The 72,089-nt window shown below is 41.7% G+C and overlaps 3 protein-coding genes across 3 annotated transcripts in view; 2 read left to right on the top strand and 1 right to left on the bottom strand.

Annotated features, from left to right (window-relative positions):
* Window positions 1-23,201: 23,201 nt before the first annotated feature.
* LOC138974535 (uncharacterized) lies at window positions 23,202-59,512 on the top strand. The gene is made up of 8 exons (XM_070347249.1): window positions 23,202-23,394; window positions 23,942-23,981; window positions 26,800-26,916; window positions 27,652-27,783; window positions 41,965-42,106; window positions 42,967-43,112; window positions 48,228-48,370; window positions 59,438-59,512. Exons 3-8 carry the CDS (start codon window positions 26,808-26,810, stop codon window positions 59,510-59,512), a joined length of 747 nt encoding a protein of 248 aa, XP_070203350.1. The 5' UTR covers window positions 23,202-23,394; window positions 23,942-23,981; window positions 26,800-26,807.
* Window positions 59,513-67,909: 8,397 nt separating this feature from the next.
* LOC138972912 (uncharacterized) lies at window positions 67,910-70,652 on the top strand. Its single transcript, XM_070345578.1, has 2 exons — window positions 67,910-68,257; window positions 68,668-70,652. The coding sequence occupies exons 1-2, from the start codon at window positions 68,038-68,040 to the stop codon at window positions 69,957-69,959; spliced, it is 1,512 nt and encodes a 503-aa protein (XP_070201679.1). The 5' UTR covers window positions 67,910-68,037; the 3' UTR covers window positions 69,960-70,652.
* Window positions 70,653-70,661: 9 nt separating this feature from the next.
* The window catches only part of LOC138972913 (uncharacterized), a 1,658-nt gene continuing 230 nt past the window's right edge, over window positions 70,662-72,089 (bottom strand). The window contains exon 1 of the mRNA XM_070345579.1: window positions 70,662-72,089. This exon is cut by the window's right edge and continues 230 nt beyond it. Coding sequence (XP_070201680.1) covers window positions 70,715-72,089 — 1,375 coding nt within the window. The 3' untranslated portion in view covers window positions 70,662-70,714.

Genomic DNA, 72,089 nt, shown 5'->3' with positions numbered 1-72,089 from the left:
ATTTGGGCTAACACATGTCGTTAAGTACACACGGAATCTCAAGTCATGTGAGATATTAGTTCTGCCGTTGCGCGACATGCCAGAACGAATTTTAAAAATAAAAATGTACCCTGTCCAATGAACTGAATTTGTAAAAAAAATTAGCATGCATGAAGAAAAATGAAAGCTTCAATTTACCTTTAATTTCATACATTTTCAACTATGACTGTTCACAGCGCACTTGTACGCACACACACATTCTTGGAAAATGCTCTTTCAAGAGCCATGATCAGTTAAGCGTGTCAGCCGTGAGCTTTTCTAGGCGTAGGCCTACATTTGCGCTCAGCGCTCTGAATGAGGCAAAATATTAATGTTCGCGTTGAAATCCTCATACCGCCAATGTCTGATAAAATATGTACATGAAATTTGTTATTGTTCTTGAAGATAACAACAAATTAATTGTTTTTCAATGAGTCAGCGAAGACCTACCATTAATTTAAGAACTCTTTCTGGCATGTCAATTAACAGCAGACTAATGTCTCAAATGACTTTAAAATCCGTATGAACTTTCCCACATGTGTTACTACTGTTAGCACAAATCACCGCAACGTTGAAGGCAATGCGTTGAGGAGTTACGAAAACGTACCGGTTTTTGTCTCATTACCCACTAAAACTGCCTTTTACAGCTTCTCAGAGGAATGACACCTACACAAATCAACATGCCTTAATGTCAGTGTTAGACCAGATATGTGAACAAAACTGACTGATTTGGATGCAGATTTGATTGTTTTTTCTATTGACGTGCAGAAGATGTTCTGACTTTTGTGCTCTACAGTAAAACCTGAGTCTAGCGGACCCTTGTTGTAACGGCCACCTGCTACATACGGACAGTTTATCATGGCACGAACACGATTTCAACAATAACTAACCTTTAACGGGCGGACACCTGCCACTTACGGACGCGGACACGATTTTTCGGACCGTAGGAAGTGTAAACACTGTCACAAACGGACACAACGTACATAAAAACGCAACTTCGAAAACTCGACTGTTATGCAGTCAGTGCTCGCAGCCAACCGGTAGCCGTAGCACAAATGGTTGTTGATTGGTTGTCCTGTCCCTTTTCTGACCAATCAGTGGCTTGTTTAGATGAAGACCCACTTTCGCTCACTCACTTTCGCTTCGCTCACTTTCGCTCACTTTCGCTTTTCCGCATTGTGGATACAGTCACAACCAAAAGCAACAGTAGACTACTGTGTTTGAAAATGGAATCTCCAGCAGGAAAACTTGAAGAAAAGCGTTGACTTTAGAGCAGCGTGTCGCTGCCTTGAAAAAACTAGATAGCGGCCAATCATGCCGAGATGTGGCGAAGGAGATGGGATGTGGTAAAACACAGATCGCGAGGATCAAATCGGAAAAAGAAGACGTGATGAAGGAGTGGGAGTCAGGTGCTCGAATCGACCATAAAACTGTGAAACGTCGGAAAACGTTCAATATGAAGACCTGAACAACATGGTATGGGAGTGGCCGTATGGCAACCATTTATCATTTACCACTCCCCCCTTCCCCCCTCCTACTAATCTCTCTCTCGATCTCTCTCTCTCTCTCTTTGTAAGCAATCGTTCGAAGGAATCAATAGTTAACACAGCTAAATTTCTGTTCCATGCATTTATGCTGAGACTAGAAAAACTGAATGAAACAAGAGCTGACCCAATTTGGTCGAGACACACTGCGGAATTCCCCGTTGAATGACTGATGAAGAGTCAGCTATTTTTAGCTTTGTGACGTCCGACTTGCGTAAGTTTGAATGCACAGTGTGTGTAGGGAACGGGGTAGGTGGGGGGGGGGGGGGGGGGTGTGGGATGTTGTTGTTGTTTGCTACATGTATCATTTGTTTACTCACATTTTCAGTGAGTCTCATGTTCAATCCAATAAATACATACTACAGGACTGACAAAAAGTGTCTTGTTCATTTTACTGCTCTTTGTAAAATATTGCCCCGGCCCCTCCACCTGTGAAGAAGGGACACCTGTCTAATAGGGACACTATTACCATTCCCCAAGGGTGTCCGTTAGAGACAGGTTTTACTGTATTTCAAAAAATAAATTCCAAATTTGGCGGTCGATTCACTAAAACGAAGTTTGACCATGAACGGTATCAATACTTACTTAATTTAAACCCTCCAGACTTTTAGCTTTTATATTATCTGAATGTCTGAGTATACACCATCGGTGACCTGAAGAAAGCAGTTATATACTCATAGACAGACGCGTGTGAAGCATGTTAAATGTGGAGTACGCTCATTTAAAAAAAAATACACCAAGTTTGTTTGAGAATACTCCAAGTCCAAAACAGGGATTCCCAGGTCTGAATGTTGATTAAGGTATACTTTTGTGATTCGAATTGCCCCGAATGTTACAATCTTGAGCGCTTAGATCGGGCAAGTTTGGCTACCGCTCAATTTTAAAACCCGTACCGTTGAGTCGATCCCCAAAATTGGGAACTTAATTTAAATGGACTTGTGATCGAGAGGTCGCTGGTTCGAATCCGGGCCGGGACGGACACGGGTCAACTTTATGTGCAGACCCAGAGACGGTATCCATCTCCCACCCCCGTGTCACCACAATGGCACGTTAAAGATCTTGGTCATTCTGCCATAAGTGCAGGTGGCTGAATACACCTAAACACGCAGACACCTGGGTAGCGCGACTCCGTTGCTGCTAGCTTTTCACTGGGAGAAAGCGACCCGAATTTCCCAGCGATGGGACAATAAAGTAATGAAAAAAATGAAAAAAAAAAAATAAAATTGCACAAAAGTCAGCCTATTTGATCTTCAAAATTGTCACTTTGTAAAAGGGTCATGCATAGGCTGAAGTGTATGTCCACAAATGTAGGTTATTAACTTGTTGTGGGTTGCATTGTTTTTGGGTCAACCTGTATTTGGTTTTTTTAATAAACGGCCTCATCATAAAGATTTGCCCTCAAACGGATCTGCCTACTTTTTATGACGAGTATCATAGTTGGCTCAGTGGCTAAAGAAACATTCTACAGGATGAATAAACAAACAAACAAATCTCATGATTCTCTGTGTTTTAATGTGTGTGTGTGTGTGTGTGTGTGTTTTGGGGAGTTTGTTTTGGTTTTTAGTGAGAGGATGGCTGGTGGTTTGGATGGGGGGAAAAGCTGAGTGACACTGTGATTGTGGATAATTAAATTGTTGTTGCTGCTGTCAGTTTCAAGGCACCGTTCTTCTTGCAAACGCCAAGTTTGGCTTACTATTTTATATCTGCATGGGCTCTTACATGAGGTTAGGCCATCTATACACTTTGATACATACCAAACATTTACATTCTGACTGGGTCATGTGCAAAGTTGGAATGTTTGAATGAATACATTTTGCGGATTGATGTCAGTAGAAGTTAAACAAATTAATTAATCACACATTCCAACACTTCAAAGTAAACACACGTGTTTTTGACAGCTGGTATTATGTTAAAGTGGAGGGATGGTTTTATTCCACGTGAAGCCTGCATGCCACATTTGAGACGTTGAGCGAAATCGTTTACACAAAATATGCAATCATTGTTTATCATCATTTAAATTAAAACGTTCATACACAATGACACAACAAATGTTGTCGGAAACTCAAAAGAACACATGAAAGAATAAAAGATGATCAATGCAGCAAAACACGCCACTTGTACAGAGTGGGTTACAATTTCATGTTTGTTTAATTTAGCCTTCACTTTTCCCTTATCATATCTTATATTTTAACATCGTTCTGTTCTTGTCAGCTTGAAATGTTTGCAGTTTTTACTCACGAAACAGGTTAGTCTTCTGAAGTCAGTGCAAAATCAAAGCTAAAATTTCACACATGAAATGCATTTTGATGATCAGCTCTACCATACCGAAGCAATGCATTTAAACTGGCGCAGATTAATTTTCAAATGATGTTCAAGCAACAGCTAGCTTCCTTATAGACAGCTAAGTTACAAAATATAGTCATCTCAGTATCCAACTTCATTACCTCTGTTTCTTTGCTTGCTTAGAAGAACTTCTCAGAGTGTTTGCGGCATTCATCAAACAAGATCATACACATTAAAATATTGTCACTTCCTACTCATTGAATAATGTATTCATTGTATCTAATTATTCATGTTAAAGACCAGCACAAAATTGCAATCATTTAAATATGTCACTGACATAAATAAGTGCATGATTCAAATCACTGATGATATCTTGTAATTCGGTAGTGTTTCCAGTTAATCTTTTCTCTTTACATCTCACAATTCTTTTACTAGTTTATTTTGTAAGTAGAACACCAGGCCAAAACATTGTTGGCTCCTTTTGTATGACATCACACATTTTCAAGGATTTGCTTGCTAACTTGCTTGTTTCTTAATTTGTTTAATGATCGCTCCAAATTACATTCCTTCCTTTATCTGGCACTCTTGTTCTCAACTTTGTCCCTCCCTCTTAGCGGTTTAGAGAGAGAGGGAGAGAGTGAGTGTGTGTGTGTGTGTGTGTGTTAGTGTGTGCGTATGCCTGTGTGTGTGTGAGAGAGAGAGAGATAGAGACTGAGAGAAAGAAAGAGAGAGAGTTGATCTATTGTCTTGATTCCCTCATTCAATTTTCTTTTGTTGTATAGTGTAGAACTTAGACAGCTTCGTGACATACCTGTGGTGCGGTTTTATGGTCGTTTAACTCTCCATCGGTGAACCATGCAATTATTTCTCTTCAACGATTACTCGGTCTCTACTGACAACTCTAAACTCCACAAAACACGACTTTTTTCAGTTCAGAAATGTCAGTTTCGCTCCCATAAATTGAAACACAAACTTAAATACATCCATACATCATTGTCTGTTACAAAGTTCCAGCTTTGCTTTAAAATGCACAATCAGTATGAGGGACACGGACTTTTTCCCAGTACATACCGACTGAGCCATCACTCAAATCTTCGACGACACTGACTCAGCCTATATGCTGCGTACATCTCCCCGGTCGGGCAGTTTTAGCTCTCGTAATGTGCGGAAGAACTGAGAGAAACATTTGCGTTCTGCCTATGTTTGTCTTGTTTGCTCGCCAAAATAATATTGCATCGATCAACCACTCAAGTTCGCACTGTTACCATGCTCCCAATCCCATGCTGGTTTGTTTACCACTTTCGAAGGTGAAGAGTTCACCGCGCCTGCGCAGTGACGGGGATTCCCCGTGACGTCACTTGAAAGTTATGACCTACTCTTTTTGTTGGCAACTAAGTAGTCTCGACCAAGTTCGCTCTCATGCATTGCAGACTGACTAAATCTGTAGTACGAACTGCGTAGTTTGAACCTACGTTTATAGTTGCTAACTATAATAGTCTCCATTCATGCATTCCACTACCGCTCTTTATGTTTAGTGCGTCTCGAGACCCCCACAGTGAATTTCTAGTACGTGATTTTGGCTTCTAGTGCGTATAGGACGAGCCCTTTGGGGAGCCCTGTAACAACTAACATTCACCTTGAGTGGAAAAATGTTTAGAATAAAGTAATTTACAACATACAGATACACGGCTGTCTCAGTGTCAGCGAGGAATAACGGCACCAGGTTTGGCTCCCCCAAGTCCAATCTCTGAAGTATAAAAATGTTCCTGAATCAGTGAATGGCATAGTTTATGCCAGGTGATTAGATGTTGAATGTGTGGCCTTGCCAAATGTGACAACAGTCAGCATCATTTTATTAACATGGTTAAGTTTTTAACACATTCTCAATCTCATGAAATTCTAAATACAGATCAAGGTAACATGAGGGCATTGGTTTACAAGAAAACATGCAATGCATCATCGGGTTATCCAAAACTTTCCCTCCAAATAAATTCTAAACCCTTTGGCAACAATATATATGCAACACGGCTGTAAGTATCAAACCAAATAAAATTAACCAAGAGTGAGCCTTCTTCACCATCAGTAGTTTCACTTTCAGGTCATGCAATGATGCATTGCAATTGCAACATTTTAGTAATCCGTAACAAACACTAACAGTAACACTCAGTAAGTGAGAAACAGTCAATTACTCAATAATAACAGATTCAAGTCAACCTCTACATCAATGTCAGATTTCTTCTTCCAGATTTGAGTCTGCCAAACCAATGAACCGGTCTACTCTGTCATTATCAGTATGTAAAATCATTGTTGTGTACTTTCTCAACCATGATTGATAAATGATATTGATAATGTCCCGCCATGTTTCCCAGCTTTTCAACACTGTGCAAAATTCCCAACACAGTGCTTGCACATAATAGGAACCTTCTGTGATGTTGTTTAACTAATTTAATTATGAGCTGCAAGTGTAAATGCACTGTGCAATCTAATTCTGATTCGAATCATGCAATTTAAAATAAAACTAGTTTTTGCTGCTATGCTATCGTCCCTCAAGTGTCCAGAAAATCCGTAAGAGTTTATACATTTTGAACAAAGATGTATTGCTGGAATGGTAAATATTCTATTTCAAAAAGTGTCCCCATGAACAGGGTGCATGCGTATACTTGCCAAGCTGCAAGCAACTGACCGTATCCAGGTGACTTCAAATTTCAAAACGATAACGGATTAACGGCTCAATGGGACGAGTTAAGAGTTTTACGTGTGTCAGGATATTGTTTGTGCGGTGAGTAAGGATATTGCAATAACGAGCAAACTCATGAGAAACATACCTATTTTGACAATATTCTTTTTAACAAGACTCTTCGTGTTCCGATGTCAAACTTTCCGCCATAGCAGTTTCACTCAGCCTATCAGATTTGGATATAGTCGGCAATATATACGTCTCCCACACAGAAGAGTTATAAGGCATTGCCGAGTATCTTCAATCCTCCATGGACCTGTACACCCAGCCCTTCGACCGTCCCCTTCGTTCTGCTGCTGACCCGCTCCGCCTCCACATCCCTCGCTCGAAACTCGCATCTGCTGGTCAGCGTGCATTTCCCTCCGCGGGCCCCTCCGTCTGGAACTCCCTGCCGCTTGAGCTTCGCCAGAGCCCCTCTCTTGACGCGTTCAAAAGTAGGATGAAGACTTCCTGTAGCTGGCTGGGACTTTCATGTTCGACGTGATGTGTTGTGCCCCAAAAGACATCCTTGTGCTGTGCTCTGTGAGAGGTGTTTTCTTCGTGTTTAATACTATTTTGTTTGGACCTAGCTATTGATGTGTACATTGTTGTTAAACAGTTGTTTGTTGTATGTTTACCAGGGTTTGCTAGTGTGTGATAGGGTTCGTGTCCGTCTGTAGATGTTAGTTTCTTTGTTAGTCCTGTGTTGACAACTCTTCGACAAGCGCTTAGAACTGTACCCACGGAATACGCGCTATAATAGCTTCATATTGATTGATTGATTGATTGATTCCCTTGGTATTCAAAATGGTACAGCGCGTTTGGGAAGTTTTCTGAACAACCACGATACTGGTTAGAACGGAACGCCCACTTTGACTCATGGCCTGTATCTTGAAGAAGGAAGTAAATTACAGTCCTGTCAAGTTTTAGATAAGAGACAGACAGTGGCCCGCAAACTTGTTTTTGTCACTAGAAGAGGTCATGACGTCTTTCATACACCCCTCTCGTTCAACTCTGTCAGTCGTGCCCCCCGGCCTCGGCGGGTTGGCTGGCCGGCGTGAGAACGAAGCTGTAGCCTTTGTGTGTAAACGGAATAGTCGGTAATAAAAAGAAACCCAGTGCGGATACGTGACAGTATTAATTGAAGAGAGCGCTTTCAGTTTACATAAAATTAAATGTCTGTGCAAGTACACAGACCAGGACACACAACGACCTCTGTCGGTGACACCGTGGCTGTAGATAACATCCCGGTTTTTGTTTTATCTTACTGTAACCGCTTTTCTACTTGTGCTGAAATGTTTGCTCTTATACTTTTAGGAACACAAACGTACGACTATCGCAAGGCTGAGTTATGTGCGTCGTAAAACACCCTCTGATGCCGGATATAATTACAAGACTAAGCTATACACCTTCCTGGGTTAGAGTGTAATGTGCATACGCATTAAATTACTAGTTTTATCATTTTAAACTTCCTGGTGTACAAATCATGTTTTAGCTGACATTTTGCCCTACATTACTACACTAGCCTGTTTGCCTTGTGTCTGAAGTATTTAGTGTTATGTCAATCCCCCCCCCCTTTTTGTGTAGTTGTTGGTGTCTATGCAGCTTATCAATTCATGTAAATCGTTCTTTCTAATTTGGTGACCAGAAAGTACTGACATTTCTCTGATAAAAGGAGGCCCTTAACGTCCTCACAGGAAATTTTCCTTTTTGGGACATGAGTTGATGATACACTAAAAGAAGAAAAGGAGGGAAAGAAAAGGGCAAGGCCAGGCAATCCCGACCGTGATAGGACCCCGGCCCCGCTCTCCATGAATAAGGGAGGGGGGTGGGGCAATTAGAAATATATGTTAAGATCCTTGTAAGAGAAATATTCATAATTTTTCCTTTATATGCGTTGACTTCCTAGGGGAAGGACCATTAAAAACATGGATTTTTAATTCAATTTTGGTTTTGTTAAGAAAAAGATAAAACTCAGGACCACCTGTTAAAAGGTTTAAAAGTGACAACATTGTGAGAATAATATAAAGAACATGCGCAAAACGTAATACTGATCTTCTATAGGGTAGTAACATTTGGACACATCATTTCATTGACGCACGGATGAGTTGCTATGCGGTATTTGTTAATTATAAATAGGATAAAAAGACCTATCTGCGTTGTCCGTCGATGTCGTGAAGTGGATTGTAGTGTGAAATAAAGGATCTTTTCTGAAAACGTGTTCTGCCCTATCTGTTTACACTGACTTCAAACTTTACACCAACACACTCCAAACACAGAATTTTTGGGGGATACAGACTTATTATTTCCTCACCAAAATATAACACAATTCTTCACTTCAAATACATCAATACGAATCAACTTCTTGAACACACAGTTCACACAACATATAGCATTCACTCAATGCATGTAAATACATATTATAAAGATACTTTCTCAAGGATAGATTAACGCACAAGATAAAGTGCTGACAGACACTCACGAGTTCGTATCACGGCTCACTGCATGTCGCCATTTACACATCACTTGTGTCGCTGAATCCCGTAGATGATGAATTCCCAGAAACTCTCCTTAAAGGTGCCCACACACCTCTCACGTTTCTCCCCGAGAAACACTTCCGCCATTAGCGAAATAAACCGTCGTCTCTACGACCGGTAACGATGGAGACTCCTCCGTCTAGCCATCTCTGCGCCGATGTGGTCTCTTCCCCCACCATCGCCCCGCATTCTCCCGTGTAAGGTCCCGCTATTCCTGTCCCCAACGCATCGCACTTCAATATTTAATTAGGGAGGTTAAAAACACGACGTGGTTTCACAACTTTTCTCTATATATATACGACTAGTGTCTGTCTGTCTGTCTGTCTGTCTGTCTGTCTGTCTGTCTGCCTGTCTGTCTTTCTGTCTGTTCGCGATGCACGGCCAAAGTTCTCGGTGGATCTTTTTCAAATTTGGACACCGTATTCAGCTACACCCCGGACACAACCTCATCGATGAAATATTTCAACACGTGCTCTCAGCGCGCAGCGCTGAACCGATTTTGGTTCCACCTGAGCTACCCGGGCCCCCATACCGACACACCAAAGCCGCTAGACCACATCACAACGCCAAAGTTCTCGGTGGATCTTTTTCAAATTTGGACACCGTATTCAGCTACACCCCGGACACAATATCATCGATGAGATATTTCAACACGTGCTCTCAGCGCGCAGCGCTGAACCGATTTTGGTTTTTCTGTTCATTTCACCATTCCCAGTAACTCTTCCTTATCTTCTCCAGTGTTTTGCGTTTATCTCCCTTCCTTCGTGTGGCTTCAATCCATATTCCCGTTTCTACGTTACTATTTTTAGAATGTCACTGCGCTGTCCAGAACGCTTCCCTTGTTCTTACTGTCAAAGTGAAAAGGTCGAATCAATTTATAGCCACGCGAAAAATACACTGTCATCTATCTCTATATATTTATAGATATACATATACATATATATACGGCTTCTCTGTGTGTGTGTGTGTGTGTTTGTGTGTGTGTGTGGGCAACACCTGTGGATTATAGAGTTCTGTTTGTGATGGGGTCTAGCGGCTTTTGTCTGTCTGTGTGTTCTGGCATTTGAGAAGCCACAACAGATAATATAGGGCTAAGAAATAAGCTCTAAAATTCTCAATCCCGTTTGACAGGACTTCGCCTTCAAAGGTGATTGTGGTGAACCACCACGCTGTCTGTCTCTGTCTCGCAAATAAACAAATAGCCCTGGTGCTGTACTGTACGCAAATTTCTGGCCTGCTGTGCCCGGTCTTTATGAGCATTGTTTTGTCCTTTATTGTCATGGTTCTCTACTTCTGGCATGAACGATGAGCTGGGATAGTAACGGTCTCTTTGACCTCAGCTTCCTTTCGGAGCTGCCACGAAACACATCCAAACTTAGCGAAGAATTGTGGAGCTATCACATTCCATCTCTACTGGAGAACTCTGACATGTCCATTGATTTTGGGTTGGTGGCAGAGAGCCCCGCAAAAAAATTACGAACAGATATGCCAACAAACAAAAATTCGAGGGCTAAGGCCCAGACCTACTTTTTTGGAACCTCGCATAATACGGCCTTGGAAATTATACAATATCGTTAATCAAGTATTTTCTCTCTGATCAAGTACATGCTATGTACGCCAACGGCTCTCCGACGGGCGCAATGGTGGTAAGACGCCGGCCTCCAAAGCTGAAGTTCGTGGGTTTGAATCCCAGCCCTGCCTGGTGGGTTAAAGGTGGAGGTGTTTCTGATCTCCCAGGTCAACTTATGTGCAGACCTGTTTAGTGCCTTATCCCCCTTCGTGTTTACACACAGGCACAAGACCAAGTACGCACGGAAAAGATCCTGTAATCCATGTCAGAGTTCGGTGGGTTATAGAAAAAACGAAAATACTTAGCATGCGGTTGGCCTAGTGGTAAGGCGTCCGCCCCGTGATCGGGAGGTCGTGGGTTCGAACCCCGGCCGGGTCATACCTAAGACTTTAAAATTGGCAATCTAGTGGCTGCTCCGCCTGGCGTCTGGCATTATGGGGTTAGTGCTAGGACTGGTTGGTCCGGTGTCAGAATAATGTGACTGGGTGAGACATGAAGCCTGTGCTGCGACTTCTGTCTTGTGTGTGGCGCACGTTAAATGTCAAAGCAGCACCGCCCTGATATGGCTCTTCGTGGTCGGCTGGGCGTTAAGCAAACAAACAAACAAACAAAAAAGCGGCGTATGGCTGCCTAAATGGCGGGGTAAAAAACGGTCATACACGTAAAATTCCACTCGTGCAAAAACACGAGTGTACGTGGGAGTTTCAGCCCACGAACGCAGAAGAAGAAGAAGAAGAAGAAAAAGAAGAAGAAGAAGAAGAAGAAGAAGAAGAAGAAGAAGAAGAAGAAGAAGAAGAAGAAGAAGAAGAAGAAGAAGAAGAAGAAGAAGAAGAAGAAGAAGAAGAAGAAGAAGAAGAAGAAGAAGAAGAAGAAGAAGAAGAAAAAGAAGAAGAAGAAGAAGAAGAAGAAGAAGAAGAAGAAGAAGAAGAAGAAGAAGAAGAAGAAGAATCACTTCTTGAACAGACATGGCAGGCAACTTTTCTTTAACGCTCACATTCAATCAATCATTGATTATGCGTCAACATTATGGGATTAAGCGAGTGCAAAATTGCTTAATCCTTTATTTACATAAAAGAGAAATCAGGTTTATTTTATTACAAGTCTCGGTTTCCAACGAAGACTATCAACGTTTTATCATCCTTCCTCTTAAATCAAGACTCATTTAGATTTGTGTTCCTTACCTCGACGTTTTACGTGTTTTTGCTTGCTTGAAACTGTCTTCATTATGCACTTAACAATAATATTTCATTTTCATTTGTATGTATATTTTTGTTTGTTTGTTTGTTTGTATGTTGTGTTGTTTACATGGTGTTTTGTGTGTGTACGTATTTGATTGATATTCTAACATCTTTAAACACACTACCATTAGATTAGTCCCTTTCATGGGCGAGGGCTGGATGTAAAAAAGCACGTGTTTGCAATTTAGTGTGGATAGCATAGTACACTAGGGTTGAGAAACGTTTGCAGACGTTTTCTGGCTAATTTCATCTGGATAAGTTCAAAGGACATAAGCCGTTCTGTAATTCAGTCATTTGCTTGACAATGCAACGTTACTCTGCGTATATTGAAATAAATGTTATTGGCAAACTGTTTCCATGGACAATTCTTCTGTGTAACGAATCCGAAGTTCTATTCGTATTCATATTCTATCCAGTGCTGGTAGGTATGCATTGGTATAGTTATGCAAACGCAAGCCGTTAGCTTCATGAATTGAAAATGAGCACTCTCTCATGCCATACTTCAGGGGCCAGTGTATAATATCTCCAAATGCCAATGATAACAGCCGTTTGGAGAAAACAGATGGCAACGTGAGCCCTTAGCCGAATTTTGATATTCTTTTCGTGATATTTCTGTTAGCATTTGCCAACCGTCATCGTATTAGAAATAACGGTTTTATTATCTGCAAATTTAAAATAAAAATCTAAACGATTCCGCGACTTACAGTAGATGGAAATTGCTCCCATCTGATTATGCCTGTGAGTAAAATCATTGCCGTGATCAGATTAACAAATCACTCACCTGACGTTATGAATATTAACAGCTTAAATGTTTACAGACAACACCGCACTAAGGAGCAACAGGTAGAACGAACAAGAAAACAAAGACAATGACAGTCTCCATTACCTCAGCGCAAACGCTTAATAAGTGAATAAGTTAGCGCTCAAGCACGTATCTTAAGGAATGTCTTGGTGTGTCGGGTAAACTAACTACAACCCAAGCTAATGGGGAAATTTGAGCTATTTTTAAACAATGATTATGTCTTAAAATCAATATTTACATATAATGCTAGTTTAGTCCTGCTACCATTCACACAAGGGTAAAACTATAACTTATTAATAGTGTATAACTTTTGTTAAACTACAAAGACACCACTTCAGGGACAAAGAAAACAAGTCGCGTAAGGCGAAAATACAATATTTAGTCAAGTAGCTGTCGAACTCACAGAATGAAACTGAACGCAATGCCATTTTTCAGCAAGACCGTATACTCGTAGCATCGTCAGTCCACCGCTCATGGCAAAGGCAGTGAAATTGACAAGAAGAGCGGGGTAGTAGTTGCGCTAAGAAGGATAGCACGCTTTTCTGTACCTCTCTTTGTTTTAACTTTCTGAGCGTGTTTTTAATCCAAACATATCATATCTATATGTTTTTGGAATCAGGAACCGACAAGGAATAAGATGAAAGTGTTTTTAAATTGATATGGACAATTTAATTTTGATAATAATTTTTATATATTTAATTTTCAGAGCTTGTTTTTAATCCGAATATAACATATGTATATGTTTTTGGAATCAGCAAATGATGGAAAATAAGATAAACGTAAATTTGGATCGTTTTATAAAAAAAAAATTTTTGTACAATTTTCAGATTTGTAATGACCAAAGTCATTAATTAATTTTTAAGCCACCAAGCTGAAATGCAATACCGAAGTCCAAGCTTTGTCGAAGATTACTTGACTAAAATTTCAACCAATTTGGTTGAAAAATGAGGGCGTGACAGTGCCGCCTCAACTTTCACGAAAAGCCGGATATGACGTCATCAAAGACATTTATAAAAAAAAATGAAAAAAAAAACGTATGGGGATTCCATAACCGGAAACTCTCATGTCGAATTTCATAAAGATCGGTCCAGTAGTTTAGTCTGAATCGCTCTACACACACACACAGACACACACACACACGCACACACGCACATACACCACGACCCTCGTTTCGATTCCCCCTCGATGTTAAAATATTTAGTCAAAACTTGACTAAATATAAAACATAGCAAACATGCAAACACGCAAAAAAGACAAAACCTCAACAATCTCCAATGTCCATTGCCACATGTTGCTTTCCATACAACCGTACTCTGTGCAGCTGGTGTTTCGTCCTGGTTGTTTGCTGGCTGGCTGGCTGAGTTGGCGGAAGAAGCCAGCGTAGTTTGCGTGCACACACCTTCCTCACCACACTGAATGTGAGAGAACATTATTAACCCTACTGGTGTAACATAGTTGGTTTGCATTATTTGGTTGGACTGCTTATCCGGCGAGTGAATGATCCTGCAGGAAATATGAACATGCTGGCGATCACTTTGGGCCTTTTTACCGCTATCTGCATGCTCAAAAGTGCAACAGGTAAATTTGTTGACCGTACAATATTGCTACCTGAAAGCTTACATATGGTCGATGATTTAAAATAATGGTCATTTCCTTTTGAAAAATAATAAACACCTATTTTTTTAAATGATTCTTATTCTGTTTTTTTATTATATTTTGTTAACGTACTAGTCGACTCCCTTAGAAATGTATTTGTTGCCACAGACGATGTCATTTTCTTGCTGCTGCTTTTGGCTCACGTAAGTGTAGCCTATGCGATGCTAACTTTTGTCTGTCTGTGCGTGCGTGCGTGCGTATGTATGTATGTCTGTGGTAGAAACTTTAACATTTGAAGACGTCACAACATTTGAAGACGTCACATTATGACGTAAGAGGGTTAGACGTCACGCGAAGGAATTACTGAAAGTCTCGGTCATTGTTATTTTGAGCGGGCTGAGACTATTTTTTTCTTCGAAATCGGCCATTCAGATCTAGATCTAGTGTATCGCTTTCTTGCACAGTGTTACCTATGCTTACTGTGTGTGTGTGTGTGTGTGTGTGTGTGTGTGTACGTGTGACGGAGTGATTGAGTTTGTGTTACTGTTTGTCGATTTCTTACGTGAGCTTTGAAGGCTTCGCCTCTTGTTGTATTTAGTCAAGATTTGACGAAATGTTTTAACATTGACAAGGAATCTAGACAAGAGTGGTGGTGGTGGTGGTGGTGTGTGTGTGTGTGTGTGTGTTTGTGCGTGTGTGTGTGTGTGTGTGTGTGTATGTGTGTGTGTGCATGTGTGTGTGTGTGTGTGTGAGTGTGTGTGTGTGTGTGTGTGTTTGTGTGTGTGTTTGTGTATGTGTGTGTTTGTGTGTGTGTGTGTGTGTGTGTGTGTTTGTGTGTGTGTGTGTGTGTGTGTGTGTGTGTGTGTGTGTGTGTGTTTGTGTGAGTGTACTCACTGAGTCAGCAATACCTCGCCATTGTGATGTTTTGCCTTAAATTAACCAAATGTGTTACATGTGGCCATTTCTGCGAAAAGGGACATTGTTGACAAATTTATTGATTTTGAGTTTTTGATTTTATTTGACACACTGTTATATTTAGAACGTGATGTGAGAATTTCAGACCATCAAATTAATTTTTCACGGAGTTATGACCCTTTTTTGGAGATACCCCCAAAATGACTTAAAATGGCCAAACTTTTAAAAACAAACTTTTGCCGGGAAATAGTAAGTTCAATCATCTGCCGTTATTACTTGTATGGTTTTAGGTCAAAATAATGTTTCATTCCAGAGTTATTGCCCTTTTTGTAACGTTACCCTAATTTTTACTTTTTCGTCTTTTTCTATCATTCTCTCCTCCCATGCAGAAGAAACAAGTCGCGTAAGGCAAAATTACTACATTTAGTCAAGCTGTGGAACTCACAGAATGAAACTGAACGCACTGCATTTTTTCACAATGACCGTAGTCCGCCGCTAGTGCAAAAGGCAGTGAAAGTGACGAGCCTGTTCAGCGCGGTGCCGGTAGCAGTTGCGCTGTGCTGCATAGCACGCTTTACTGTACCTCTCTTCGTTTTAACTTTCTGAGCGTGTTTTTAATCCAAACATATCATATCTATATGTTTTTGGAATCAGGAACCGACAAGAAATAAGATGAAATTGTTTTTAAAACGATTTCGGAAAATTAATTTTAATCATGATTTTTATATTTGTAATTTTCAGAGCTTGTTTTTAATCCGAATATAACATATTTATATGTTTTTGGAATCAGAACATGATGAAGAATAAAGTCAAAGTAATTTTGGATCGTTTTATAAATAAAAAAAATGTATTTACAATTTTCAGATTTTTAATGACCAAAATCATAAATTAATTTGTAAGCCTCCATGCTGAAATGCAATACCGAAGTCCGGCCTTTGTCGAAGATTGCTTGGCCAAAATTTCAATCAATGTGAATGAAAAATGAAGGTGTGACAGTGCCGCTTCAACTTTTACAAAAAGCCGGATATGACGTCATAAAAGACATTTATCGAAGAAAAAAATTAAAAATCTGGGGATTTTATACCCAGGAACTCTCATGTCAAATTTCATAAAGATCGGTCCAGTAGTTTAGTCTGAATCGCTCTACACACACACACGCACAGACACACTACTTGACTAAATGTAAAAACAATCAGCCATATGAATTTTTTTCTCGAATAGTTCTTCTTCTTTCATACTACCTCTCCCCCCTCCATGTTCTATTCTTTCTTCACCCACACCAGGGCCGGACTACCGGGGGGTTATGGGGGTTGCGCAACCCCCCCCCCCCCCTAGCCTAAACATGTACCTTACTTATTTAATTTTTTTTTATTATTGCTTATTTTGCAAGGAGCGACCATTTTCCTATCTCAGAATATGACCTACCCATCAGCTTCAGGGGGCTTCGCCCCCTGACCCCCACCACGAGGGGGGGGGGGGGGTTATAGGGTTTCGATTTCCGGACCCCCCCCCCTAGCCAAACAATAAAAATATTGAATGAGGTATGCATTTCTGTATTATTTTACATTGAGTTTCAATTTTTGGGGTATTAATCAGTGACAAAATCTGCTGCCTGAAACTGGTAATGATGATCCTCAGAATGCACCAGATTGCACCATTTTGCATCCTTTTTTTCAAAATTTTCCGGGGGGGCATGCCCCCGGACCCCCCTAGCAAGCTATGCGCTTCGCGCCTTCGCACCCATATCTTCACAATATACTTTTGAAAAAACCCACCCATAAAATGAACTGATCCGCCCCTGCCGCCAGCACTGGCACCCCCCCCCCCTCCTCTTCGCCTAGTCCGGCCCTGCACACACATACAAACACAAACTATTTGAGGCTGTCTGCTGAAAACAATACACACACACACTTGTCGACTTGAAGTTGTGGTACTTCTAAATTTCATAACAAGGATTAATTGTTCAGTTTCCTTGGTAAATACAGCTTCCAGTTGTAGAAAGTAACATGGTGCTGTGTGTCCTTGCACACGTGGGTCTGTCAGTCTGTCCAACACTTCACTGAATTGAAAATGTCATCCGTGCACTCTGCTATCGAACGTCTCCCTTTACTTTCAACAAACTGAAATGCCAATCAGGGTCGAACTTGATGTGGCCGACGATCAAGACATTTTCAAAATGGATTTGTGCTGTTCATTCACACACAAAACTGCATGCCTAAGTATTGATACACCATGCCGAAGGCTGAAGTTGCTACCCTCCTCTGTACCCCTGCCTCATTCGCAAGGTAGACGATTTGCTTCTCTGAAACAAAGGCAACCACAGAGTTGATCAACATTTTATTTACTAACCACTATTTGCACAGCTCAAGTCTGGTTTTGGGTACCTGTCCATTTGCCATTTCTAAGCTGGTATGGTATGGTGACATTATCGAAAATGTAGTGTGTGTGTGTGTGTGTGTGTGTGTGTGTGTGTGTGTGTGTGTGTGTGTGTGTGGTGTGTGTGTGTGTGTGTGTCTGTGTGTGTATGTGTGTGTCTGTGTGTGTGCTTCTTTGTTGGAGAAAACAGCACATAAACACAAATATATAACTGTATTGCTCCCTCCCCCTTTTTTAAAGTACTGACAAATTGTAAAGTATTAATATGTCTTAACCTACTGAGCAAAGTCCCAAGGGTAAACCATGCTGATTTCCTTTTAACTGGAACCGGTTGGACATTGCTGTTGCCCCATTCTGTCGAACGCCTGCTTTGTGGCCAGGCACTTCTGTCTTTTGTTGTTGCAATGTCCGGTGAATTGCTGGACTTGTTTGCTGTTCCACGCCAGCAAACTGAGAGAAAGAGAGTAACATTGGTTAAATAAAAAAAGAGGAGTTTAAAAACATACTACACGTACACACATACCACCACCACCATCATCATCATCATCATCATCATCATCATCATCATCATCATCATCATCATCATCATCATCATCATCATCATCAAAATCATCATTGTCATTATCATCTCTCTTCCTCTATCTACCCCTCTCTCTCTCTCTCTCTCTCTCTCTCTCTCTCTCTCTCTCTCTCTCTTACTCTCTCTCACACACACACACACACACGCTCACACACACACACACATACACACACACACACACACACACACACACACACACACACATACAGAAACCCTCACACAACACACACACACACACACACACACACACACACACAAGCTGCGCGCGCGCGCACACAAAACACACACACACACACACACTGCAGTCTATATGGTAACTTACCTGAAATTGTAGCCTGTCATAGATCTAAGTGGAGACAGCAAACGGTAAGAGCAACAGGTTCTCATTAACGATGTCCGGGCATTCAAACGATCAGGAAGAGGAAGACCTTGCTTCGCAATAGGCCTATGCTCTTGGAGAACTCTTTAACCGATTAGTAGTGTGCGTTGTCATCATGAACGTTTACAACACCATCGTGATCAAAGTATCTGCTTCGACTTCGGAGTCACAAATGTCCGGGCGAAGTGCAACAAAATTATTCTGAATTAACAGCATTGACCTCGTCAACAAAATCGTTGTCTTATCCCAAAGTGACTTCTGTCAGCAGAACATTCTGTGTTCAACTGAGAAGACTGACTTGCCCTTCCACTATCAGAATTCACAGCTGCAAAGAACAGAATGCCCCAGTCAGCAACCACTGATCTAAATATCAGTAACTTTAGCAAGGGAAGCAACTAAAGATGTAAACGGGGAGTAACTGTTCTTCATCGGGCAACTGGGCGTCTGCTTTTTCGTACAGTGCTACGGTCGCATGAAAGTCAGATCTACCTGAACTATGCGTATAGATCCGTCTAGTGAAATGTAGCTGTGTGATGATTTGGCTACATCACTTTGCTGAATGTGCTTCCAGATGAAAGTTTATATTAAGCTTACTGTCAAACATTAAAAAAAAAATAGGTAAGTTGTTTTAACTTGACCAAAACTAGCGACGAAAAAATGTTTCTCGAAGCACAACAAAACACTCTGTCGGCATTTTCGGCATCATCGCAGTCAACTTGTCATCGGTTCGATGTGTTTTTCCTGAGGAGGAATGAACATAAACATTTGTAGAAGTTTGTAATGTTGATCCCAAGACTATTTTCCATTACTTTAAATTGCTGTTCATTGTACTATCGCTGATAATTCATTGAACATTTTAGAAATTCAACTTGAAGTGGACATCAGTCAGCACAGCAAAGTTTGTTTACATTTTGCTCTAACTTTGACCCCGCGTTTCTCCAATCAGAGGCTTAGATCAACAGTGTCCCTTTTCGCACAAATGGCCACATATAGTGTCGTAAAACCTTTATTTGTCAAGAGGCTTTTACTCTGACCCTGACTCCAAGCCAAGCCTTGAGTGACTGAGTTTTCCCACCAAATGTCTCCTGTTTCCACAAAATCTTGACCTTCTGACCCAATCTTGGACGAAACAAAACAAGCTGGGTAAGGGGAATTCGGAACTGCCATCATGTACCTAGACGTACTGAACAACCCGTTGTCAACGTCGCAATCCTGTTTCCTAACTTTCAGCAACTGTATACCTTTTATTTGTAATAAGCGACTTCTGCTCGGAAAAAAGATTGACATCTTCAGTCAATTGACCATGTTTAGAAAGGTAATGTGACGGCATGGGAAATGGTCAAAAATTCTTTATTAGAGGCTACAGCCTGTTCTTTCAATCTGTGTTCCACTGTTCCAAACTTTGGCTGGACTGACCTACTCTCCATGAACATGGTATCGTCCTTGATGCGCTGGAAAATGTAAATCAAGCCACAGAGCTACATATGAGAGGCGCCGAAACTAAAACCATGGCTGACAAAACAGAACAGGACACGTTTAACGCTGTAGATGGCCCCTAAATATATTCCATTGCATGGATGGTGGGGGTTTAAAATTCAGTCCATGAGCGGTTTGCTGTGTGGCACTGCGAAACTTCCACAACCTTCTAAGCTGAGCTCTTTTTACATTTGGTCAAGTTTTGACTAAATGTTTTAACATAGAGGAGAAATCGAGACGAGGGTCGTGGTGCATGTGTGTGTGTGTGTGTGTGTGTGTGTGTGTTTGTTTGTGTGTGTGTGTGTGTGTGTGTGTGTGTGTGTGTGTGTGTGTGTGTGTGTGTGTGCGTCACCTGTGTGTGTGTAGAGCGATTCAGAGTAAACTACTGGACCGATCTTTATGATATTTTACATGATAGTTCCTGGGTATGATATCCCCGGGCGTTGTTTTTTTTTCATTTTTTGGATAAATGTCTTTGATGACGTCTTATCCGGCTTTTTGTAAAAGTTGAGGCGGTATTGTCACAAAGTCATTTTTCAATAACATTGATTGAAATTTTGGCCAAGCAATCTTCGACGAAGGCCGGACTTTGGTATTGCATTTAAGCTTGGAGGCTTACACATTAATTAATGACTTTGGTCATAACAAATCTAAACATGGTAATTAGAATTATGTTTTTTATAAAACGATCCAAAATTACGTTTATCTTATACTTCATCATTTTCGGATTCCTAAAACATATAAATATGTTATATTCGGATTAAAAGCAAGCTCTGACAATTAAAAATACAACAATTATAATTAAAATAAAATTTCCGAAATCGATTTAAAAACAATATCATCTTATTCCTTGTTGCTTCCTGATTCCAAAAACATGTACATATGATATTTTTGGATTAAAAACACGCTCAGAAAGTTAAAACGAAGAGAGGTACAGAAAAGCGTGCTATGCAGCACAGCGCAACAACTACCGTGCTAAACAGGCTCGTCAATTTCGCTGCCTTTCGCACGAGCGGCGGACTACGGTCATTGTGAAAAAATGCAGTGCGTTCAGTTTGATTCTGTGAGTTCTACAGCTTGACTAAATTTAGTAATTTCGCCTTACGCGACGTGTTTTTTGTTGCCGGAAATGTTTGAAAATGTCATAAAAAATGTAATAGCATAAACACATTGCGACAAAACACAACATAACACAACACAATCTCCCCCCCCCCCCTCTCTCTCCCTTTCGCTGTGTGTGTGTGTGTGTGTGTGTGTGTGTGTGTGTGTGTGTGTGTGTGTGTGTGTGTGTGTGTGTGTGTGTGTGTGTGTGTGTGTGTGTGTTGTTAATGTACATCGCGGTGCGCTCTGACGAAAAGGGGTGATTAATAGGTGTCCTTCTTGTTATCCCACGAACGCTATATTAAGGTAGTTCACTGGACCCGTTAAATATAATTTGGTTTCTCCCAAAAGTTGGTTATTTTTTAAGTTCGATCTGTCTGCTATGCATTCAGCATAAAAAAAATACAGGGTAGTGGGTTCGTTTCGGAGCTATGAGTCTCGGAAGACAGTGCCCGTTTTGAATTTTGGACCGAAAAATCGAAAAATGGGTATGTTTTGAAAACGGCCAATTACACAAACATCTGCATAGGAATAGTCGTTTAAAAAATATCACCCAAAGCAGCAATGGGCAGGTAACGAAGTGCACTGGTAAACGAAAATGTTGCGCATACTCAAACTTTGTGACGTCACGTCTTTTGCCAGAGTTTATTTTAAATTTGTTCCTCATGTTGAGGTATTTTATTGCTGGTAGCCTGGAAATAAATTACGATTTGATGAGATGGGTTGTAAACGCAAGAGCGATCAAAACGGCATTAAAAAAACCAAAAAAAAACGACAGGTTGGTAGTGTTTTTAGGGGGGGTTCACTCCCTTGATTAACCCCACCCTTTGCACAATACTGTCCAGTGTGCCTCAGAAAAAATATGTGTCACGATAATGTAAAGGGCTGTTGTCCGATCATTTGTCTCAGATATATGAGCCAACTAAATTATGTTTTTAAAAACCACTGTTACATATGACCTCTGTTGAAAGTCAAAGGTCATCGCAACTTTGAAAGGCCACAAGTCCGATTCAAATGTAATAAAAACGCCAATCAAAAGGTGGAGGTCACTTGTTTGATACAAGTGTAATAATAAAAATTAATAATCAAGGCTTGGTTTATAATTTTGCTTAATAGTGCGTACTGTTATTTGTTACGGTTTGAAGGCTGGGACTTTTTGAGGGTGGAATTAAAGCAATGTTTCGCCTTATGGGCCCCTTATGCCTCGAAGGACTTCAATTATTGTATTATCTGCTGCCAGCGTACAGTAGAAAGAGGGCTGCATACACAAGACACTTGTTCTTAATACTACTGGCTGTTACCGGCTTTAACATGTGGTATTCTGATGCAATCACGCTGTGAGCATCACGGGTTGGGAGACACTCTCTTACCTGCTACCGGAGCTTCAATGTTAGCTTTGGTGATTATTACGATGTCACTGGCAAAGAGAACGGCTTTGTACCGATTTCATTAGATGCCCACGTGTTTTTGACCTCGTGGTTGGGAGGCGTGTCGCATTGTTTTTATTTCTGGCGGTGTCGTCATTTTCTGACGTCATTCACTTACGCTGCCTGAAAAATGTGACGTTTGTTCTATTTACGTCATTCGAATGTTCGACGTGTTCTTCTTCTTCTTCTTCTTCTTCTGCGTTCCCTGTTCGATGTGTTCGAATTCCCAGCCTGCCAGGAAAAATTGGCGACACAACTCAGTGGCTTCCCTTTGTGTATGAAGAGTAATATCCCTGTCTCCATTTGACCTGCCGAAATGATTTTTGATCCAGGGTCGCTTTGTTGGGGTAGAATTTCCGAGACTACGGCAATATGCGTGCGCAAGCCTACGACGTCAAGATGTTTTGACTGCAATGCAGCGTGACGTCATCCCCTCTCTTGCGACTTTCTCTCGCGCGCGTGGCGTGTGTGTGGGTGTGTGTGTGTGTGTGTGTGTGTGTGTGTGTGTGTGTGTGTGTGTTCACAACTACATAACTGGGTTCCTTGCATTAACACACAAGCGTCCAACTGGGTTTAAAAAAAAAAGTCGGTTCCAAAAATAGGGACCCACTTTTTTTTACTACTGTTTCTAGAAGGAAAGTGTCAAATGAAGATTCTCAGAAGTTTTCAAGGCTGGAACCTTTTTGTGCACTTTAGTCAACTTTGTGTGTATATTAGTTCACACACCAAAGCGTGTGAAAAAGTTTCTGAGTTTCCGAAACACACAGCCCAAGGACAGATAACTCTAGTTACTGACGAGTTGCATTTTCAAGATGGCGACGCCTCGTCGATCCAAGGTAAGCGGGAAACTTAATTTTATGATTGTTTCATTATTAGGGAACAGAAACTGTATGTTTTTGTCATTGTTCTTTTTAATTTATTGTGAATAAGTGTTTTTGTGTAGGCTATATTATCTTGGGATGAGGCAGTGACTGATCGAACGGTCGCGAACGGCGGCGATAGTATTGATCTATGTTTCACGCAAGAAAAATGCCTGCACTTTCTTCTTTCATGCTATTTGTGCGTTTAGTGCTGAATTTATAAGTCTTAGAGTAGGTAACTTGAGGATGGTGATAATAATATGGCATTTCTTAGCTAAGCTTACAGAAAACACGATTTGAAAAGACCGGCTGTCAATCCGATCTCTAATATAGACGCAGGCTGTTCTTCTAGTTTTCACCCGCCTTCATCTTTTTGAAGATTCTGTCAGTGTTTAACACAGCACTCGGGGCAACACATAATATTGATAGACATGCACAACAAAATTGAATATTGACAGCATGCGCATGCATGTGTATATCATTGCTGTAAGTGTAAGTGTAATTGTTTGCATTTTATTTGCAGATGATTTCTTCAGCAAGCCATTATGACGGGTAATTCAAAGGTGAGAAGGATCACGATTAATCAATGTCAGTGCATCCTGGCTGGTCCATGAGAGTGGGAAATCTGTGGGTTGATCTGTAACCAAATCAAACCAATAAATTTCATTTTTGTAGAGCTCCAGCCTGGCATTTAATATTATAAATGATGAGAAAGACTACATGGGTCATTGGGTGAACATTCCATTGTCAGAAATGTGTGATTGGGTTTGTTAATTGTTGGATGCTTAACGCCCAGTCCACAACTATAGGCGACCTCAGGGATGACTCATGATAGGGTTATTAAACGGGAAAATACAGGTGTATGGACATAGGGCGGCAGAAACAAAACACCCTCGCGGGGCCGGAGAATAAAGCGACCCCTGAAAACTAAAAGGGCTTAACCCCCTGTCCACCCTAACCGTTATGACTGCTTAAATGTTATCTGTCCCTCCGTTCGGTTGTTCATCTGGCTGTCTGTCCGTCTTACTGTCTGTGCACGCCGGAGAAAAATATAACTTTAAAGATGCACAGAGTTGAAGTCTAAATCAACAGTATTTTGATAATTATGTATATACACTTTATTAATATACTGGTAATGTTTATTTAGTCAAAAAACTTAATTTTGCACAAGATATCACTGCGTACATATATGACCATTTTTACCTGCCGAAACAAATCACCTTACCTCTTGCTCTCACTGTTCTAGAACTGTGACGTCATTTCACATTTTCAGTACACTCTAGCTTAGTTACACACAGTCAATGTGAAGAAAGTCTCCACTTTGACTGCCAAATTTTGCGATTCTGAATGTTGTTCAGTCAGCAGTTGTGAAAATAATAGTGAAATAAAGCAAGACCTGTTGCTGTTCTTCAACTTCAAGAATACCAGTATGAGTTGTATTGCAGTGATGCAAGCAAGGAATTAGTAAACAATCAACTGTATTTAGTGGAGTCTCATCAGGCTTTGGTGTGATCATGAAAACCGAATTCATACTACAGTAGAACCCCCTATTTACGACTTTGGAAAAACCTTGACAATTAGGTCGTAAAAAAAGGGGGGGGTGTCTTAAAATGGTTGTTTGAGTTTTTGGCCCGGGCGGTCATGAATTTGGTTGCAGTGTACAATGTATGTACTGTTATGTACTGTCAATGTACACACACAAACACACAGTTGCAGTTTACAGTCATATCTACACACACACACACCCAAACACATTACAGCAGAACAACTTTAACTCAAGTTTCTAAGAAAATTTACTCATGGCGTAATGCTCGCTCCCCGCCGAGTGAAGCACATTTGACATTGTGGCGCAACCAGTAAAATCCGACTGTCCTGCTCGATAGAAAGCATAACGACTTTTCTCCCGAATCATGTTTCTGCTCACAGGAATGTTTCTTTGCCGTGCATCGCTAAACGTGTCTCATACATGATCGTTGAGGTCTTCGTACAGGCACCTTTCTTTGCGTACTTTCGCTTCGCTATCCTTCTCCCCATCTTGATAACACCGAGTCTTTATTCTTGACGATACACAGGATTTGCGTCTTCCCGACTCCTAAGTAAGTCGCCACGGATTGCCATTTCGCTCGATTAGCGATTACTTTATTACCTCTCTACTCAAGAGTTGGCGCTTTTCTCTTTATTTCGCGAATTCAGCTTAGACACGTTTTGATAACATAATCATAGATTCTGTACCATCTGTGGCATAGGCCTATCACTCACAGTCACATTTATATTTGAAAAAAATTCACCTACTGCCCGTTGAATCATGAATGCACTGTTACGAGAATTAATAAACACTTAAAGCAGATGCCATCAGAATCTGAATGTCTAAACTCTAAAAGAAACATTTACAACAGGGCATGGTTTTCTAGTTTGCTTACTTTTTTTTATAAAGACTTACAAAGTGCTCGCGATTGTCTCTTTTGGTACACTCTAAGTCATTACGGTAGCCCACCAAGTACTGTTATGATGTCAAGTCTTATGTCACACCATGGACTGGGTGGCCGAGTGGTAACGCACTTGCGCTCGGAATCGAGAGGTTGCGTGTTCGACCCTGGGTCAGGCCGCTATTTTCTCCCCCCTTTCCTAACCTAGGTGGTGGGTTCAAGTGCTAGTCTTTCGGATGAGACGAAAAACCGAGGTCCCTTCGTGTACACTACATTGGGGGTGCACGTTAAAGATCCCACGATTGACAAAAGGGTCTTTCCTGGCAAAATTGTATAGGCATAGATAAAAATGTCCACCAAATACCCGTGTGACTTGGAATAATAGGCCGTGAAAAGTAGGATATGCACCGAAATGGCTGCGATCTGCTGGCCGATGTGAATGCGTGATGTATTGTGTAAAAAATTCCATCTCACACGGCATAAATAAATCCCTGCGCCTTGAATATGTGCGCGATATAAAATGGCATAAAAAAATAATAAATAAAAAAATTAAAAAATCCCTGCGCTTAGAACTGTACCCACGGAATACGCGCGATATAAGCCTCATATTGATTGATTGATGTCAAGCACCAAGTCCAAAATTTCCAGGTCTGCTCATTCACTTTTGATAAAAATTATACAAATTGGCGATGCTCATTTTTGTGAAATTATTTTCAGATTGATATAAAAGCAACTTCATTCTACCTCTGTTAATTTTCCCTTCGTACTACTTCAGTGCATCTTTAGTTTAAAGTGAGGCCACCTCCAAAACTATGTTCATACCTCAACCATACATTTCATGATGTTGGATCTAGGCTGTTTGCATTCTTCAATTTCTTGTCAGCTGAATTTTCCTCTCAGCATTAATATTGACAGTTCTGGCTCTCCACTACTTGAACCTTTTGTTTTTCAACAGGGTGTCACATGGTGCCAAAGAGACCCATGAAACCAGGGTATCCAAAGCGTCGGCAGAGAGGCAAAAGAGGAGGGAAAAGAGGACGTTCGAGTCTTCATACTCATCACTACCTTCTAGGTTAGCCTCATTTTCATTGTCTTTTGCACATGGGATCAGCTCCATGATTAGCTAGGTCTACGTTTCCCAGGTGTATGTTCCTTCAGGTCTCTATTCCTCGAGTCCTTTATTTCCCCCCATTCCCTCTGGTCTCAGTTCCCCAGGTGTATGTTCCCTCCAGGGCCAGGGAACAAAGCCCTGCGGGACATTAACCAGGGGAAACACGGACCTGCTCCCATTGTGTCCTTGGGCTGAAGGCTCACGCTCCTATTTGTGACCAAGTGTAACCATGCTAGCCTTTCACACTTGTAAAAAACTTGGTCTGCATCGTTTTAAGATAAAGCAAGGACTTGGTTTAGATTTTGTTCTGACATGTTAGATAGTGCCTATATTGTTTTGTTTCCATCAGACTATGACTGCCTAAATGTCATCCGTTCATCTGTCCCTCCATCCGGTTGTTCATCGGGCTGTCTGTCCATCTAACTGTCCGTCCGTCTGGCTACATGTCTGGGCACGATGGGGTTGTCTGTCCCTCCATCAGGTTGTCCGTCTGGCTGTCCGTGCACGCCGGGGAAAAATACAACTTTAACGTGAGGTCACCTCCAAAACTAAATATTTCATACCTCAACAGACTGTCCATGATGTTGGAATGACTTGGATCTAGTCTGTTTGCATTCTTGTCAGCTGAATTTTCCTCTCAGCATTAGTATTGACAGTTCTATATCTCCACTACTTGAACCTTTTGTTTTTTAACAGGTTGTCACATAGTGCCAGAGAGGACAATGAAACCAGGGTACTCAAAGCGTCAGCAGAGAGGCATGAGAGCCGAGGACAAAAGAGGCCGTATGAGTTTTCATCCGATTCTTCATACTCACCACCACAATCTAGGTTAGTCTTATCTTCATTAGTCAATCTGTTCCTTACATTCAGTATGACAATCTTTATAGCAATGTATTTTTTTGAAAAAACGATAAAGTGTACTTAGTTTGGTATAAAAACTGGTAGCAGCCACCTTGTAGAGTCCTACTTTGGGTGTAATCCACCCTTAAAAAACACGCGATGAAGTTGCGGCACTGATGGCTGACCATCAATGTGCCGCCAATGTTTTGGTTTTGAGAGCAGACGCATCCCATGATTTGACACGTCATTACAACGCTCATGTAGGCAAATGTCACTCATCAGTCAGCTATTGTGTAGATAACACACACGACTCCTGCCAAAGCAAGGTTAGAATGGAAAAACAGAGCAGTGTAGCGATATTCTGTCGCGTCGAATCGCGCGTGCTTTGCCGTAACACACGTACACCGCTGGACTGCCGAACCGGCGTGTCAGTTGAATCGCTGCATCATCCTTTTGCGACAAACTACACATATGGTAAGTGACGTTTGTTTAAAATTTTGTTTTATTGTAGTACCTTTACTTCACTTTGAAAATGAAAATGCATGCGGGTTTTTTTTTCATGATGCGTAGGAAAATGCAAGTGTCGGTGCATGCAATTATTTGGTCGCCGAGTGAAAAAGTATGGTACGCGACTTTTGACATATTGAGAAGAGAGCAAGGTCACAAAACAGCTTTGTTTTTTTGGTAAGGATAGCATATTATACTGAAAAAACAGTTGGTTTTGCTTCCCAGACCCTACGGCTTTCAGTGTCAACGTTCGTCTTTCATTGTTTATTTATTTATTTTTGTTTTTCAGTTTTTAGGAGCAGTTCTGTCTTCTATAAACGGAGTGCGTTTGAAAAAAAATCTTGTATATTTTTTTTGGTTTTTGTTTGTTTGTTAAAAGACCCTTTTGCTCTCAGAAAAGGCTTACACCATATTTGAGAAAAACTATTAAGTTACATTAACTTTTTTCTGCAGGAACAATATGGCGAAAGACTACAAAGATGTTGATCCATTTTGTGAACCCTCAACTTCACAGTCACCTGTTGTTGACTGGAGTCAATGCATTTTCTGTCAGAACAAGACAACAGAACATCTGAACTGCCCAGCAGTGGGTACAAGGAGTGGCGAAGGATACACTTTGTTTGCTGAAAATGTCCAACAGTTTCTTGCATGCGGTTTTGACCTTCCTGTAACTGTGGGGGTATCTCAACTAGATGATGGATCTGGGATTAAAGAGACTGTTCAGAAAAATAGTGCATCGTGGCATAAGTCTTGCAGAGAAAAAATGGGCAAGCGAAGTTTGGAAAGACTTCAAAAGAAAGCTGAGAAACGGCAGGCAGAGGACAGAGCACCCACCTGCAGCTCAGCCAAAACAAGACGATCTGCTGGCACTCCGGCGTCATCCAAAGATAGTTGTTTCTTTTGTAATGAGAGCTCTGGCAAGTTGTACAGCGCAGCAACATTTGGACTGGACTATAAGGTGAGACATGCAGCTAACCTTCTTCAAGACAAGGACTTGCTTAAAAAGCTTGCTGCTGGAGATATGATTGCTACAGATTCACAATATCATCTGAAATGTTTGATTTCCCTGTACAATCGTGCCAATAAATACGAAAAGGAACTGAACTGTGACCAGAGCAACAGTTCCGTTTGTCATGGCATTGCTTTTGCTGAGCTGGTGTCATATATCCAGAGTTTTGAACATGACGAAACAACAGCCCCTGTGTTCCGCATGTCAAAACTTTGCACACTGTACAAAACTCGACTACAGGAACTTGGAGTTAGTTGCAGTCTGCATACCACAAGACTCAGACAGAAACTACTGGATGCATGCCCTGAGCTTCAAGAATGCAATACAGGTCGCGGAAGAGATGCTACTCTTGTCTTCAAACGTGACCTGGGATATGCAGTGAGCAAGGTTGTTGATCATGATTCTGACGCCTTGCTGCTTGCACAAGCCGCCAAGATTGTCCGCAGAGAGATTTTCTCGAAGCAGCAAAACTTCAATGGGGATTTCCTTGAAAACTGCCAAGAAAATGCAACACCATCTTCGTTGAAAGCTCTCGTCAGTATGATTTTGGATGGGCCAGGAAACTCCATCAAAACAAGCAATCCATCACGAGAGGAGGCTGTATTAGGACAAAAGCAGTCACAGGCAGCGCGTACCATTTCTCAGCTCCTCATATTCAACAGCAGAAAACATGCACCAAGAGATCCCTTGAAGGACACCCGTCGTAACCATGCAAAAGAGAAGGAAACTCCGCTTCCTGTTTACCTTGGACTGAAAATACACGCCGAGACCAGGAAGTATGGTATTATTGATATTCTGTACAATCTGGGTCTGTCAGTGTCCTATGATAGGGTTATAAGCATTTCCAATGACCTAGCCAACAGTGTGTGCACAAAGTTTGAGAGAGAGGGTGTGGTTGTCCCCCCACAGCTTGTAGGAGGTGTTTTCACAGTTGCTATGGTCGATAACATAGACCACAATCCAAGCTCCACTACAGCTACAGAGTCCTTTCACGGAACAAGCATTTCTATGGTTCAACACCCCTCTGATTGTGACGGAAAGCCAGAGTTTTTGTCTATCGACAAAGCAGTTCAAGGCCGAAGGTCTGTTGTACCCTTGCCCATCACCTACACACTTGTGTCACCTGTGGAACTGAATCGAGAAGCTGAAGTCCCTGTTGTGTTCGGACCTTGCAGGCCTCCTGTTTCTTCCAACACAACACGTAAGACCGAACAGTATCGTTGGCTGGAAACGGTGAAAAAACGTGTTGATACCTCTGGAGAATATGATGGAAGGCAAGCAGTATCTTGGGGAGCTTACCACGCAGGTGTGCAGCAGCAAGGAGACGAAAGGGTTGCCCAGATTGCACTGTTGCCACTTCTGATGGACAATGCACACTCTCCAGCACTCATAAAACATGTGATGCAAGTGATAAAGAACGGCATTACTCACCTCAATCCAGGTCAAACACCTGTCTTGGCAATGGATCAGCCGCTGTATGCACTGGCTAAAGAAATTCAGTGGTCATTTCCTGAGGAACTTGGAGAAGACAAATTTGTAGTCATGCTTGGAGGACTCCATATTGAAATGGCTGCACTGCGACTTCTCGGCGACTGGCTCGAGGGAAGTGGTTGGACCGCCATGCTTGAAACAGCTGGAATTGTCAGAGGAGGTGTTGCTGACTCACTTCTCAAGGTTTCCCATGTCCTAAGAACACGACTTGCCCACCAAACAACTGCTGCAGCACTCTACATTCTCCAACACAAAGCATTTGAGAAACAGAAAGCCACAGAAAATGCCAGATCAGACTTTGAACAGTGGTGCCTTGAGACAAGTAAAGAACAACCAATGTTTGCCTTTTGGGGGTTGGTCCTAGATCTGGAACTCTCTGTGCTGCAGATCATCCACGCACTCAGAACATCAGACTTCGAACAGTTCATCGAAGCCCTCACCAGTCTCATGCCATGGTTTTTTTCTCTTGACCATGTGCACTATGCACGCTGGGTCTCTGTGCATCTCCGAGATCTGTTTGAAATGAGGAGGCGACATCCTTGTGTTCATCAAGCTTTCTGTTGTGGATCTTTCACCGTCAAGAAAACAAAACGCCCTTTCTCTGCAATAGCCTTGGATCATGCCCATGAACAGTGCAATGCAACAGTGAAGGGTGACGGTGGTGCTGTGGGACTAACCAACAATCCAGGAGCTTTGCGGCGGTGGGTGACAGCAGGTCCTGAAATTGCACGTTTAGTCAGCAATTTTGAGCATGAGATGTCTACCTCAAAGAGCGAGGCCACAGACCACCACGAACAAGTACCGTCACTGCAGAAAGCCTTCAAACAGGATGTCGAAGCGCTCGTGCGTGCCTTTGAAGATGTTGGAAACCCATTTGAAGAAGACGGAAAGTGCCTGATTGCACTAGACACGAAAGACATTGTAGATGACATGTCAGCCAGTGCAGTTCAAGATGTTGTTGCTCGTGGGCTCCAGCAGTACCAGGAATTCACAGAAGAAAGGTTTGTGCAGAAAACAAAAAGCATCAAAGACACAGTTCGCAGAAACAAACTTCGTGTCTTTTCACGGGAAAAGAAGACACAAAAAGCCACAGCATTACTGAAAACTGACTGTTCTCTGTTTTCAAGGTTATATATAGCCTGCCAGGTAAGACAAGGAAACATGGAAGAGTTTTTCAGACATGAAAATCAACCCTTCCCCCCTTCTCTTGCCAAGCTGTCAGAAATGAGGTCTGGTAAAAAGTCTGATTTACTTGCCTGCCTCGAGCGTTGTGCATCAAAGGGGGAGTATACTTCTGCTGAAGATGACCGCTTGCTGTATGACGATGCCACAGAAAGTATCCCTGAAGTCGTCATGCCCACTGAGGAAGAGCTCAACGTTCTTGATGAGCTTCTTGACGCAGAGCTGACTCCTGTCCACAATGACACACTACTTCTGGGCGTTGAAACCCAATGCCAAGACATCACTAATCATTCTGCAAAGATCCTTGATGGTGCTTTCATTATTCAGATGTTGTCTCCAAAGCTGTGCAGGACATTTCACGACTACAGTGAAACGGTTTTCATGCCTTACATTTTACAGCAACTGAGCAGTGTACAGCGAGTTGATGTTGTCTGGGATGTTTACTGCGCAGACAGCCTGAAGACAGCAACAAGACAGAAAAGAGGCCAGGGACAGCGCAGGAGAGTCTCAGGTGCAGCACCAATTCCTACAAACTGGAATGGCTTCCTAAGCAACAACGCAAACAAAGAAGAGCTCTTCCAGTTTCTAGCAAAAGAAATTTCGAGATGTGTGGTTGATCCCGGAAAACTGATTGTGAGCACTTCTAACGAGAAAGTTGTTTGCTCTAATAACAGTTACACAACCGAAGGCTTGGAGCCTTGCACGCATGAGGAGGCAGACACAAGGCTCTTTCTGCATGCTGCGGACTGTGTCAAACAGGGCCAAACAAGGATCATCATCAGGACTGCAGACACTGACGTCATCGTACTTGCCGTCTCCGTTGCACGTAAACTTCAAGCAGAGGAGATGTGGGTGGCGTTTGGAACTGGGAAGCATTTCAGGAACATCCCAGCGCACGAAATTGCGTCAGCTTTAGGCCCGGACAAGTGCACGTCGTTACCAGTATTCCACGCCCTTACGGGGTGTGATACGGTTTCTTTCTTTGCCGGGCACGGAAAAGCTAAGGGATGGCAGACGTGGAGCGTGTATCCTGAAGTCACAAAAGCATAATTTTCTTCAGATCGCATCCTGCAGCGAGCAAGTGACTGCTTCAACCTTTGAAATCATAGAACGTTTTGTGGTCTTGATGTATGACCGCAGCAGCTCTTGTTTGAAAGCGAACGAGGCACGAGAAAAACTCTTTTCTCAGCGGAACAGATCCATCGAGTTCATTCCACCAACATCTGATGCTCTCAGGCAACATGTCCTCCGAGCAGCTTTTCAAGGACGTGTGTGGAGCCAGTGCCTTGAAAAAACTCCGGAGCTTCCTTCTCCTTCTGAGTATGGATGGAAAAAGGAAGGCCAGCTCTGGCAGCCTGTGTGGATGACACTGTGTCAGGCCCAGGATGCCTGCTACGAACTCATAAAGTGTGGTTGCAAGAAAGTGTGCAGAGGCCGCTGTAAGTGTGCATCAGTGCATCTGAAGTGTACTGCGCTTTGTGGCTGTGGTGGGGATTGTCATCAGGATTAACTGCATACTCGGGTGAGTGAAAACAGATGTACGTCATGCTCAGTCCTTGTAGAGTTAAGAGAGATCTGACTGGGTAAGAGCTATAAAATATTTTATTTTGTCCTAACGAGTGTGAAAATTCATACTCAACTTGTTTGTGAAAGTCGAACTCATTAAAAAAAAATTAAAAAAAAAAAAAAAAAAAAAAAATTTGGGGGGGGGGGGGGGGGGGGGGGGTTAGATTTTTATGGGGTCAGGCCAGACACTTAAAATTGTATTCTTAAATCTTGTTATCTGTGTGAAGTAAATGTTTACCTCTTATCATTGTTAAGCTGTATTAGCATCAAACGTGTACAAAAAGTAATAACCTGTGCTCTTGATTAGAAATACGAGCATTCTAAGGGTATGACCTAGATTTCGGACACAGCCCTGTCTAAATTAGAGTGTTCAAGATTGGCTGCTACCATTTTTTATATTCAGCATGGTGTTAGGTATCATCACAGCAAATTTCAGATTGCTATATAAAAATGCCTTCTGATGGCATTTTTTTGTGCTAAACAGATTGACTATGTCTTTTCTGTCCGGGATCACTTACACGATAACCCATGTCCATGTTCCCCAGGTCCATGTTCCTTCAGGTCTATGTTTGCCCAGGTCTGTGCACAGGCGGAAGGTATCGTTCACTGGACCACTACTTTCATAGAAAGACTACAAGGTATGTCACTCAGCTTCAAGTCGTCTGTGTTCTTGGAGTCGCTTCCTGCGGACAATTTTTGTGTTCAAGGCGGTTTGCCTCTTCCAACAGTCTGTGTAAGGTCAAATAAATACAGTTGAATGATTGTTTTAACTACATCATACATGTATCTTTAATTTTCAGCTGCCGTCTGCTGCAAGTTGTTTTTAACCATCATTTTGACGAATGTTCGTTTGCGAACCGCTACCTGTAGTTGGGAAGAAATCATGCATCCCGCACCGAATATGCATACGGGTGCTCATTGGTCTAAAACATATGTAAATATTGCAGCGAAGGGAAGCTACCCACGGGAGTTTCACTTTAGGTTTTTGTTAGGTTTTTGGTGAAGAACCGTTTGCCAAATCAAAAATAATCATTGAATATCCGGTTATTAACCAATGAGCGCATCGCACTACCAACTCCTCGGACCTACAAATGTTCAGCTTTCCCACGGGATCTAACACAGGCACTCGTCACGAGGTGGGCGTGGCCTATGGCTGTCACTTGTGATGGACGGGGGGTCTTTTCTTATGGTTTATACAAGGTATGATACTGATTCTCTCGACCTCGTCGGCAAACTTCGCATTCCTGCCATACACAGCTTAGCAAAGCAAAACAACGGCTATGATAAAATCAAGTATACATTAAACTATCAGGCAGCTACAGATTTATACCAATTAGACGTTGCTACGGCTGTTATTTTGCAAAACGGCACGGATTTTGGCACACAAAAACCCACGTTGTTCTAGACCGAACGGAAGTTACGTATGACTTACTTCCCCTTATAATCAAACCAAGACAACAAGCTGTGCCTTCATTGGCTGAAGGAAAAATATTGCGCGAAATCTGACGTGTAGATCTGTTGTAGATTTGAGAAAACATAAGAAGGTTGGTTACGTGTAATCTTGAATGAAATAGTAAGATTGTTTTTGTTGCTCAAGACTGTTATTTTTATGGAGCTTTTCTCAATGTCTGTCCAAAATTGCGCACCATAAGAGAGAGGGAGGGAGATAGAGAGGAAAGAGAGAAATTTTGTTTCCCATCCACATCAGTTACGGGTTGGTTGTTGATGTAGAACGATAGCAAAGCAGTCAGGTCAGATAATGCATACAGCACGAGACGCTTGCAGAGAAGGATATACAATCAGGGTTCTTGCATGCTTACAGTGTGATCTTTATTGCTATTTTTCATCAATGAACATAATGCCACAGCAAAACATATTTAACCCAATTGTACTTTGTGGTTTATGTTGAGAGTGAAGTTAGGATTTTATCTTTTCAAGAAGTAGACTCTGCATCCAAATAATCTAATTTGCAGGCTTAGATTCCCAGTTAGCTAGCACACAAAGAGCACCAAGTGCAGTGACATCTGTGTACAGTACTGAGTAGGGCAACCGAGCTTGACCCATCTGTGCAATTATAAGTTGATCAAAATGCTAATCGAATTGATTGAAAATTAAGCAGATAATACCCTCCTGCCGCATATTTTATGCACACATTTTTTTCAACAAAGTAACTAATTGTTTACAGGTTCTGGTGTTCATCACAAGACATATTCTTATTTATATTTTTATTTTCAGAAGCCATATACTCAGGATCATTCCACATCTCATACCTGCATGTGCATACTTCAAAACCATTGAAGAAGTCACACATGAGTAATTATATCATGATCCTTCATATATATTTATTTCAAATTAAATCTTTCATTAAACACCTCCATATGTTACTAATTCATACCAATGTACAACAATACAATTTAGCAACAACAGTATAGAGGAAGACACACTTAACTAATAATCTGCATTCAAAATTATTACAACACTTCTTTCGACACACACACAAACACACATACTGTTTGGAATCATACTGCTAAAGTTGAACGAACACATTTAACAGCAACATGCAAGCATTCATTCTTGTATTCAAGAAACATGCAAGTATACACTCTTCTTTCGTCTTTCAATAGACATTTTCCGAAAAAGACTGTGAGTGTTTATGGAGTAGTTTTATTTCTGGATGGTGAGCCGAGATAAAAAAAAAATAAAAAAAACTAAAAAACACACACACATGTTGATCGTATAATAGTGAACAATAATCATAAAGTGCATATTTTGTCAAAGTGTTGGTGTCGGAAATATGCACGAGGGAGCCCACATTCACTGCCAGCATGATAGTTTGACTGCTGATTGAAAAAGTTAACACATGATGGTAGTACTCATAAGTTTGGATGTGCAGGTTTTGGAAAGAACAGTGCGTCATATACTGTTCAAAAAAAGAAACGCATAGTTGCTACTTGCCAAATTTGTTTTATTTTTTGAAAAAAATAACAGAAAATCCAATATTTAGATTATTTGTTTGAAATTTGGTATGGACACAGTTGAATGCACACACAGTTCATTTGCATCTTCAAATCAATCAGTCAATCAATACGATTGGGTGCCGAGGCTGTCAAGTCAGTAGGGGGTGTGACTGCCTTGAGCAGCAACAACTGCCCGGCACCTTCTGGGCATGGACTGGATCAGATGCCGGATCTTGCTGTGGGATGGTGTCCCACTCCTCTTGAAGTGCCTGCAATAGATCGCGGTGATTTGCCGGCGCTTCTTCTCGCCTGCGCACACGTCTGTCCAATTCATCCCAGAGGTGTTCTATCGGGTTCATGTCTGGCGACATGGATGGCCAGGGAAGCACCTGGACATGGTGGTCGGTGAGGAACTGGGTGGTGAGTCGTGCTGTGTGCGGGCGAGCGTTGTCCTGCTGGAATATGGCATCCTGGTCAGCCAGAAGAGGAAGGGCGTGTGGGCGCAGAATTTCCTCCACGTATCGCTGGGCAGTTATGCGCCCTTGGACGTGCACCAGGGTGCTCCTTCCAGCGGTATTGATCGCCCCCCACACCATGACGCCTCCACCACCATGAACGGGTGCCTCTTCCACACAGTTGGGCGCGTAACGTTCGTTTACTCTCCGGTAGACCCTCCTCCGACCATCATGTCGCTGGAGCAGGAAGTAGGACTCGTCGCTGAACCACACGTGTCTCCAGTGATTCCGGACGGTCCAGCGAAGGTGCTGGTTGCCCCACTGCACTCGGTTCTGGCGATGGCGGCGGGTGAGGACAGCTCCTCTGTGAGGTCTGCGAGCTCTCAAACCAGCTTCATGCAGGCGGTTCCGCACGGTCTGGTCCGATAATCGGTGTGGCCCGGGGAGAGCCTGGACAGAAGATGAGGCCGACAGGAAACGATTCCGGAGGTGGCGGAGCCGTATGAAGCGGTCGTGAGCAGCAGTTGTCGCCCTTGGTCTTCCCGCTCGTGGCAAGTCAGCAACGGAGCCAGTGGCTTGAAACCTGACCTACAGTCTCCTGATGGTGCTCTGGGACACGTGGAAGTGCCTGGCGATTGCACTTTCACTTTGGCCTGCTTGTAAACGACCCAATGCAATTTGGCGGTCTTCTCTGCTCAATCGGGCCATCTTTCGTCGCTGAATTGTCGTCTGATTTCTTTGTGGCGAACAATCCGCTTTTATGGGTTTTGGAAGACATGGTGAGAGCTCAATATTCCCCGAGTTTCACGAGATTACACTGAAGCATGACGAGTGGTCATGCCAAATGAGCAATTTTGACATTGTAGCCACTGATAACGCATGCGTCACGTGCAGAGCTCACTTGTGGCAATGGACGAAAGGTCGACGACCAGATAAACATTTTCTGCAGTTTGGTGGATATCCTTGTAGCCATATAACTAAATTAACCAAATATTACAAGCTATGCGTTTCTTTTTTTGAACAGTATATTTGCAGAAAATGTGTATCGGGACTGTGAGGCTTTTCATCACTTGCCTGAACATTATTATCCCTTGGCATAATTAAGGTTCCTAAAGGTCGGCGGTCAATAAAACCCTCAGTAGATTTGTTTCCAAACATCGTCAACTGCAGTGTTGCTCTTAGGCCCAAGTTTTTTTTTCTCTCACTGGTCCACACTTTTTTTTTCTGATTTGAAGCACTGTTGTGACCACTGGCTAATCAGCCTGCTGTCCGGTACATTTTGACATGTTGGAGGCCCTCTGATTGAAAAAATTTTGTGATAAATCTTGAAAAAGTTGGCCGCTAAGGTAAATCCACTTCCTCTCCACTGTATAGTTCTTGTCCATCAGACTGTTACTGAAACAAACAGTTCAGAATATCATTAGTGCGTATAGTCCTAAAGCCAAAACACTGCAGCTTTTTTCGTTCACCTCTCCATCTACTTATTTGTTTTGCTTTTGTACGTAGTACACTCACTCTCTTATCACACAGAGTTTCTCAAATAAAAAAAGAAACAAAACTAAAAACAGAGGAAACAAGCAAACAAACACCACCACAACCAAGAAGAAGAACAACCTAGCTGAAGACAAGCTGTTTTGCATAAACGCAAACATGTGCATAACTCAAAATGGTAATTAGACAGGTAATTAATCTAAATCAGGTAATTAATCATGTCTAAAAGTCAATTCCTAGAAGTGTGTAAATAGTCAAAGCTCTAACTAAAAATGTAAAATAAAAATGTATCACTAGAAAACACACACACACACATACACACACACACACACACACACACACACACACACACACACACACACACACACACACACACACACACACACACACACACACACACAGATGATCTTGTATTTTCTGATAACATGTCCTGATTAAACCATTGAAGAATAGGTGTCTGAACTTACTCAGAGATGAAGAGTTGACCTTCTGTTGTTATTCCTCAAGAGATTAGTTCTGCTAATGCATGTCGCCTCGGGTTTTCCGTGTTCGGCCTGCATGCAGTTCCCCAAGCATCCGCTGTGTAAACGGATGTCTCTTTGTTACGTCTGTAGCTCCACTGGATATGAGGCTTCTTGTTCTTCTGCAATTTGTTGTTCCAGCACTATCAGTCATCAATGTAGAATACTCCACCTGCAAAAGTGCCAATACTCCTAAAATTATGTGTCAAATAATTAACTTCTGATTCATAATGTAGATCTACACCCGATAGCCGAAATTGTGTGACTGGACAACTGATGTGTAAACCTGATGAAATATAATCTGTAGTTGGTATCACTCGATAATTGCTGCTTCCATATTCAGCTATGAATCTTTAAATTACAATTTAAAACGGATTTACCCCTCCCCTTCGCTTTTAAAAATCACATCAATCTGAGAGAGGAAACATAAAATCCCCTAACTTGTCATTTGCTTCTGGTCGTTAGATCTAAATTACAACTGAACTAGGTGCACAGACTGAGTTTGAGATCTACTTGAATGAGTGAGCTGCCATACCCACGCTACCCAATCTCTCTCTCTCTCTCTCTCTCTCTCTCTCTCTCTCTCTCTCTCTCTCTCTCTCTCTCTCTCTCTCTCTCTCTCTCTCTCTCTCTCTCTCTCTCTCTTTCAAATAACCTGCTGAAGGGTTGGGGATACATGTGTTTGGGATTATCTATTCGAAAATTCGCTCACCTTCACATGTGGACTCCGTTACGTCTTCAGCAGAACATGGTCAAAACCATGGGTCATATGTTTCGTGACGTTCAACAACAGGCTTTGAATGAGTTCATCGGCAGTAAACAAACAATTCTCTCATCTCTGCTCGTGGTTGAAACACAACCACAATCCCTGACAAAACAGATTTTCCAGTTTTCGAAAACTATCCGAAGACTTGATGCACTGGTCACACTGGCCGAATCAGCTATATATTTTCTCTGGTGAATCCATGGTTTCCAACTCCATCACAAGGATGATACAATCTAAATTTATGTTTGCATCCTATTATCTGGAAGTTGCAAGAAGAATCAAGGAATAGGAAAGTTGGTGGTGAACAGACAGATCGACTGACGAACGCCGCTGACAACTTTTTAATTATGCCTGGTCACGGGGTCACATGCGCAGAAAACATGCGCAGCCTGTCTGTCGTCTGCTGCAATCTCGGTTTCTGATAACTTCACTACTTCCGTTCGGTCTAGAGCAACGAAGAGAGTTTTACCTTGTAATAGTAGTAGTCCTGAGAGCGCACAGGCCCCGCCCACTTTGATTCCGACCCGATCGTGACGAGTGCCTGTGGGATCTAAGTGATATGCCGGCGACAGACGCGTTTGGTCGCACAAAATACGGTTTAAAAACATGCAGCGGACAGGCAGCTAAACATACAAGGTACAGATAGTTAGAACATTCATTTATCCTGGCATTTGTAAAGTTACAAAGAATCTCGACATTGGCAATTATTATTTGCATAATTTTTTTTGAAGTTAGTGGAGCAAGACTCGAAGCTGAGTGTCATACCTTGTAGTCTTTCTATGAAAGTAGTGGTCCAGTGAACGATACCTTCCGCCTGTGGTCTGTGTTCCCTTGGGTCTATGTTCCTTCAGGTATATATGTTTGCCCAGGTCTATGTTTCATAAGCCAGAAACACAGTCGATCAACTGCAGTTGTCCGAGAGAACCACAGTAATCCGACATTATCGGGTTTCACAAACAAAATTTCAGTCGGCCGACTGCGGGTCATCTCACCTGAAGTCGGCCAAACACGGTGATGCTCTCCCCCCAACACTGTGTTCGGCTTACTGCGGTAAACCGAAAATAAATGTAATTATCCGCACAGTCAATGACACAATGACAATGCTCACACTTTGATTATGTTTTCTCTGGCCGATATGAATGCGTGATGTATTGTGTAAAACAATTCCATCTCAAACGGCATAAATAAATCCCTGCGCCTTGAATATGTGCGCAATATAAATTGTATAAAATAAAAATTAAAATTTTTTTTAAAATAAATCCCTGCGCTTAGAACTGTACCCACGGAATACGCGCGACATAAGCCTCATATTGATTGACTTTTTTGGATTGTGAGCCAAACCTTGTGATTGTTCTTCGAAATGTATCTATCATGACGCAGTAATCCAGGAGACAAGTCAGGGTTATGTCTTGAAGACGTCACATTATGGCGTAAGAGGGTTAGACCTCACGCGAAGGAATTACTGAAAGTCTCGATCATTGTTATTTTGAGCGGGCCGAGACTAGTTTTTTCTTCCATCGCCATTTCCACGTGCGAATGAGCAAACGGAAGTGGTAATGTTGCTAAATTTAGCCCTCGACTTGGCCATTCGGATTACCGTACAGTTGGTTGACTGCGGTTGTCCGCGGGTGACGGTGATTCGCTCATGAAACGCGCTTTTCGGTGACCCGGCGATCAACCACAGTCGATCGACTGGGCCCCAGGGGCCAGTTTCATAAGATAGCAGTGAACCGACTGACAGTCGATCGACTGCCCAGTCGATCGACTGTGGTTGATCGCCGAGGTCACCGAAAAGCGCGTTTCATAAGAATGAAAACTATTGCACGGAATCAAGTAATTTTTGTTGTCACAAGTTTTTCCCAAACTGGTCTTTGATGTAATGAAAAAGGCAAAGTAGTGACTTCATTAGTTTGCCCAGGTTCCAAAATATAATGAGTCCCCCTCGTATTGCTTTGTTTCTAGCAGACTATGACTGCCTAAATGTCATCCGTTCATCTGTCCCTCCATCCGGTTGTCCGTCTGGCTGTCCGTGCACGCCGGGGAAAAATACAACTTTAACGTGAGGTCACCTCCAAAACTATAATTTATTTCATACCTCAACAGACTGTCCATGATGTTGGAATGACTTGGATCTAGTCTGTTTGCATTCTTGTCAGCAGAATTTTCCTCAACATTAATATTGACAGTTCTATATCTCCACTACTTGAACCTTTTTTTTCAACAGGTTGTCACATAGTGCCAGAGAGGACCATCAAACCAGGGTACCCAAAGCGTCAGCAGAGAGGCGTGAGAGCCGAGGACGAAAGGAGAAAAAAGAGGCCGTTCGAGTCTTCATCCGATTCTTCATACTCACCACCACCATCTAGGTTAGTCTTATCTTCATTGTCTTTTCTGTCCGGGATCACTTACACGATTACCCATGTCCATGTTCCCCAGGTCCATGTTCCCCCAGGTCTATGTTCCTTCAAGTCTATGTTCTCTTAGGTCTATGTTCCTTCAGGTATATGTTTGCCCAGGTCTCTGTTCCCTGAGGTTTATATTTTCCACCATGATTATGTTTTCTCTGGTCTCAGTTCCCTAGTTCTAAATGCCCTAGGTGTATGTTCCCTCCAGGCCCAGGAAACAAAGCCCTGCACAACATTAACCAGGGGAAACAGACCTGCTCCCATTGTGACCTTGGGCTGAAAGCTCACGCTCTTGTTTGTGACCAAGAGTAAACCATGCTTGCCTTTCACACTTGGAGAAAACTGGGTCTGTATCATTTTAAGATAAAGCAAGGACTTGGTTTAGATTTTGTTCTGACATGTTAGATAGTGCCTATATTGCTTTGTTTCCATCTGACTATGACTGCCTACATGTTATCCCTTCATCTGTCCCTTAATTCGATTGTCCGTCTGGCTGTCTGTCCATCTGACCGTCCTTCTGGCTGGTTGTCCGTCTGCTGTCTGTCTATGTGACTGGCTGTCTGTCCATCTGTCTGTCTATCTGACTGGTTGTCTGTCCATCTGACTGTCCGTCCGTCTGGCTGTCCATGCACACCGGGGAAACCTAAAACTTTAATGTGCGGTCACCTCCAAAACCATGTTTCATACTTTAACCAGGCTGTCCATGATGTTGGAATGACTTGGATCTAGTCTGTTTGCATTCTTGTCAGCTGAATTTTCCTCTCAGCATTAATATTGACAGTTCTGGCTCTCCACTACTTGAACCTTTTGTTTTTCAACAGGGTGTCACACAGTGCCAGAGAGGACCATGAAACCAGGATAGCCCAAGGGTCAGCAGAGAGGCATGAAAGCCGAGGACGAAAGAGGAAGAGAGTAAAGAGGCCGTTCGAGTCTTCACCGATTCTTCATACTCACCACCGCCATCTAGGTTAGCCTTATCTTCATTGTCTGTTTGTGTCTGGATTCAGCTTCATCATTACCCAGGTCTGTGTTTCCCCAGGTCTATGTTTCTCCAGGTCCGTTTCTAAGGTCTGTGTTCCCCCAGGTCTGTGTTTCCCTAGGTCTGTGTTCCCCCAGGTCTATGTTTCCCCAGGTCTGTTTCTCAGGTCTGTGTTCCCCCAGGTCTGTTCCTCAGGTCTGTGTTCCCAGACCTGCCTACCCTTACGATTTGGGCGTAACTTACTACGAATGTTAACCCAAACTACGCCACCACGCTTTCCAGAATGGAAGTACGATTTTTTTTAAGAATCCAAAAGTATGATTTTTTGCATCTTATCTCGAAGTAAATCCGATCAGTATAGTTGCTTTCGCAGAGCTTGAGTTTTCGCCTGCGCGAGATCATTTAGGCAATATCCGGTCATTTCCGGTCTGTTCAGCCACAAACAAGATAGACGCTGCCGTTCGCATTACAATGAATTAGCGACGCGTGGAAAATCTGAGTCCCCACGAGACAGACGAATCTGACGAGGAAGCTTGTCACAGTGGTGGTAAAAGGATTGCTGTGAGAAAGAAGACAGCCATTCAACAGAAATACAAAGGCAGCTAAATGAAATCGTGGCCATGCCTAGGACCTTAATCAAAAGGACCAAAGCACGTCTTGTGTTCCCTTTGCCACAGTGACTTTTCGTGTGCACACATTGGAAAATATGACTGTGCATAGCACATCGGGACAGATTATCACAAGGATGCAGTATAGAGAGCTCATAGAAACAAAAAGACGTTCAAATTACCTGTTTCTTTATCAGGAAGTTGAGTGATACAGTAACAAAACTGGAGGGAGAAATTATCCGAGCAGAAGACTTAGTGTCAATGTGCAAAATGATTGCCGAATGGAACCTGATTACACTTTCTTCCAACAGATTACTCTTTTTGGCTTGACTCATTACACCTTGTAATTTTGGGGGTAGGCAGGTCTGTGTTCCCCCAGGTCTGTTCCTCAGGTCTGTGTTTCCTCAGGTCTGTGTTCCCCCAAGTCTGTGTTTCCCCAAGTCTGTGTTCCCCCAGGTCTGTTCCTCAGGTCTGTGTTCTCCCAGGTCTGTGTTTCCCCAGGTCTGTGTTCCCCCAGGTCTGTGTTTCCCCAGGTCTGTGTTTCCCCAGGTCTGTGTTTCCTCAGGTCTGTGTTCCCCCAAGTCTGTGTTCCCCCAGGTCTGTTCCTCAGGTCTGTGTTCTCCCAAGTCTGTGTTCCCCCAGGTTTGTTCCTCAGGTCTGTGTTCCCCCAAGTCTGTGTTTCCCCAGGTCTGTTCCCCCAGGTCTGTTTCCCTATGTCTGTGTTCCCCAAGGTCTGTTTCTCAGGTCTGTGTCCCCCCAGGTCTGTGTTTCCCCAGGTCTGTCTTCTTCTTCTTGTCGTTCGCCAATGCTAAACGTGGAGTCCAGCTCTGGTAATGAAGCTGGTGGTCTTAAGAAGAGCCTCCACAGGTCCATGCAGCTTCTCATGAAGGGGCACCGGCCTGGTCCAGATCTCTCTCCTCAGGGGCTGGAGATTCCTGCAGTCCTGCAGGATGTGGGCTGCATCCTGCTCTGCGTCTCCACAGGGACACATGGGGGAGGGCACGGCTCGCAGTTTTTTGTGCAGGTGTTGTTGCATTCTGTTGTGCCCTGTTCTCAGGCGAAAAATGACTACCTGTTCAGGTCTTGACAGTTGGTGGTTGCTGTCGTGCGTTGGGGGGGGGGGGGGGTTTAAGCAGAGACTTTATGACGGTTTTCATCTCTGTGGAGCTCACTGGGTTTTCTTCTTGTTCGTCCTCCGCACCCAGTTTGGCCATTTTATCCGCTTGTTCGTTCCCCTCTATCCCGCAGTGTTAGGGGACCCACTGCAATATCAATCAATCAATCAATATGAAGCTTATATAGCGCGTATTCCGTGGGTACAGTTCTAAGCGCTTGTCGAATACAGTCTTCAGACAAGTGATGTTATGAAGTGTCGTTGTAAGCTGAGGCAGTTTGTTGTTGTTGACTGCTTGCAGCACAGACAAGGCATCAGTCAGGAAGACAACTTGGGTGTCGGGATTGACCTTGCTGCTGATGGTATTGGCTGCGTGGATAAGCGCTTCTACCTCTGCTCTGTAGTTGGTGCAATGGAGGCCAGTTGGTATAGCCTCTGCTTGCCACTCTCCACTGGGGTGTTGGATGTAGACACCAGCTCCTCCTCTCTTGACGGCATCTGTGGCGGACCCATCTGTAAAGACCCGCATCCATGCTTCTTGGGGGTATCTTTCGTCGAGCATGGCAAGTGTCACCTGGCTTTCTTCTGCACATCGCTCTGTTCATCTTTTGTTGTGAGATGAGGAACTGTGGTCTGGATGGACACGTTTTCAAGGTTGTTTTTCCAGGGTGGTTCTTCAAGGGAGAAGTGTGATGGGTGAACCAGTTCAGGCATCTTTGCTTGGTGTTCTCTCTTCAGGGCCCGTGTCTCAGTTGCAAAGCTTGATCTCTTTAGCCTGCCAGAAGAGAGCTGCTTTATCCTTGCATTCATTTGGTGGTCTGGAATGCACTGGTACTTGATGTCTTGTACCATCGCTTTGCATTCTCTTCTCTTGCTGAGTGGAGGTATGCCGGTCACCTGTTGCATCTTGTCTATTGGGGTTGTCTTCATAGCGCCTGTGATGATTCTCATCGCTTGATTTTGGACTATCTCTAGGGTTTGAAGGTGCGTCTTGGCTGCTGTCATCCAAGAGCTAGATCCGTACTCAAGGTGAGGTCGTACGGTCCCCTGGTACACTGTCTTGAGGATCTTTTCGTTTGCGCCCCATTGTGATCCTGCCAGTTTCCTCATGATGTTCAGTTTTCTTCTGGCTTTTGCTTCCGCATTCATGATGTGATGTTGCCATGTCATGCGTTTGTCATATGTGACTCCGAGGTAAGTTTGCTGGTCTTCAAACTTCAGTGGCGTGTCACCCAACGTCAGTCTTCCAGGTTGTACTTTGGCGGAGAGTGTGAAGAGAGTAGCTGTTGTCTTGTCTCTGTTGATGGTTACACACCAGTTGTCTGTCCAAGCTGCAACTTTCTCGAGGGCAAGTTGCATCCTGTAGGTCGCAGTTGTTGCATGCTCCTCAGTGCACCAGAGAACAAGGTCATCAGCATACAGTGCTGCATGGACTCTACTGGGCAACTCGGGCATTCAACAGAAATACAAAGGCAGCTAGCTAAATGAAATCGTGGCCATGCCTAGGACCTTAATCAAAAGGACCAAAGCACGTCTTGTGTTCCCTTTGCCACTGTGACTTTTCGTGTGCACACATTGGAAAATATGACTGTGCATAGCCAGGGCCTAGCATTGTAAGCTGTTCGGCTTACTTTACGCCGAAATAACATCTCCAGTACGCGGAACTCGATTTGGTGTACTCCGAAATGCAAAAACCTGTTATTCCCAAACGGTAAACCCAAACAGTCCCAGCTTTCGTTTTGTGCGCTGTTCGGTTCAATTCTCAATCGGTTTGACAGTTTGCTTGAGCACGCACTTCCTGTGGCATCGCGCGACCATGCTTTGTGCCGGTGTTTTGTGGCTCTAGACTTGAAATAATGTCTCGAAGCGACATTGTTGAACGTGGTCAGCCATTCAGTGACAAAGAATCTAGGTATTCCTGGAAGTGGGAATGGCACTTTCAGGCCAAATAACACAAGATTGTCAGTTTTCTTGTTTTCTGTCTGTGTTTTGCTTGTTGGTGAAGGCATAATTTAGTTGCTCAATCTTCTTGGGGGGGGGGGGGGGGGGGGGGTCATTTTAGGTAAAAAAAATCTCAATTTATTTTTCAAATTTTCTATGAGTTTTTTTCTATTTCACCACTATATATATTTATATTTCTTCTTTTTTTTCCCCCACCAGGGGCCAGACCCCCGCCTTTGTAAGCTGAACTCACTTTTTCCAATGCTAGGCCCTGATAGCACATCGGGACAAATGATCACAAGGATGCAGTACAGAGAGCTCATAGACGTTCAAATTACCTGTTTCTTTATCAGGAAGTTGAGTGATACAGTAACAAAACTGGAAGGAGAAATTATCCGAGCAGAAGACTTAGTGACAATGTGCGAAATGATTGCCGAATGGAACCTGAATACACTTTCTTCCAACAGATTACTCTTTTTGGCTTGACTCATTACACCTTGTAATTTTGGGGGTAGGCAGGTCTGTGTTCCCCCAGGTCTGTTCCTCAGGTCTGTGTTTCCCCAGGTCTGTTCCTCAGGTCTGTGTTCCCCCAAGTCTGTGTTTCCCCAGGTGTGTTCCTCAAGTCTGTGTTCCCCCAGGTCTGTTCCTCAGGTCTGTGTTCCCCCAGGTATGTGTTCCCGCAGGTCTGTGTTTCCCCAAGTCTGTGTTTCCCCAGGTCTGTGTTCTCCCAGGTCTGTTCCTCAGGTCTGTGTTCTCCCAAGTCTGTGTTCCCCCAGGTTTGTTCCTCAGGTCTGTGTTCCCCCAAGTCTGTGTTTCCCCAGGTCTGTTCCCCCAGGTCTGTTTCTCAGGTCTGTGTTCCCCAGGTCTGTTTCCCTTTGTCTGTGTTCCACAAGATCTGTTTCTCAGGTCTGTGTTCCCCCAGGTCTGCTCCCCAAGGTATGTGTTCCCCCAGGTCTGTGATCCCCCAGGTCTGTGTTCCCCCAGTTATGTTTCTCAGGTCTGTGTTCCACCAGGTCTGTTCCTCAGGTCTGTGTTTCCCCAGGTCTGTTCCCCAGGTCTGTGTTCCCCCAAGTCTGTGTTCCCCCTGGTGTGTTCTTCAGGTCTGTGTTCCTCCAGGTCTGTTCCTCAGGTTAGTCATCCCCCAGATCTCTGTTCCCTGAGGTCTAATTTCCTCTGTGTCTCTATTTCCCAAGGTCTATATACTAATAAATAATGTTGTGTGTGTGTGTGTGTGTTTTTTTTTAATGATTAATGTGTCCATCACCTTCGCAATATACTCTCACTCTCTCTTTCTCTCTCTGTTTTTTCCCTCTATGTCACTCAAACTTTGCTTGCAACAACTGCATTTTTGAATATAATTCTTCCTGTCCAATTGTTGTGAGTAAGATTATGTTGTCTCACACTCTTACCCTAACCTTTGTGGGATGTTGTATTCTGCAGATTCAGGATGCCGATCATCTCTTTGCCAGCCAAAGCAAGTCCTTTCAAGTGACCATTCAAGTGACCATTCAAGTGACCATTCAAGTGTTCAGTTTCCTGCTCTACTCAAAGAGGCACTGTCAGGTGGGGGGGGGGGGGGGGGGGTGGGGGGGGAGATAAATGCAAAAAACATTGTTGTATTTTTTGCCAACAAGTCAATGTAAAAATGTCTACCCACCTTGAATGAGTTCACAAAGAAGAGCCAGAGGTAGCTCAGATTTTGGCAGTGAAAAAAGAAACTTGCTTCGCCGACAAGCTTACCTTGGATCCACGAGTCGTCGCCATCTTGAAACTGCAACTCGTCAGTAACTAGAGTTATCTGTCCTTGGGCTGTGTGTTTCGGCAAGTCGGAAACTTTTTCACACGCTTTGGTGTGTGAACTAATATACACACAAAATTGACGAAAGTGCACAAAAAGGTTCCAGCCTTGAAAACTTCTCAGAACCCTCATTTGACACTTTTCTGCTAGAAACAGTAGTAAACAAAGTGGGTCCCTATTTCATAAACCGACTTTTTTTTAAAACAGTTTTTTGAAAAGGTAATTGAAAAAATGAAAGACGATGACATTTTCAGATTCGCTTCTCTTAAAGGCTGCCCTTTACGTAGCGTTCATTAATTAATTCCTATTGTTTACATGTGCCAATAATGTTATAAAACTGTACCTAAAGGGATATAATAAAGATTGGCTGTAGCTTTCGAACACAGAAAAAATTATTGCAGTATTGCAAAGTGGTGTTGATAGTGTCGAATGTAAACGGAACAGTCTCAAAGTGAAAGTGGATGTTTTCCGGAAATTGCGAAGTTAACAAGAATACAGAAAAGCTCGCTTTCCTGCTTAGCACAATACACTACCGCGCTAATCTGGCGTGTCAATATCACTACGTTTTGCACGTGGAAGGTGAGCGATTACCCCCCGCGGGTTAGGGGGAAGAATTTACCCGATGCTCCCCATGTCGTAAGAGGCGACTAACGGATTTTGTTTCTCCTTTTACCCTTGTTAAGTGTTTCTTGTATAGAATATTATATAGTCAATTTTTGTACAGAATTTAGTCAAGCAGTATGTAAGAAATGTTAAGTCCTTTGTACTGGAAACTTGAATTCTCCCAGTTAGGTAATATATTGTACTACGTTGCAAGCCCTTGGAGCAAATTTTTGATTAGTGCTTTTGTGAACAAGAAACAATTGACAAGTGGCTCTATCCCATCTTCCCCCTTTCCCCGTCGCGAAATAACCCTTCGTGGTTGAAAACGACGTTAAACACCAAATTAAGAAAGAAAGGTGAGCGATTTCCTTCACGCGGGGATTGACGAAGCTGTACTGTCTGTGTTGACAGTCTAAAAATAGCCTAAGTCCTGGAGAACTGTTGCTAAACATAGCAATAAACTTTATAAAGAATTAATTATTTCTCGTAATTGGTAAGGACTTCAAACCTAAAACTTTGCAGGAAGCTTAATTTATACATCCCCGCAACGATGGGAAAAGCCCTGGAAGTAATTAAAATTATTAAATAGGACTATGTCAGCCTTTAAAGTATGGGGAAAGACTGTTCTCAAGAAGACACATTGATAAGTTGCAGACTCCCCGAACTTGGAAGACTTTCTAAGATATTGAGGGATACGTCTGGAATGATAATTAGTACTATCAACCAGGCTATAGCATGGTTACACTTGGTCACAAACAGGAGTGTACTCCGAATGATATGGTTTTTGGAGACACTGGAAGATAGTCAATGTTTTTAAATTGCTATATGTGTGTGTTACAATATTGGTTGAAAATAACAATAATGAATGAAAACAGGATACCAAGAAAAGCGTATAATATGCTCTTGAAGTTGGATGAAAAGGATTAAACAAATTGGGCCACCAATGTTCACCTGGGTTTGTATAGATTTGGATTTGTATGGGAAAACCCAGGAGTTCAGTCAATCCCTGTATTTGTTCAAACATGTATGCAATGGTTAATTGATTGCAATGTCAAAATTGGTCCAGCCGCAAGACCCTTGCAAGTTTTCGAATGGGATTAGCAGTTACAGAGCCAAATAAGCACAGCCATGATAAAACTAAATTAACTACGGCATTTTTCTGTCCTTTTTGTAAAACATGTATTGAAAGTGATGTGCATTTTGTATTTGTATGCCTAGCGTATGAAGATTTGCGTGCAGAGTTGATTGCAGCAAAATAATACAGGATACCATGTATGTTTCGATTGTCAACACAATTGTACAGTCACAGAACCCTGCGCAGCTGCACATGTTAGAAAACTGGCCATTTTTTATTTGAAAGCCAAAAACACAAAAAGAAGTTGTATTTGGTTAAGTTGATGGTATTGTAATACGTTTTGTCCAGGAAAACTATGTCAGTTTATTACATGACAACATTTGTTTTATTGATCACACGTTCATATTTTTTGCAAGAGCGTATATATAGGTTACACACTCCGAGTTCTAAATATCGTGCATATTTTCCCTAGGGTCGATTTTCAGGTATTACCGAGCCTCTGGCGAGGTAATACCTGGAAATCTACCCGAGGGAAAATATGCACGATATTTAGGACGAGGTGTGTAAGCTTTTTATCCCATTACTCCGACGTTTTCATTAAAAAACACCACTTTTTGACACAAACTCTGCGAGTGCCTGTTTTCTGCTGGCCAAACCTTCAGCGACCGCAAATCGTGTCATCAAATTCATGTGCGAAACGAGAAACGAGTCCCCTTGTGTCTTTTCGGTAAACGCGCCATAAAAGGTCTGCTTTTGTATTTAGTCATCAATACTGCTTAAGAAAACGAATTACAGAGACTGCGCAGTTCAATGCATTCGAAACTGTGCAGTTACCGGCCGGTTTCAGTCGGTGACCCACTGAGTCGGTTGTCAGAGGCATTACGCCAAAAAGACTGCGAGTGTGTGATTTTACAAGCGATGAGGATGATTGCTGAATTTGTGCTTATTCGAGCTGTTGTGCTTCAGTGTTCAAATTTGGATTACTTACTTCTTCAATCGTCATTTAGGTGAGCCTTACTTTGATGCCTGGCTTTCAGTCTTAGGCCAGTAAGTTATCTGTACTGTACTGTGGTAAGCTTAGTTTTGTTCTGCTGGTCTATTCAATGTAGGTCAAAACTTGTAAATCTATCTGCCTGCATGACCTGAACCTACACACCGTTGTTTACTTTAAAATTGAAAAATAACACACGCAAGAACCGACCTCCTTCGTCACCTTTTATTTTAACCGTATCTCAACTTTGTAAGTGGCAATTTCCATGTTGCTGATCAAGCTTAGCCTGTATTTCTGTAGACAGATCTGCAGCAGACGACAGATGGGACAGCCTTGTTCTGTTGAACCAGATTTAGCAATCAATGCTCTAAAAGCGATAGCAAATGAACAAAACTGTAAGCATACTGTTTTAGTTTAATTCTTATTTCGTCGCTCAGGATTTTGAATCAGGATTTTGTTGTCGGGATTGATCTAAGCGGTTGCCGATGAAGAGAACCAGAGTTGTGCGCCTTGAATCACTGTCTGTCTCTATCGCTCTCTCGCTCTCTCTCTCTCTCTCTTCTACCGCTTCGGCCAACTGATAATCTTCCGCCAGCACTTTTCACCCCAGCAGATTATGTGTATTCTTTGTTGTTTTCTTTATTTCTTCAATGTTAAAATGTATGTAGATCGTTAGCTAAACGTGAGTTCGACTTTTATACCGCAGAATATTTCAATCGTTTTGCTAAAGAAAGTAGTGTCCGAGTTAACGATAAATATGCCGATGACCTCTCTAAATTATTCAATTGTACTCTGAGATCAAAGACAATGACCAATGACAGGTGAGATCGAGACTCGGTTGTGATGGATAATTCATATGGTTGTGATGGATAATCCAAAATAATCACCTCCTCAGCTAACAGAGACAAAGAGGCAGGTCATGGGATAAATATTGATATCGTATGTTAAAAAGGTATGTGAATATGCGGATGATTGGGGAACAAATGCAGCGGACATGCATGTGAAATTCATGAAGAAGTGTCAGATATGCATGCACATGTGACTAACCCAGTACCCCCCGTGGGTTAGGGGGAGTCCCATATTGGTTGGGACTAGAAAGAATTTACCCGATGCTACCCTGCATGTCGTAAGAGGCGACTAACGGTTCTGTTTCTTCTCTTCTTTTGTCTTATTTCTGCCTTACCAGTCCTTTCACCTATATTTCCTTCCAAGAAAACTCTCCCTACTATTCCCTGCAGTTTTCCAATTCTTTTCTTGTTGTCTTATTTCTACCTGACTGGATCCATCACCTTTATTTCACTTACCAAAAGTCTTCTTTTCCACATCCTTATTTCTCTGCACCCCGCATGTCGTATGAGGCGACTAACGGATTCTGTTTCTCCTTTAACCCTTGTTGAGTGGTTCTTGTATAGAATATAGTCAATGTTTGTAAAGATTTTAGTCAAGCAGTATGTAAGAAATGTTTAGTCCTTTGTACTGGAAACTTGCATTCTCCCAGTAAGGTCATATATTGTACTACGTTGCAAGCTCCTGGAGCAATTTTTTTGATTAGTGCTTTTGTGAACAAGAAACACTTAACAAGTGGCTCTATCCCATCTCCCCCCTTTCCCCTATCCCATCTCCCCCTTTCCCTCGTCGCGATATAACCTTCGTGGTTGAAAACGACGTTAAACACCAAATAAAGAAAGAAAGAAAGACTAACCCAGTATCAAGTATGCCTGTGTGCCGAATATTTTCATATGAATTTCTGTTTGTTAATGTTATGGTGTATCACCCTATTTATGGGCTGAGGAATAAGTATTCTTGAGTCCTGAATACCTGAGGCATTTACATATATACTTTTATGCAGTATATGCTTTTGTTTTCTTCCAAGACAAATTACCAGAAGGAATGTCACTAGTTTTCGTATACTGTTTGAATTCCATGGACCATTTTCACCAAAGGGATTACTGAATAATCTCATGTCTGTTGTAAATTTTGGCCCATGACTTGTGGAGATATTACAATTTGGTGAAAATTAGGCTCGTTTTATGTAAAATATGCTGATTATTTGTTATTTTAGTTTCATCATTTTTCATAAATGTGCTTGGTTAATGTTTCAAATTAAATTTGCTGTTGTAGTTCATTCGGTGTTTTGCTCACAAAAAGTGTTTTGTCAGTTAACATTGATTTAAATAAAATTGGCTGACTAAACTTGATCCATTTGTCTTGAGTGTTTGCATCCATGTCTATAATAGGAGCGTTACAGACTTCACAAATAATGCTACAAATTGCGGATTAGCCAATGGACGAATGAATGTTCTGTTGAATGTTGAATACTGTACAGAATGCATGACCTTTTTTCTTTTTTTTTTAATAGTGGTGAGGCCCTCTACCACCAAAACGAATGTTTAGTCCAAGGCCGAATGCATTAATATGCCTGTGGCTAAATGGCTTTTAGCCATTGGTTAGACATTTATTTGTAACCATAGGCTAAGAAATTCCATTTTCGGACATAGGCTCATTCCTGAACATCACAATTCGTATTTGGTGTGGCGGCAAATTTAATGTGTCCAGGCTTATTATGACTTTCCACAATTGACGATGAGTTACTGATATCGAAACGCACACACACACACAAGAAACAGGGGCGGATCACAGCATGGTTAAGAGGGGGGGGGGGGGTTCAAATGTCTTTTAGGGAGAGTTCGACAACGCGAAACAGTTAATTGAGGACGCGAAGTGTTTAAACCATCTAGGGGGGTCTGGGGGCATGCCCCCCCCTCCCCTGGAATTCCTCTAATACACCTTCCAAAAAGTATATTTAGGAAGACAAATTTGGATCAAAACAAGGACAATTGACCAATCTGGTGTAACCTGAGACAGCAAATTGCCGACCTACTTTCTAAAACTGTCACTTAAAAGACAAAGGCCTGCTCCTATAGGGTCTGGGGGCATGCCCCCCCGGAACAGTTTTGATATAAATCAAGGAAAATGGAGCAATCTGGTGCAACCTGAGCCATCAGTTTTTCTTTGTTTTTAATTTAAAAAAAAAAATTTAAGCGGGGGGGGGGGGGGGGGGGGAGGGGATTTCCGGAAACCCCCCCTGGATCCGCCCCTGAGAGAACAAGGTGGAACTTCCAAATTTAGGCTCCAAACAGCAGAATCAGGTTTGGAACCCAGTTTGGTAGTTTGGTCGTCGGTGTGTATCTCAAGGAACCCACTAGTACAAAAAAGAAACCCACTTTTCCAAACTTTTCCAAAGTCAGCAACATCGAAGTTTGTTTAGATATTTTTCTTTTTTACTCATATTCGGATCATTTACAACTAAATGAAGCTGTATAGTGCTTTTTGAAGTGCTCACTAGTTTAGAACATGTGGAACCCAGTTGACATAATGTTAGCAATAAACCCAGTTGGGTGGCCTTGCATGTATGTGTGTGTGTGTGTGTCTGTCTGTCTGTCTGTCTGTGTGTGTGTGTGTACAATACATTGCGAACTGTCATTTCAAAACAAAAAAGTGCTTATTTAGAGAGAGTAAGAGAGACAGAGAACGAACGATCGAAAGAACGAACGAACGATGTTTATTCCTTAAGAATAAATTTGTTTTAGGTTGATGCCTTGACTTACAATCTGTCTCTGCTAAAACTTAAATATTTGGTCTTAAAATCATTCAATCTGGACTATCCATGTTATGCAACGTTTTAATCATATTAGGAATATTCAGATCCTTCAACGACGGGCGAAGTGGCGCAGTGGTAAGACGTCGGCCTCCTAATCGTGAGTTCGAATCCCGGTCGCTGCCGCCTGGTGGGTTAAGAGTGGAGATTTTTCCGATCTCCCAGGTCAACTTATGTGCAGACCTGCTAGTGACTTAACCCCCTTCATGTGTACACGCAAGCACAAGACCAAGTACGCACGGAAAAGATCCTGTAATCTATGTCGGAGTTCGGTTGGTTATGGAAACAAGAAAAAAACCAGCATGCCTACCCAACGAAAGCAGAGTGAAGCTGACTATGCTCTCAGAGTATAGTGTGGGGAACCCAAATAGGCAAACAAGCTCACACGTCACCAGAATTTCTGGAACGCTGAAGAAGAAGAAGACCCTTCAACAACACTTGAGTTGATTTAATTTTAATTGTATTTCAAACATGTTTTTAAACATACAATATTATGATTTCTTGCTGGCCTTTAAGTGAAACTTTGTTGAAGGTCCCAGGTAGATCAGATTTGAGGATATGATACTTGGTAAACGTTTGTCATTACGTTATTCGCAATTTAACTATGCTTAGTTATTTCTAGTCCTTACGGCAGGGCAATAACCCCTTGAAAAATACCTCGGAAAATGTTTTAATGGTTTTGGGTAGTTTAACTCCTGAAGTTTACAAATCCGCAGGATGACATCTTTAAATCCTTGGGCAAATTGAGACAAAATTAATTATAGGAAAATTAGCAAATGTTGATATTGTTTTGTTTAGACACAAAAGGCATTCCATAGAAAAAAGGGCTAGAATGGCGTCATAACTTTTTGACGTCGGGAAAACGTAATGAGTAATATGACGACACGTACAGTATGGCCTGTAGTGCTGTCCGTGTCCGTACTTGAGCTCCTCTTCCAAGACAAAAAACAAAGGCATTTGACGTGTTTCATTCTGCTAAATGGAAACAATTTGCACATGAGTGTGTATGGAATTACATCCAGGCTGAGAAGATGTGAAACCTGTGTTATTCGTGAACTTGCGATTAGTGCGTATGGTGTTCCAAAGCACAGGTTTCACTGTCGAAGATAAAACTTGTAAATTGATCTTACAAAATGGCGGGCGATGATCAAAGAACATCGTGAGAGACTAGTTTTCTCCGATTTGATTGTTTACCAGACGATAGAGCTATTTTAGAGGGAAGCGTATGCCATCTGATGACAGCTGTTCATTAACCAGTGTGTTCGTAGGAGTGCTTGATTTCTCTGCAGAAGATCCATGCGTGAAAATCGGTGAAGTCTTTCAGCAAATGTCGCAGTTTGTAAGCGAGTGCTACAGGTGCAAAATCTCAAACAACATATCACGTGAGAGATATGAAACCTGGCTAGCTAGAACCTCCAAGCACCAGTCCACATAAATCAAAAACTACCGCCCACATCAGCCCATTGCTGAACGTCCATCTGAAAAGGGCTGTATTGCAATTCTACGGGGATCTTCCAAATCTTGATCCAGTTGACTTCGGGTGGTTGTAGGATGGGCAGAAAACCGCCTGGAGTAGAACCTACACCAACTGAAGTCATGCTAATTTTGAAGTGTGGCTGTGGAGAAATTTACCATGTGCAACAGCATGCTGTGGTTGCGCAGTCGGTCAATGTGCGTGTGCCATCTTATGTCGATGTCTACTCCTTGGAAATTGCACAAATCCGCACTGGTCATCCATCGTAGTCATCCGCACTGGGCATGTGCAACAGTCACCTTCACCGGTCACCCGCACTGGTCATCTGGATCGGTCATCCACACTGGTCATCCTTTGCGGTCATCCGCACTGGTCATCCTTTTGCGATCATCTGCATCGGTCATCCGCACTATTCATCCTTCATGATCATCTGCACTGGTCATCCGCACTGGTTATCCTTCATGATCATCTGCACTGGTCATCCGCACTGGTCCTCCTTCATGATCATCTGCACTGGTCATCCGCACAGATCATCCTTCATGATCATCTGCACTGGTCATCCGTACAGGTCATCCTTCGTGATCATCTGCACTGGTCATCTGCACTAGTCATCGTTCATGATAATCTGCACTGGTCATCCGCACTAATCATCCGCACTCGTCATCCACACTGGTCATTTTTCATGATCATCTGCACTGGACATCCGCACCGGTAATCCGCACTGGTCATCTGTACTGGTCATCCTTCATGGTCATCTGCACAGGTCATCCACACAGGTCATCCACACTGGTCATCCGCACTGGCAATTCTCACCGGTCACCCGTATTGGTAATCTACATGACATCCTGCGTAATCATCGGGCGTTGGCATTTATTGGTCATCAGGCATAGTCATCCGCTACCATTTCGGCAATTGAAAAAAAGGATCGATGGTGGCTGCCCTCAAACTGGAAACTCACTGCATGACCATGTCATCTTGTGTGGTAAACCAGCGTGGTCATCCCGCCTGGTCATCTGGAGTGGTAAACTACACATCATGGTTGAAAACGACGTTAAACACCAAATAAAGAAAGAAAGAAACTACACATCATCCTGTGTGGTCATCGGCGAGGTAAAGTGCATACTAACCAGTGTCCCTGGTTCGTCGCCATGACCTTTACGTTATGAGATAGAGGTCTTTTGTATGTGAGATATGGTACATCAGGATTAGCCTCTTGACATGACGCCTAATACACCTCCTCGGGGCGTCACTAACTGACACAACACTGTGTATATGGTGTCAAAAGGGATTCCATATGACGAATCGCTTGGCGCTGTGACACCTTACAAGGCCTTTCGTCTGATGTATGCATTCCTCACCTGACTAGATCTTCTTAAAAAAGAGCACAAGATAACTTTAAGTTATTGTGGGTATTACAGCCACTTTTCCAGGATTAAGTTGTTATCTGCTTGCTCACCGACCAAGTCACTCATTGATTCTGGAACCCACCAGGATGGTAGGGCCACTTCAACGACGAGCGCTTCATAAGCTGTCTCCACCTCTATAGCGGCTGTGAGCAATTTTTGGGAAGTTGCAAAACATTTCCCAATCCACTCTGTGATGATATCTGTCCCTCTGTTCATTTGTCTTCTCTATCTTCTCTTGAGCCCGCCTGTTCTTGTTACATGGCCATACAATCTCAGCTTCGTCTTCTTGACAGTGATCTTTGTAGTGATGCACGTGCTAAGTGATGGTTTTGCAGACATTAAAATATATGACCTTGAAATTGTTTGACCTTGAAAACGTGTGACCTTCAGTGTTGGTGAACGTTTTTATTCATGGCAAGTTTTAAGAAGATGAACACATTTCGTCATTTTATCTTCAAAAATAGTATAATCCTTCATCATTTAAATGAACATTTGACATTCATATGACCTTGAAATGCGATGAAGGTCAAGCAAAGTGCAACAGTAATCAAAGCCCACAACACATATAAGCTTAAACCATTAGCTGTAACTGAAAAAATATATTGCTAAAACTAACTATATCATCCTGCTCCGTTAACCAGTTTTAACGGTCCCTCAACAGACCAGCCATTCGGGTTATAGTGTCTGCTAATCATGTAACTGTTGTTATGCATATTAACTCCCGTTTTATCTCCCGGAAAACATAAATAAATACAGTTCTGCTAGTTTATAGCATGCAGTTTTGACTATTTTGCAGTCTGGAATCCATCTTGTCCGCCATCTTGAATACATCAAAATGCCCAAGGATGACAGAGTGTCATCCGTCGGATCTGTAATCTACAGACATCACAGAGTTTAAAACAGTCAAAACATTCTCCGAGGTATTTTTTGAGGGGTTAAGGTCAAAATTGGGAAATGACGACATGACGCACACACACAGTCACACACACACACACACACACACACACACACACACACACACACACACACACACACACACACACACTCACGCAGACGCACAAACACACACACAAACACACACACACACACACACATACACACACACAGATACCCACACACAGATACACACACACGCACACACACATAATTATATACTTTGCGAGACGAACCTCGCTTGATCTCCGCTCTTGTTAAAACATTCAGCCATTACTTGACTAAAATGTGATCTCTATTGAACCAACACTTCGTTTTCAGTAAGAGTTGTATCTTTAATAAAGTGTTCAGTTTCTACTGGTCTTTATTTTCAGCATCTGCTCAACAGAATGCAGGAAATCTGTATTGTCCGATGACATGGGCTGAAGGGCAACAGGTCACATTGGAGTTCCACATTGACGAGTCACTCTTCCCGTCTCAGTGCACGGGAGGTACGGACAATAAGCCCTACTTTCAGAGGAGTTTAACCTCAACAGGAACGCCTGCAATATTTTGCCGAATAGCCGACATCACAACTATCAATGCTTGTACTACATCGTTTTCCGCTGGTTCACTTGGTTGTGGATGCATAGTAAGGAACGGGAGCTACGTGCTGCAGTACAACTTCGTGGCAAACACTTCTCATAACGGATGGTGGTCTGCTAATTTGCAGTGTGGTGACGCAATTGCAACTCAGATGCTTACCTTCACGGCAACACAGTGTGACAATATAACAGTACAAGGTTAGTTGAGTATCGTTTACTTTTCCTGCTCTGTTTTGTAGTGTGTGTGTGTGTGTGTGTGTGTGTGTGTGTGTGTGTGTGTGTGTGTGTGTGTGTGTGTGTGTGTGTGTGTGTGTGTGTGTGTGAGAAATATAGACACACACACACACACACACACACACACACACACGGTGATGTTTTTGGTTGAATTTGTGTAAGTGTGTTGGTGTGTGTGTGTATGCGCGTGTGTGTCAGTCTGTCTGTGTGTTTGTGGTTGTATTGATGTTTTTATTTTAATTTTGTTATTTACACTTATTTATTTTTTACAAATGCAACACGAGCAAACATTGAGAACATTATGAACGTACTACCTGCTTAATAATAATACAGTCAGATAATAATACAGTTAAACAAAACAAACAAACAACCAAACAAAAAAAGACTTAAATATATATAAAACACAATAAAAAGTCCAAAACCGAGCCAGAATGTCGCATCTTTTTAAAATCCAAATTGTAATAATACTTAATAATAATACAGTCAACAAACAAACAAACAAAACAAACAAACAACCAAACAAAAAAAGACTTGTATATGACTAAGTGCCAAAAGGTGCTCACAGAACAGAAGACGACTTTGTTTTACAATAAAAATGTTTCTAAAAACGTGTGTCTGCTGAAAATTGGTGTGTTTGTGGATGAATGTGCGAAGAGATAGTGGACATAATTTCGTGTGTCTGACTTGAACGGTTTTGAAGTTATCTTTGTTTAAAGTCAAAAATAACGCCAAAACCGGCCATCTGAAAACGGACATCGTGATACCTCGTGTTTTGAATATGCCACAGAAAAATAACAAGAAGCACAAATGAATTGCATTTAGTTTGATTGAATGCCTGAAACATCGCTTTACAGACGAGAACAAACGTCAAATCTAAATCTCGAGAGAATTTTTTTTTCTTCGATAACCGAATTTTAAGGTGTCGCACGCAAGATGTGTCGTCATCACGGCATACATTTTTCAATCGCAGATATTTACTAAATTTCTTTTTCAAAAACTCTGGAATTGATGTCGACACGTCAAGCGATAACGGTGTATCAAACTGCTGTCTTTCAAGTAATCCAGCAAAAACTGCAGAACTTTTGAACAGCATTTTTGAAAACGATTTGAAAATTTCGTCATATCTTGCGTGCGGCAAAATGTTTGGTAATTAACGGTTATTTTCTTTTAAAAACAAAATTTACATGTACAAAGATCTACTTCATCTACGGAACCACGTGACACATTCTGTGTTCAAAATTTGTGAAGAAATCACGAACCACGAATGCGCTATCAAGTGTTGAAATTATGTCGTCAACATCTTTTCAGATCTTGCGTGCGACACCATCTTGCGTTCAACATAAAATGTCACTACCTTATCGAGTTTAATGGGTAAAACTAACTATTTGTTGTCTTAGTTTAATCTTCTTAATTAAAAGCGTAATAAAACCGAACTTCCAAGATGAATTTTAATTGAGATTAGCGAAAGAGCGGGCACGCAAGTCGACCTTAAAGTAAAAGAATGATAACACGAGCGTTTGTCGTGTTGTCTTGGGTGCAACACATTGTCCAAAAAGGAAAATGTATATTTTTCTCAGACGTTTTTTAAGTTGAAACCTTGAAACTTCACACACATTTGGGGTTTAATCGCCCCCATGCATGGTAAAAGTCTTGTTGACCCTTGTCAGATTTCAAGGTCACGGCTGGGTCACATGTGGTTCAGAAAACGGATGAAACATATTTTTTCAGAGATTTTTGAAGCTAGAACCTTCAAACTTCAAACAACGCTTTTGCTTAATGATTGTTCAACATGGAGAATTCAAGGTTGATCCTTGAGAAATGTGAAGGTCATAGCAGGGTCTCGTGTGGGTAAAAATAACCATAACCTTTTTCTCAGAGTTTTTCAAAGCAAGAACCTTGAAAGTTCACATTTTTGGGCTTAATAGCCTCCATACACGGTTAAAGTCTTGTTGACCTTTGTCGAATCTCAAGGTCACATATGGGCAAATCAAAAACACGAAAATGCATCATTATCTCAGTTGTTTTTAAAGGGAGAGCCTTCAAACATCACACAACTCTCAATGATTCTCCGACTTAAAGAAGTTAAGGTAGATCCTTGTCACATGTCAAGGTCAAAGTGGCGTTATGGTTTGGGTAAAAAAAAAAGGAAATTGTATTGAACTTCAATTTATATAAAACCAAAGTCTGGTTGATCTGTTTTAAGATTTAAGGTCAAATCTGTTATTTAAGGTCAAATCAAATAGAAATTTGTTGATGCTTAAATCTTTGAAACTTCCAACAGGTTTGAGGTTTGACAACTTCTGGACTTTGAAATCTGGTATGGTTGATCCTGGTAATATAATTGGTCAAAACATCAAGATCAACAATTATAAAATAAGCACTTTCACCAATGTCAAGTGAGCAATAGCAGCAAACGTGAGTCTTATAAAGATTATCACTTTTTGTGTGACCTCAACTTGACCCCTCTGAATGCTCTCAATCATGGAAATTGACCACACTTTGATTATAACCAAACAACATCAAAACTTTGGAATGTGTGAAGTTTCAAAGGTGTTGCTTAAAAGGCGTTCGTGAAAATGACAATTGTATGTGTCTGACTTCAATGCGACCCCGCTGCGACCTTGACGTTTGATTTTATCAACCAGACTTTCATCATGTGTGAATGACTTCAAACACTATAAAACTAGTTGAAGAAATTGACAATTTTTCAAAGTTTAAGCCAGATGGCACTGCTGTGACCTTGAAATTTGACAAACATTAACCAGACGGTCACCTTTTTTAGAAAATATCCTTAAAGGATCTTTAACCTTACTGTGACCTTGGAATTTGATGAGGTTTAATTTAACTTGCGTAGTGTGCCAAGTTTCAAGGCCCTAGCTTCAAAAACATATGAGAAAACCTCATTGAAAAATGTATATGTTTGACCTCAACGCGACCCTGCTGTGACCTTGACTTTTTCAACCAGACTTTAATCGTGTGTGAACATTATACACTAGAACTGTGTGTATTTTCAAAGCTCGTGCTACAAACGCGCTGAATAAATTGAAAATATTCCACATTTGGACCAGATGTGACCCCGCTGTGACCTTGAACTTTGACAAAGATTAACCAGCAGGTCACTTTTAATGAGGTTTTATAAAAATGCTGAAAGTATGTGAAGTATGTAAAGTCTAACTGATCTAGTATTAAAACATGTAAGACGTGACAACGACAATTTTCCAGTTTGCAAAGGAAATTTAACCTCGCTGTGACCTTGAAATTCAATGTTGTTTAATGTGATGTGCACCATACCTGGAGGTCATTATAATTTGGTTGTGTGCCAAGTTTCAAAGCCCTAGCTTTAAAAACGTGCGAGATAACCTTAATGCTATGACTCAGTGCCGTTTTGAATGATATAACGAACAAAATTATCGTTATTTGTAAAATCATTTGGGTAAATTTATCTTTTCTTTTCGTAATTGGGTTCCAGCATATGTTGTCTTAACAAAAATCACAATATCAGTCGTGTTTGTCAACTTTTATTTTTTAGCCCCTTTGTCCGCTTTTCGTATGCACCTTTTGGCACTTAGTCATATACATATTTATATACAATAAATAAAAATAACACAATAAAAAGTCCAAAACCGAGCCAGAATGTCGCATCTTTTTAAAATCCAAATTTTCGGCCCGCAGGCCTTCTTTAAGGTGCACAGACCAAGCGTCTATAGTTAATAAAAAAAGAGTTTTTTTTTTTAAAGATGCGACATTCTGGCTCGGTTTTGGACTTTTTATTGTGTTGTTTAAATAAGCTTTGTTAAGCTTTAAAAAGTCTTCCAGCCTTCATTGTGTGGAGTGGTGCAGAGGAAAACTAGTTTCTTGAATTCTGTATATATATCCCATGAGCTGCTTCTTTGTCTCTGTTACTTCAGTATGGGTATATATGTTGTATTTTTGAAGCTCAATAAATACATCATGGACTCCAAAAAAATATATGATAGTGCAGATTCCGATTTGGGCAAAGAACTACTTTCCTCCCGACCTTTGACCTCGCGCCGAACAATGTGACACATTTGTACGACGTTCCAAAATCGTATCGTATCGCACGGCTCAGAAAACCATATCAGTTGCACGCAAAAATGAATCTCGGAACTGATCTGATGTATGGGATGCAATAAACAAACGTTTTTTTCATTATGAAAGCAATGCAGGTCGAAAAAAACGAACATTCAACTTACAAGATACACAGATGCTAGCGAACGATCGAACCTATTCATTCTCTGTTTGCTATCTGTGTGTCGACAAGCATCGCTACCCTAGGAATAATCCAAAAAAGAATATGCAACACAACAGAAAGAAAATGTGCTCCCTCAATACTGTTTCGAACGTTTTCTCCGTGTCCCTAAGTACTGCAGACCGGTTTACAAGAACATACTCTGTTACATACAGTATGAAACACTGCCCTGAAAACCAAAACAAAAGAGTAGTCTCCCTTGCACACGGACAGCACACAGATAAAAAAAAACTAAAGTTTAAGCTGGCACAATCTGAATCCAATCAGAAATATGCTTAAAGGTAGATTGTAATACACTCTTAATGGCTTTGCTGCTAAAGAGTTCTGCCGTGTAAAGGCAGAAGAAAGCAAGTCCATGAAACATAGTTTCGAGAAAATCAACATTTTCATTTGCATCACTGTTTTGGAATGAAAAGCTTTAAATGATTTTTTTGTTTGCTGATAACATGTAGGGCATTATTGTGCGTTTCTGCTATGAATATTAAAACCCTCATTTAATTCATCACTTAGAAATAATGATTTTTGTGGACTTACTGCCTTTTGCCGAATTAATTCCCTAAACTCATTCACTCAAAAATAATGGTAAAAGGCAGTAAGAGGACATACTGCTTTCTGCCAAATTATATCCCGACTTAAATCCTATTTCTAAAAAATGGCAAAAAGCAGCATTGGACTTACTGCTTTCTGCCATATTATATCCTGGTCGATATATCTGGCTGAGAAAAGGGCATAGAGCAGCAAGTGGACTTACTGCTTTCTGCTAATTTATTATCTCAGAAAATTGAAAGTAAAAGAAAATTAGCAACACGCAACACTGCTTTTGGAATTTTTTTTCAAATGTGACTTTACGTCCAGTGATTTCGTGAATTTCTGAATGCACAAACAACTTCCTTTGTGAACAATTTGTTTTTTTCTTTGTGATTAACTGAGACAAATGTTCCCGTTTTCTTAAATGTCAACACATGCTCAAGTTAGTCTTTGTCTTGGTTCCTCGTTTTGCTTATCATTCTGTGGTCGCTCACTCATGATTAACTTTATTGTTAATCCGTTCTTGTGTCATTGATATTGTTTAAAAAGACCATTATTTTTAATACAAGTCTGATACTCTCTTTTGATATTCACAAGACAAATATTGACTTGAACGCAAGTATTACATTAAAATAAAAATCTAAGAAAACGTTTACACACACACACGCTTTTTTCTTGCTGCTTGTCTGTAACAAACACACACACACACACACACACACACACACACACACACACACACACACACACACACACACACACACACACACACACATATATACACACACACACACACACACACTCACACACACACACTGACACACACACACACACACACACACACACACACACACACACACACACACACACATATATATACACACACACACACACACACACACACACACACACTTTTTCTTTCCTTCTCACTGTCTTTCTCGCTTTCGTTTGCTAATAAAAATTAGAATCCAGGATCTGACAATAAGACGTTTTATTTATTGAGTTTGACTAACGATTTCCTAAGTACACAACATTAAAGCAATAGCATGACAAAAAGAACTGGTTTGACAAGCCGCCATTATACCAGAATTAACAATAGATAATCGTGCAGTCTTGATTTTCAAACGACACAAAATTAAAGCAACAGCATGACAAAAAGAAATGGTTTGACAAACCGCCATTATACCAGAGTTAACAATATTATCGTGCAGTGTTCACTTTCAGCTGAAGTGTTCCACTTTTGAACACATTTTTTTTAATTAGTTTTGAAAACTGTGTGATGAACTATAACCATTTGTAGTTGTACACCATGCGCGCTACATTTGCTAGTAGAATTACATAGTAATTCACAGTGTCCACAAACATTGTAGTTGAGTGTTCAACTAGCAAAACCTCAAACCTGCAAACTATGATGTAGTATATATTCATTTATCACCCCATCTACCCCAGTTACAGTCTACATCCCTTCTAAAACTATTCACTGCAATTCTGCCATCCGACTGACGACAATTATCAACTACAGCGATTAACTGAATGTAGATTTTGTCCATGAGCCTGTTTGGATAACTAACAAACAACATACAATCCCCCCCCTCCTCGTCCCCACGTTCTGCATCTCTGCGCTCATCATCTGTTATTGTCAAAATGAAAGTTGTCAGTATTACTCCTCTTCCTCTTCTTTGGCCCATAACCGTCGTATGTTGCTGGCATTTTCATTTGGGCAAGGTCCATTGTGGCCTCTTCTCCTGCAAGCCAAGGTGGTTGTATCTCGCAGTTGCAACCGACCAGCAACGCCTACACATCTGTCAAATGAAAAAGGCAGCAAAAGTGAGACATTTTATTAACAAATCTCCTACCCACCCTCCTTCACATCATCCTTTTCCTCTAGACCAACCTAGACCAATGGTAACTCTTGTCTATTTGCGATCCTTGACGCGAAAATAGCGATCAAGAATTTCGTACCTAATAATAATCTCATTTATTATCTAACTCCTTATGTCCCCAATACTAATGAACAAAATAAACTAACGATCACATCGAAAGTAAAAGAATATGCTTTGAAGGAAACTCCTTCAAAAAATACAACAACTTCTTGACGACAATCAAAATGACGTCAACAGTTATCGAAACTTTGACGTAATTATACTTCGGTTTTCCGACAATTCATAGGCACTTGCTGCATCACATAATTAGATAAACCATAGGTGTCTGACGGTTTTCATAAACACATGACTGCTTTTGACGGAATAACACGTTATTTGTGTAGACTTGACTAACTTGCGTAAATTTCCGCAACACACACATGATTCGTTTGTATCGTGAAAAGTCAGAGGTACATAATAACGTGCTATTGCAGATAAGCTCACAACGAGCCGCATTCAAATTACAAACTGACGACTGCATTGTGAAAAAGGGAAACTTAATCACACGGGTTCACGATGGCTTAGGAGTAAGATAAACCACGCAATAATACATTCTTTGAAAATTGCTCGCTCTTTACGTAGGGCACCTAGGATGTTCCCGTTTATTGAGCGTTCAAATGGAAGGGTGTTTGTACTGTGTGTAAAAGCCTGACAGTATCTGTGATAGTTTATGGGAGGCTTACTGTGCCTTTAACATTGTTCATACAACCGAACAAAATAAATTATTTTGTAAAACGAACATTTGCTCGGTGAATACAACGTCTATTTAATACATTTTCCAAATCAGTTCTGAATGTTCGACTAAGCGGGCAATACCAAAATATATGAGAAATAGTTTCATTTTCATGTTTACAAAAGACACAAAGGGGACTGTCAAGAATGTTTTGAACAAATAACCGGCTAGCAACACCAAGAATGCGATGAAGCGATCTCGTCTGGAACCATCTTAACTGTGTGTCCTTAGTTGTTTTAAAACACTTATCAAAAATCTCTTTCCAGTTCAGGTTGCAAAAATACATGTTCCATCTATTCATGCCTGCATGGTTATCATCAAATTTAATTTCAAAACTCTTCTTCAATTGCCTGTTTACCTCTACAGATAATCTGCCATGGTTTATAATCTCTAATCTGGAAATAATTCAAGGAATGAATCTTTACTTTTCTCTAATATTTTCGTAAGGACTTAATCACTCCCTCAAAGAATAAAAAGTTAGTTTGAACAAAAAGAAAATGTAACCTAAATTCTTCAAAGGTAAAAAAAGTCCATTTAAATGTAGCAACTGATGGACAAACACTTCATCATTTTCAATCCATTCCTTATTTACTATTGTACCGTGGTCTCGTCAAATGTTCAAATTGTAATGTATACATTCGGAAACAAAATCATTCACATTAATTACCTCGCTTAAGGAACAGCATTTCTTATAATGTTTCAAAACAACCTTCCAAAAAGGGTTACCACATCGTTTCATTAACACATTTGCATACTCGGCACCCACTTTAAATATGTCTTTCATTCCAGGTATCATATCAAAAATAAGCTTTTTTTTACATCAAATTCAAACATCTTTAATCTGCGAATCCAATGTATCTTTACTGATGCCACAAAAGTATACATTACAATTATATTCAGACCACCATTGCAATGGTCTCCGACGCGATGACGTCACGCTCCGCGCAAATCGGCATTGTCTCCCCTACATGCGGGAAAACAAATGGTGGCTGTTGAGATAGTAGAGCACTAGTAGTCGCGGCCACATTCGATTCCAGGGCAAAAATGGTAAACAGCTGTTGTGTACGGAGCTGTCACAACCGGTCCGATCGAGAAAAGGAGAAACGTTTCTTTAATGTACCGACAGTTGTCACGGGAAAAGGAAAGGAGATGGAAGAACTGACCTCACGGCGAAGAAGGGAATGGCTGTCCCAAGTTCAGCTCAAAGGACTAACATTCGAGTTGAAGGCAAGAAGAACTGTCTGCTCTGATCACTTTTTGAATGGTATGTATGTTTTTGAAGAAAAATCGTGTTTCTGTTCGTGGGAGAGAATCAGTTTTACGATATTAGTTACAGAAAGCGTTGCATGAAATAAATTGAAAAAAAATTAAAACTGGCTTTTGTCAGTCATTGAACGAAGGCTTGCACACAAAGCAGATTTATTAAAACTGAGTGACGGTTGTCATAACATTAACCAGTTTTGGGGTGACAATCAGATAGTTTAAAGTTCCTGATGAAGTGCGCAGGACAAGGGATGTGTGAGATGGTGTGTGACTGTGAGACCGTGGCTCTGTGTGTGTGTCACTGTGTGTGTGTGTTGCCAACCGTATCTGTGTGTACTGAATGTATGCATACTTTGATGGGATAACAAAGAGAGCACAAATGGTAAAATGTTATTTCAAATTTGTTTTTAGGAGCACCTGCCTACATCCGTGATACCAACAATCCGGACTGGAAACCGACATTGAAGCTGGGACACAGTGACATCAAGGTGGTTGATAGTGACCGGTACAGCAGGCTGTGTCAACGCAAGGTTACAAATGCAGCTGCCACATGCACATCAAGCCAGTCAGTGGATGAAACTACTGAGGCTTCAGTTTACATTGAAGGATGTGGTAGTGGGCTCAGTATCAGCAACAGTGGACTGGAAACTGCCCCCCCTGACACTGATGATGATGGAGGGACTTTCAGCCAAACCGACATTGCTTTCAGCACACTGACGGCTGAGGAAGAAATAATGCTGAGAACTGAACTAAACAGGCTTACTGTGGAAAACTGTGAACTGAAAGAAAAACTGGCAAGCAAAGAAATGACCCTGGAATCATTAAGAGAGCGAGAAGATTCTGTCCGATATTTTACTGGACTGGCAGACTTTTTGACGCTGACTGTTGTGTTTAATTTTGTTCGTGGTAGTATGTCATCAGATAAGAGGCGTGCCCTCTCAGCATTTCAATCACTGATGTTAACACTCATGCACATCAGATTGAATACTCCCCTGCAACATCTTGCTTATATTTTTTGTGTTTCAAAAACTACTTCATCCAAAGTCTTCCATGAAACAATACATGTGTTGTATCACAGACTGAAACCTGTAGTGTTCTGGCCTGACCGGCAAAGTATCAGGACAAGCCTACCAGTTCAGTTTTTGGAGTATCCCTGGAAACGCTGTGTCTCAATAATTGACTGCTTTGAGATTTTTACTGAGAGACCTTCCACTTCAGATGCTAGCGCACTCACATGGTCAAATTATAAGCACAACAACACCATAAAATACTTAATCTCAATCACACCACAGGGGCATATATCATTCTTATCAAGGGGTTGGGGTGGTAGAGTGAGTGACAAGAAAATAACTGAGGAGAGTGGATATTTGAATCATCTTCTTCCAAATGATCTTGTATTAGCAGACAGAGGATTTGATATATGTGAACTCGTTGGGATGAGGGCTGCGGAAGTAAAGATTCCTGCCTTTACCAGAGGCAAAGCTCAACTGACTGCTTTGGAAATTGAATCAACAAGAAGTCTGGCACATCTAAGAATACATGTAGAGCGTGTGATTGGTGTGTTGTGTTCCAAGTATACCATTCTGAACAGCACTATCCCCACAGAGCTTCTGTTTGTACGTAGTGGTGAACAGATTACTACACTTGACAAAATTGTCACAGTTGGTAGTGCTTTAGTCAACATGTGCCCAGGAATCATTTGAGTGACAGTTGTGAATGTCAATTTGCAAAAAAGTGAACTGTGTACATGTGTATTGTAACAATAAATATAAACTAAACACATGATTTTCTCTTGTGTAGAAGTTTTGTATGTAGAACTGTGCAGTGCAAATGCATTTATATTAATCTTGAACAGTTAAAGCTGCTCAGAACCAGCTGAGTTTCTGAAACTGAAAGATTTGTGAGAGAGGCAGAGATAAAAGAAAGAGGTCTGAGTCTGACTGTGCACTGGAACCTGCCATGAGTGACCATTACTGAGTGGAAAATTACATACAATCAGTTACCGCATCGCTGTGCAGATTACGTGTTCAAAGTTACAATCTCATTGGTCATGACACTGCAAGTTCCGTTGCATGAGTAATGTTAACTAAGTGTATGCAGTTAAGTGTCACAAAAACTGATATTGCACTGAAACTCTTATTTAATGATCTTAATTTCATACAACATGCATAAGCATGATCACATCTGAACATCCTCACATGCTCTTTGTTGCTTTAAACAGACATGCTCACACACATGGTAATTGGTATACAACTTTTTGATGACACGTTAACATAATTATAATGCTATGAAAAAGTTAACGGAGTTTGCACACTGGATGGAGTTCACAAATGGTTTATACAGATTGGCTAATTTGAAATCAAGTCCTTTGCACTTTGTTACAATTAGTACATGTATGTATAGACTGATAAAGGTTCTACTGTATGACCAAGGGAGATAAATATTGCAATTGCAGTCTTCATTTCAAGGCTTTTTTCTGCCTCTTGTCAGAACGTGAATTTAATGTTGGTGCACACTGTGAACAATACCACGATCCGGCAGGTCGCCTTTTCAACCCAACACAAGCATAGTGAAACCACTCGAACACACAGTTCTCATCGTCACATGCAATCATACGTCCATGTTCTGGCTGCTGGCAAACACAAAACAAGCGATCTGCTTCATCGTCACTGTCACTTTCAATAGCAACTGCATTTCCTTTTGTTGGTGACACTGACCGGGACCGCTTCTTTTTGTCCAGAGTGGGATTAGTGGGTAAGAGTGCAGCCGACACTGGCTGATGTTCCATCCAGTTGCCAACAAGCTCTGGTAAAATTGCTAATTTAAACAAATGCTGAGCTTTAACAACACATTCATCCCAAAACACTTGATTTGGGAACAAACGCACAACATAGACATCCTTACATGTCCAAACAACAAAGTCACAATATGCACTTTTTGTCAAAAATAACTGCGCCTGACACTGGTAGTAGTAAGAATGATTCTCTTTCAAAGAGAGTTTACCATCAACATACTGCAGGCAAAAAGATCTATCGGCCTGTGCTGCATCAACAATAGTGTTTATTCGGTGATTGTAAGGGCATTTAATTTCTACACACCCAATGCCATGGCAGTCGCACTCCACAATAGCATCAGGTGAGGCTCCCATAAAGGGAAAATCTGGTGGTACATGGAGTCCGCTCTCCCTGATTTGCAGATTTGTGTGTTGACCTCTGGCGAGAGAAATGTAAAGTTCCTTTGCCTTACCCTCATTGTCGATGCCCCAGTTTGTTGCTGTGCTGGTAAATTTAACCTTCTCAGGGTAGCAGATCTTGTAAAGCAAGGACTTGGCCGGCTTCCGTGGGTCTGTGTGACATGCTGCATGTAAGTTTGATGCTGTTATTCTTCCTGCTTTTGCCAGAAACCAGGTTGTGCACTGGGCTTGTTTTCTGGTTTTTTCTTCCAGCAGTCTGCTCTCAGATTCACTTATTTTAATGGCCAATGATCTGCTCTGCTGTTGAAGTTCTGCCAGAGGCAAGCCAACAGACTGCTGCTGGCGTAGTGTCCGAAGGCTGGCTGGCACTTCAGTGGTAGCGGTTTCATCTGCCTTGTAATCGCCACAGTAGGCTGGCAGTACTTTGAGGACATTATGGTCAGAATTTGTTAGCTTGAGCTGACTGAAGAGGTCATTCAGTTCATTTGCATCGGGTACATCCACCACTGGAAGCTGTTTGAGGGTGCTGAATGCTGGTGCTGCAGCTGCAGTCCCATCATCAATTGACTTATCGAGCTTGTCCTTCTTTGCCTTTGCCGAAGAAAAGTCAATTTCTGCAGCAGGTTTCGGCGTTACAGCC

Source organism: Littorina saxatilis, linkage group LG8 (assembly GCF_037325665.1).
Source record: "Littorina saxatilis isolate snail1 linkage group LG8, US_GU_Lsax_2.0, whole genome shotgun sequence".
In the NCBI taxonomy this organism is placed as follows: domain Eukaryota; kingdom Metazoa; phylum Mollusca; class Gastropoda; order Littorinimorpha; family Littorinidae; genus Littorina; species Littorina saxatilis.
The sequence above is the reverse complement of the archived record's forward strand: the minus strand, read 5'-3'. Positions and strand labels throughout refer to the sequence as shown.

Coding starts and splice junctions, on each gene's coding strand:
- LOC138974535 (XM_070347249.1), top strand. CDS start 26,808: ATGGTGCCAAAGAGACCCATGAAACCAGGGTATCCAAAGCGTCGGCAG. Junction 26,917..27,651: donor TACTCATCACTACCTTCTAG/GTTAGCCTCATT, acceptor GTTTTTTAACAG/GTTGTCACATAGTGCCAGAG. Junction 43,113..48,227: donor TACTCACCACCGCCATCTAG/GTTAGCCTTATC, acceptor TGTATTCTGCAG/ATTCAGGATGCCGATCATCT.
- LOC138972912 (XM_070345578.1), top strand. CDS start 68,038: ATGGTAAACAGCTGTTGTGTACGGAGCTGTCACAACCGGTCCGATCGA. Junction 68,258..68,667: donor CTCTGATCACTTTTTGAATG/GTATGTATGTTT, acceptor ATTTGTTTTTAG/GAGCACCTGCCTACATCCGT.